The 64,277-nt window shown below is 44.2% G+C and overlaps 1 protein-coding gene across 2 annotated transcripts; it reads left to right on the plus strand.

The window, feature by feature from the left end:
• The first annotated feature begins 5,014 nt into the window (after positions 1–5,014).
• On the plus strand, positions 5,015–43,419 carry SLC38A11 (solute carrier family 38 member 11). Of its 2 annotated transcripts, XM_066577416.1 has the most exons (10): positions 5,015–5,089; positions 9,040–9,174; positions 12,059–12,124; positions 13,174–13,280; positions 13,568–13,647; positions 25,825–25,895; positions 29,251–29,412; positions 35,824–35,936; positions 37,440–37,571; positions 43,132–43,419. In XM_066577416.1, the coding sequence occupies exons 1-10, from the start codon at positions 5,029–5,031 to the stop codon at positions 43,402–43,404; spliced, it is 1,200 nt and encodes a 399-aa protein (XP_066433513.1). In that variant the 5' UTR covers positions 5,015–5,028; the 3' UTR covers positions 43,405–43,419. The 2 variants fall into 2 exon arrangements, with proteins under 2 accessions (XP_066433513.1, XP_066433512.1); XM_066577415.1 differs by lacking the exon at positions 12,059–12,124 and having other exon boundaries at positions 5,029–5,089.
• Positions 43,420–64,277: the final 20,858 nt, after the last annotated feature.

Below are 64,277 nucleotides of genomic sequence, written 5' to 3' on the forward strand. Positions count from 1 at the left end.
ATTCACTTACCCACTCCGTTGCTGGCATCCCCGTCTCCATGGCTCCATCTAATTTCTGTGTCTTCTGGCCTCTTTAGACGCGCTTGCGCTGTCCGGTCTTCTGCTCATGCTCGCGCCGGAGAGCTGGTCTTCTCCGCGTCATCGTAGCTCTGCCTCCGTCACGTGGTGCCGATCAGCCAATTAGGTGGCTGTAATCGGCAGTGGAACGCAAGACATCCACAGTGCACCATGGGAGAAGACCCGCGGTGCACCATGGGAGAAAACCGCGGTGCATCATTGGGAAAGGACCGGCGGCCATCTTTAAAAGAAGAAAAGAAGAAACTGCCCGAACGGGGATGCAGGTAAGCGATTTAAAAAAACAACAACAAAGGGTTTGTTTTTAACGGGGCACAATGGGGGGGTAGGCAGAAAAAAAAATTTTGATTTCGCCGCGGGACAACCCCTTTAAGCATTAGCAGTTATTCCAAGATTTTTTGCCGATTGATGGATTTCCGTGCTGCGTCGTATTTTTTTGCCGATACGCAGCCGCCACCTGTGTGAACGGCAGAAAATACATGGCTAAAGATCAGGATTTGATTGCAGCTACTCTTCATTCAAACAATTTTACGTCGCCTGCGGGCGACCGTAAAAACTCATACAGTCGTGTGAAGAAATCCCTTAAAATATGGTGATGCAGATTCAATTGCTTTCCTTTAAAAGAGTGTTTTTATTGTACAAAAGTAGTAAAAACATAAAAAGCGAAATAAATTTGGTATCGCAGTAATCGTGTTGATCCAGATATAAAAGTTATCATGGTACTTTTGCTGAGTCGTGGATGCTGCAAAAACCAAACACAAAAACAGTTGTGGAACTTTTGGACTTTTTTTTTCTACGTTCCCCACCAAAAAATGTAATGCAAGTTATACAACACACTATATGTATCTCAGAGTGATGCTATAAAAAAAAAAAAATTGCCCCCCCCCCCCAAAAAACAAAATCAAGCCCTCACATGACTATATCAATGACTTATGGCTCATGCAATGCATTGATGAAAATGGCTCAGTCCTTAACCCTTTCCAATCCACTGTCTGACGTCTGAAGACATTGTGATTTAAGGCTGTACAGCTCCGATGTTGGAAGACGTCCGTCGGGGTTCTCTTACTGTATATTCCCAGCTTCTCTGCTGTCGGAGCCTATCCAACGTATCACCTCATGCAGTACTGGCTTTAGCCAGCATATAGCGCCATTGTATAACAGCAGAAAAAGAGTAAGCCCCCTAGGAAAACCAGGATACAAATTGGATTGGAAAGGGTTAAGACACAAAATAGGCTTGTCGCCTAGGGTTAATATGAGACCAGATTCTCAAGGGGAAGAAAATCTAGATTTGTGAATCTCTAATAATAAAAGCACTTATGGTTTTGGTTCAGTTTACCAAATAATTAGAACTTTGAAGAAGGAAAAAATGACAAACTCAGCTCTGCTACAAGTGCATGTTCCTACTTCTTTTTATGTCTTGTTAAAAGAATCTCATTGTTGACAGTGGCAAGGCATGTCTTATAAAATTAAGTAGCCCCTAATGTCTTTACGTTGCCATGTCTGTTTATTAAGTTACATGTTATCAATAATCTGAGCTCGCTAATATTTTCCTGCTGCATTTTATGACCATCTATCCCCCTGTTTTTATTGGACATCATCCTTTTTGCCATTGCCTTTAAGGCAAAGTGTATCGAAGGCTTCAGTCCAGTCTCGTCTGCATGGCTATGACTATCGCTCTCTCCATACTGAAAGATAGGGACAAATTATGATACACTGAAAGGTCATAGAAGATCATGCTGAAAACAGAGAAAAATAGCGGGAGCAAAGAAGCGTCAAGAATGAAGAATACACATGCAGAAGACAGCTGGCTGGAACAGGTACATGATGGATGATGATAAGGATAACTGCTGGTGATGATGACTGCTACAAGGAGGTGATACTTATTATATGACACTGATACAGTATCTGCTAGGACTTTACATATCTTCTATCATTTTCTGCCGTAGGTTGATGTAGACGATGGCCGGTTACTCATAGAGGAAGATGAGAAGGATAGGAAGTTTTCTAGTAATGTCTTCTGGGCAGGGTTTAACCTAATCAATGCCATCCTAGGTACAGGGATGATAGGTAAGTTTGATGGATTTACTTATAACATGCACCACCACCACATAATGCAACCGCCTGGAGATCGGTAACAATATTAATCTCCCTAATATCAGTTGTTTATATGAAAGGGTTTAATATACGGGGAGTATTATAACACACTTATATACATCAATTATACCCCAAGACAAATACCTTTTTTTCACATACTGTACGTTCATAACTACAGGAAATATAATAAAATCTTATTAATGGTGTTTATTTCCTGTAAAGATAGAAGTACAAAGAAGCCCTGAACTCATTGCGATAAAAATGGAGCTTCATTCAAATGGATACATAATAGCGAATGCACAGATGTTGCCAAATTTAACTTGACTGTCATAACTTTCTGTGACAAGTTACCTTCAAAGGAACATGTTTGAGCCCTATAAACTGTTCTGGGGCTTAAAGGTCCAGGGATGTGGAGTCCAGGGAGCTGTGTCATATTCAGCAGGCACCCTGTTTCTGCGCTGTGTCCCGACGGAGTTTAACACGTGTACTTAGCGTGACTTTTTTCAGCCCGCCCTATGTGCATTCTCCCCCATAGAGATAAATGTGATAGCGTGTGAACAAAGCAGCCAAAAAGGGGTCATACTGTGTGCATGCAGCAACTTTGTGGGTACACAGGGTAGGCATGGGACACCCAAGGAGTATCAGACACCGCTCCCTAAACTTCCCGTTCCCTAACCCTTGAGTCCCATAACATAGTTTATAGGGCTCATATGTGATTACAGGTTCCCTTATGCTATTGAAAAGCTATTATCTTATCTTATGCCGGATTCATGTTGATTTCAATGGGTTCGCTCGCAGGTGCGTATTTTCATTGTATTTCAGTTGGGCAAAAAAATGCAGTTTGCTCTATTTTCCTATGCATAAGTGCAGCAAAAGTCCCCATAGAAGTTAATGGGGATGCGCAAATGCACGCAGAACACACCAAGAGATACGTGAAACACTGCGTTATTGTACTGGAAAAAGGACACATTCGGAACTCATTAGACTAGTTAGTAATTTCACTCAGTGCACTCTCCCCCTTCCCCGCAACAACGCTACACTTATGCACACACAAATGCATATGCTCATGTGATGCCGGCCTAATACAACAAAAACTGTTGTAAAGCTATTGAAGGGGTAACGAACTCATTAAAATAACTTGTTGTGCCACAGTTTAACAGTTAAGTTAAACTCGGCTACCTCTGTGAGATAGCCATCTTATATACATTTCTACATATCCATTTAAATAGCGCTCCATTTGTACAGGAACAAGTGCAGCGCGGGATTCCCTTTAATTGTTACATAGGGTTTCCCGCTTCTCCACGTACGGAGCACGCCTGCTGCATGTAAGTGCACTGAGGGTATTGCAGAGCCGGTGTTGCGGTGCTTATTTGTACTGTATAATGGGATTTGTCATTGATATATACTGCACAAGCTCTATAGAGCCATGATTGTTTTAGCCGTATGCTTGCATATATCAGGCAAAAGCATTATTTGAAACACCTAGGCTTCAATGCAGAATAAAAGGGTTTTCTCGGAAACTAATGCCTCCTATCTTATTATTTTGGTGCACAACATCAGAAGCGGATGTTGTCAGTATGCCAATAGAGTTTGAAGCTTCCCGACAATATCCGGTGCAACCAATGGCGGCAGAGGGGCTCTCTGACAAAATTATATTTGACATGAAAGTGCTTATAAAGCAAAGGTGTGTAATTGAGTTCCTCCATGCGGAAAACATTGCACCCATTGACATTCATTGCCGCTTACTGAATGTTTACGACACCCATACAGTGGATACTAGCGCAGTGAGGTGATGGGTGACGCGTTTCAACAGTGGCGACAGCAACGTGAAAGACAAGCCAAGTTGCGGTCGGCCATGCACAGCTGTCATACCAGAAATGGAAATGTGCGGATTGTGACTAGGGAACTGTGTACAGAGCTGAATATCGGCTTCAATGCATTGGAAATGATGATCCACCGATTGGCGCAGATAAGCTGATTGAGATGCTCTGTAGTTCATAGTGTGACAGCTGTGCCATCATAATAAGATAGGAGGCAGTATTTTCAGAGTGACTCTCATATATACCAGGGTCTCCCATGTGTCATTTGTAGCGCTGTGTCCTATTAGGTGAGAAACCATAGGACTCTTGGAGAAACCAGGACTTGGGCATGGATGCAACCTATGAAGCCCCTAAACTTGCACCCAGAGGCATAACTATAGTTTTCGGTTGCACCCAGGCCCAGAAGCCTTAGGGGGCTCATAAGGCCTCTCCTCTCCATGTAAGGAGCCCAGTACTATGAATAAAGCATTATAGTTGGGGGCCTGTTGCAGCTTTGCATTAGGGCCCAGGTGCTTCACGTTACACCTCTGCTTGTATCCCTTTTTTAGGGTTACATATGCTGAGGGTGTCTGTTGCCAAATTCATCTGCCCATTCTGTACTTGCTAAAGTCACATCTGGATGTATTTCCCCATGCAATTAAGAAGGATAGAATTTGTAAAATTCCACATATCTGCAAGGTAAAGGGCATGCTCTGGATTTGCAATTACATGACATAAGCAAAAATCATGAAATAGACTTCTACCTTGGCAAGGAAATGCAGTTTTGAAAATCCCATTACATGCTTCATGCCACAGTAACTTCAGTGCATAATCTGCAGCCGGTGAGGTCTAGATAACCACAATAAGTACCTGGGTTACAAGGAGGAACATTCACTATTAGATACAATGTTCTTCCATGACCAGGCCTCTAAAGACACTGATTCTGTATCTGCATATAGATACTGATCCTTACAACACATACAATATGGCCCTATGCTGTAGATACTCTATGAACTTACTTATCTGCATGCATTTTATCCCACTAGGACTACCTTATTCTATGAAACTGGCTGGATTGCCATTGGGAATTTTACTTCTGCTTGGAGTGGCTTATGTTACAGGTAAGTAACCAATGGCATACATTTCTAATATATGATGACCATTAACTGCAGCAGGGGAAATAGGAAGGGAGTTATGCTTACAGATCTAGTCTGGGGTCCCGATGTTCTTATTAGGTTGTATGTAGCTGATAAAATAGTTCCTGTCTCTTAAACAGAGATGGGGAATGGTCACTGTCTGAAACAGTGTTGTCCAACCTCTGCTGAAATTATCCAGTTTGGGTGCTTTTTTCAGAATCTTCATTTATTAATCATAGTCCATGCAGAGAATGTCTTTTGTTCTGGAGGACTGAATACGTTTGTGCATTACATAAGCAGCCCATTGATTTCTATTGCAATGCCTCATTTCCCCTGTGGTTAGGATTGCTACCTGCCCGGTAATTTACTCTAGAGGTTGGTGCCGGTAATTATTTTTCACTGACCATATTAATGGCCGGTATAAAATAATTACTTGGTGTGAGCACCACCGGCCGGGCAGCAGCCCTGTCATCAAGCACAGCAACTTGCTGTGAAGCTCTGGTCGGGGCGGGATGCTATTACAGTGCTCAGAGAAGATCCTCCTCCTGGTGCCTGTGCTGTGTACACAGATCCTGAGAGGAGGAGTGAGGATCTTCTGAGTGCTGCATTGGGGTCTCATCCCTACCGTACTTCAGAGAGAGTTATTGCACTTGATGACAGGGTTGCTGCTCAGCCAGAGGTTTGGGGTGAAAGGGGGAACTATTATTGTGGTCACTAAAGGGGGCATTATTACTACTGGGACTACTGAGATGGTGAACTATTATTACTGGATCAATTGAAAGGGGGGCATTATTACCATTGGGGTCACTGAGTGGTAGCAATATGGCTACTGGGGCTACTGAGTGGGGTGCTATTACTACTGGAGCCACTGAGAGGGGGTATTATTATTGGGGCCACTGAGAGGGGGCACTATTACTATTGTAGTCACTGAGAGGGAGCAATATGATTTCTGGAGTCATTGAATTGGGTATTATTACTACTAGAGTCATTGAGAGGGGACAGTATTATTGGGACCACTGAGAGGGGGCACTATTACTACTGGAGCGGGAACTATTATTGCTAGGGCCACGGAGAGGGGGCACTACTACTATAGGGCCAATGAGAGATGGCACTATTATTACTAAGGCCACAGAATAATTGAGGTAAAACCTACGTTGTGATAAGCCACACTCCAAACCATGCCCTCTTTTACCTTGGCCTGTATTTTTTGGTCGCAAAGGTGTTAGCCCTTCCTGTGGTGGCAGTGCAGGAAAATTGAACATTTGCTATAGGGCTTTCCCACAGACTACACTTCATTGGTGAGGATCACTGCAGCAAATCACCCTGTGCTTATTGTCGACTCCTAGAAAATGACACATTTTCCTAAAAATAATCCCACACATGTAAACGTGTTGTTTCCAGAAGAACGTCCAGTAATATGATACACAAGCAATGCGCTAAGTATAGAACACCCACAGCCGGCTCTGCTGATGTTCCTCCTGATCGCCATGCTATCAGCTCCCGCCACAGTAGAATAGATATACAGACGTTGCCTGCTGCTTATCTCAGAGCTGAGTTTTGCTCTGGGGCGATCTTGCTCTACAGTATACTACACAAACCTCTCTCAAAGAAATTATCCTGCCATAAACGAGTTAGAAAAACTGAACCTGGCTTACTTTCCATTTGTAGACCCTGAGGGTCTAAGCACAGGAGACGAGGGGACTGGAACAAAAAATGTTAGACTGTTGAAAGGGTTTTAATTAATCCCTTAAGTGACAAACAGCCTTTAATGTTTTGGATGACTGTATCCGGCAATGTACATGTCATTACCATGTGCATGATGCCTACACAGTGGCACAGAAAGTCCCAGTGAGTCTACATGATGGACCTGTAGGCACACGGGCCAATTCTATACAGCATGCCATGAAGTATGCTATGGAATAAAGCTATGAGAAAACAATCTATGTATGGCTCTGTGAAAGACCTGTAGCATACTGAGGTACAGTTTGGGCCTTGAAGCTCCTGGGTCCCAAGGCAGAATATGTAACAGCAGTGCAGGCCTTAGGTTTGATGGCACCCAGTGCATAATTAATCTCCCCATCATTCCCCATTGTAATACAAAAATGATATATTTTACACTGAATTGTACTGATAGGCAGTCTGTCTGTATAGCAAGATAGCAGCATATCCACACCAGAAAAGATCAGTGAATATATACTGTACCAGACCCAAACTCAGTAAATTAATACAATACCAGAACTAAGTTCAGTACATGAATACAATACTAGACCAAAGCTGAGTGCATGAATACAATACCAGAACCAAGCTCAGTGCAAGCTTAATACATTAAATAGATACAATACCAGAACCAAGCTCATAAGATAAATACAGTAGCAGAACTGAACAATTGTGTTGTGCCAGCGCCAATGGGCTGACTTTGGCACTTCACAGCACCAGAGGGAAGGAGACAAAGCCAGGAGCAGCCATTATGCTCCACAAGGCAACACTATCAGCCATTTTTGACTCCTTAAAACCATCACCTTCACACGTGCATCAGTGTTTAATAGAATATACAGTACCTGTATACTTCATTTCAAAACTACATTCTGCAAGTACACCACTAGAGGTCTCCCTACATCCTATCGCTCAAGGTTAGAGGAGTTGTTCGGAATAAAAAAAAAACAGTTGGGTTTTACATTGAATGTTTTAAGAAGGAAATAATAAGTTTCTATCCTAAAGTCCTCATAGAACTGAATGCTGCTGCGTGTAAAGTTTTTAATACACTCAAATCTGTATATCCTCTCAGCCTGTGCAATGTATGGGACACAGGAAGGGTTAGCCATTGCAGACGGTCATAGTAGAGTCTGGGAGGGGAGAGGGTAATGTACAGATTGAGCTCTACATGGCTACATGTGCCAATACACAGCTCCGTGGATGCGCAGGGAAGGGAGGTTTTTATTTAAAAACCCCTCAGTTCTTTTAACGCTATAGCACATCAGGGCTCGTTCACATCTGCGTTTCGCTTTTTTTCGTTTTTTAATTAATATGTTTTGTTTATTTTTGTGTTTTCTTTTAAAATGAAACTGATAGCAAAGTGGAATAAAAACAGAACCAAACAGAAAACTTTGTAACATAGTTTCCGTTTTTTTAACAGATCCTGCAGACAGTGAAAAAATGGACCATTTTACTTTGTTTCGATTTGTCCTGTTTACATCCATCTTTAACTGATCCGTTTTGTCGTCCTTTCCTTTTACTGACGCTCATTTTAAAACACATTTGTTAAACGGACAATACAAACTGAACGGAAAACGAAAACCTTTCTGTTTTAGTGCCGTCACCCATTGACGGAAAGAAACCAAACTGAGCATACAGATGTAACAATCGTTAACTTGACATTCAACATCCTATGATAACTTAGTTATAATGTACTACATTGCAATGAATTTACATATCTTCGTTGCGCCGGTCAAGGTAACGACGGCTCCTTCTGTAACTGAAGCATTGAAGCTCTGAAAATCCCATTGAAATCAACTGGAAGAAAAATGGAACCGTTTTTTCCCCACTTTGCTGCCCCTCTGACAGAAAACTAAAACACTTATATGAACGAGCCCTTACTTAGATGTCTGGGAACCCCACCCAACAGAAGAGTGAATGGGGCTGTGTTGTAGCTCCTATCACAGTGGGTGGGCAGGGAAATACTGTGATGCTCAACTAACACTATGGCTCTTTTATTTAGCAGATCAGTGAACGTTGCGGCCGTTGGTCCCCCTCACAAACAGTAAGAGGAGTGGGATCATGGGAGTACCCCTTTAATAACAAAGGGTGCTGCTAAGTAAAAAGTACTATGCAGTACAAGCCCTTTAACTGCTAGGATGTAGTTAATATTGTAGTAGTGTATTTCCTGCAGCTCCTGTATATTTATGTAACAGATTGCGCTTCCCCATCTGTTTTTGCAGATTATTCTATGATACTTCTGATTAAGGCAGGCGATATGTCTGGCACCAGCACATATCAAGCGCTTGTCAGTAGGACATTTGGATTTCCTGGCTATCTGCTGATATCTGTGCTGCAGTTTTTATATCCCTTTGCTGGTATGATTCATTATTTTTACTGATGTTTAAACTAGAAAAAATAAACTTGAGGATATGAAAGCAAAATCCTACTCATATTACTGTGAAACAGATGTAGCAAAGCCTAACTTGACTTTTAACTTGTTGAGGGCTAAAACAGCTGGGCGTCTTGTAGTCCCATTATGTAGCCGTGAAAATTACGGCTGCATAACTGAACTAAACAAAACCATGGATTTCAATGGTTTTGTTTCCGTTATTGGGATTCTTGCGCATTAATATTAATAGTACGCACGAGAAAAATATATGAATTGCCCTATGTTCCTCGCATGTGGTTAATACTACGTGCAAGAAAGATAGAGCATGACCTATCTCCTGGCTTTTTTATTTCAAACTCGCACACACTAGTGCGGAGTTCGAATAGTTAAAAAAAAAAAAAAAAAATTACTCAGATTCATGCGCTAAAAAGCTCTGTAGCTGCGAGCGTTTTAGCGCATGCGCCCATGTGTTTTTGCCCCAAGATAGCTCTCTATGCCACAGTTTATTAACCCTTCCTATATGGCTTCTGTTTTGTTAAGATGACAACGGTCAGGATAAGATAACTTGCCACACAAAGTTACCACACTAAAGTTAAACTTTGCTCTCTGGCACCTTCCTGCAGCCAAGTTTTATCAGTCTTGCCTCTTCCCCTTTAATTATATTCCAATATTTTACTATGTTTTGGAAAAAATGTATTAAACTTATTTTTCAACTTTTTTGTTGTCCCACTAGAGGACTTCAACTTGTGATCACTTCATCGCTTGTACACTCATTGTCAAAAACATCAAGCATCTAGAAGCAGTTGTTGTAATCGAATGAAACTTTGGGTTTGATTGTAACGTTGATAGAAGTGATTACAATATTAGAGCAAAACGATGATTCATCGCAGAAAACTGAACACTTAAATGGAGGCTCCAGTACCCCGTTGTACCGCCTCTAGCTTGGATACAAGATGTGATATGGGGGACATTGAGGCTCTAGTACTCTGTTGTGTTATTTACAAACATTAAGCGATCGATCACCTTGCGCTCCAGCTGTTCTCCGCTCGCAGCGCCTGGCTGTTATACAGCCGAGAGCTCTGAGCGGAGGATGCAGAAGACAAGCGGGGTGGCCTCTCTGGTCTTCTGCATCCAGCTGTTCTCTGCACAGAGTGCCCGGCTGTTATACAGCCGAGCGCTCCGAGTGGGCTATGGAGAACAGAGCTGGACCGCTATGTTCCTTATACCCAGCCTGTCATCAGGGAGCTGGATACAGCTCAAACAATAGTATCAGCTGTATCCCGCTGTGAATTTCTGATAACTGATCGCTGATCTTTTAGTACGTTGAAAGACTACGATGAGTGACGGCATAACGAAAAATGCACGGTCAGTGCAGTTAGGACACAACGATTATTGCTCAAAAGACGGCTTTTGAGTGAATTTGAGCGAATCGTTGTGTCTAAATCGGCCTTTAGTCGCTGAAGACAACCCGGTTCCACTCTGTAGTAGTCCAGTTTCATTGTTCAAGACAGCAATAAAAACGGAAGCAATGGGGGGTGTTAAAGGCAGTACATGTAATGGGTGCTGTGAGACCAAATGTCCTTTAGCAAAGCTCCTGGAAATGGTTCCGATAGACACAAGGGTCTATAATGATGGCTCCACCTGTCTCTGGATAGCAGACAAAAAAACAGTTGCAGCTGCTCGTGCTTGTCAGATGATCTTCTCTACTGGTGGTCTGTCAAGGGCGTCCAGAGCCCGATCACCTCGTGTGCCCTCACATATTCATCAGTCCCAACACCTCCCGACAGTCTGATCAGAACGGGCAATTTATCAATACGACCATCCAGCTTCTCGCATCGCAATAATGCACCCCTCTCAAACTCTGTTAACTGGGCGAAATCTCTTGGATTGCAATGTAAAGGCGTCTAGTGGTCAACAAGCTCTACACAAGCGGAAGAAGAGGTCACTACATACAAGGAGCTTCTGAGAGCCTTTTACAGGTCAAGGGGGAAACCACTTTTATGGCTTCAGGTGGCAAGACAGTTCATCTAATCACACCACAACTCTGATTATTTCCATATCTGCCTGAGATGTAAGCGCATGACGAATTTTGCAGCAAAACAACAACTCCTTCTAGGTGCTTGATATTTTTTGACAAAGCATGTACAATATACTGCAATCCTGCAATATATTATACATTCCAAAGTCAGCCCTCCCATACAAAATAGCCGTGGGAGCCTTCACTACTTTTCAGGCTGCCATGTTAACCAATTGGCACTCTGCAGTCACATTGCTTACAAGATAGGGGATGACTTGCTGATTGGTTGAGGGTCTCACCGCTGAGATCATGAGAATGAGGGACCCATGTCTCCTTCTTTCTGCCTGCCACTGCGGGGTCACTTCTATCCCTGCAGCAACGTGAGAATGAATGGAGCACTGGCCAAATATACCCGAACGCTTGCCACTCAGCTGTCTCCAGCAGTGAATTTGAAAATTAATGGAGCACCAGTGTGCTTGCACGACCAGCGCTCCGTTCAGTCTCCACTGCGGGGGCTGAGTAGGCTCGCATTTAGGAGGATGAGAGACATGGGATTCCTATTTTTGGGATTGGTGAGGGTCTCAGAGACCCCCAGTGATAGCAAGTTATCTCCTATCCTGTGGATAGAGGATACCTTGCAATTCCACTACAACCCCTTTAATTGCATCTTAATGTATCATTACACATACAGGATACATCATACATGCTCCAAAGTGGGGTTGCCTTTGTTGGACCTCTAGGGACCATTATGGTTGGCCCAGAAGAGTTTTGATCAGTTCCCATTAAACCCTGGGACTGAAAGGATCTATAGAGCTGATATAATTTAATAACCCCAGGCTTCTATATTTTTCAGCAATGATCAGCTATAACATCATCACAGGAGACATTTTACCAAAAATCTTTCAAAGAATTCCAGGCGGTGAGTTTCCTTACGTAGTGTGATATTTTTGTTGTAACCACCCATGATAGTATCATACTGTAGCGTTGAGCGAACATACTCTGCCGAGCTTGATGCTCGTTTGAGTATTAGAACTCGATGGTGCTCATTACTCGAACGAGCATTAAGCCGTGTTCGACCCCACCGCAGTTTTTGGCTCCTCCCCGCTGTGACGTGCCTGTTTTGGCCCCTCCACGCCGTGATGCAGCGCGCGTCATTGGCAAATTTTTTTGTCTGAGAGGCAGGAGAGAGAGAGAGAACATACGAGCCAAGTAAAAAAAAAAAAAAAAAGCTCGGGACCCGGCGTCCCACATACAAAAATGCTCGAGTCTCCCATTGTAGTCAATGGGGTTCGTTACTCGAGTAGAGTTCTCGAATTTTACGAAAAGCTCGACTCGAATAACGAGGACTCGAGCATTTGGGTGCTTGCTCATCTCTAGTAGCTACCATGTGATTCACATGTGTATATATACTGGATTATGTAAGTAGTTGTTTATCACACTGGTTCATTGAGAAATATTCTTCAGTTTGCAAGCCAGTTAAATACATAAAAACATCTAACAAGAGGAGGTACTTGTGACTTTTTGCTACAACATTTTATGTTTTTCTTAGGGCTCCTGCACACTTGTGTTTTTCTTGCGGATTTTTTTCACGCAATTCTCAATGGGACTTTCTAGTGTTAAAAACACATCGCAAGTTAGCACTTTGCAATTTTTGTGCAATGCGTTTTTAACATTAGAAAGTCCCATTGACAATCGCGTGAAAAAAACGCGCAAGAAAAGCGCAAGTGTGCAGGAGCCCTACAGATGGCAGTAAAATATATGTGTTATGCATGATAAAGGAGCTACACAAAAAATGGTAACAAAGTCCGCACAAAGTATAGATAGATTGATAGATAAAACCAACCCGTATGCTACATTTTATAAAATATGTTTTAAAGTCACTTTGATTTGAAGCAATGCTGCCATCCAACAGATGGCGCTGTAGAGGTATTTTTCCATCTTTCTTATTTGAACTTTTCTTGCATGCAGTTACTCCAGGAAGCATACTTGCTGACCGTCACTTCGCTATCTTGAGCACCACAATCTGTATTACTCTTCCAATAGCGTTATATCGGAACATGCGAAGACTGGGAAAGGTATTGATTTCAAACTGTCCTTTCTTAGGGGCATCATGATCCTTGCATTAACATTGTAATGAATAGTTCTTACTTGAGTTGCTTGATAGTGATCATATATAGTATCTAACATCTTACGAATGCAGGCTAGTTTGGTACTTCAAGGGTTTGTCCCAGTTGTAAGAACTCTGGGTAACCCCTTCCCCATGTATTAAAATAACAAATGGTCATATACTCCCCTCTCCCTGCTCCCTCTGTGTCCCGTGACTATTCATGACCTATCCTGACTGTGTCTTGCTCCCCTTTAGGTATCTCTGATGTCACTTCTCTTAACAGTCATTGTCCTGGTAATAGTTATCACACGAACGTCATCTTTTACTACCTCCATGTAAGTACCTAGTTTGTTCATGATGAAAATTAATTGTTCATAGACTTTCGGCAAATACAGTAATTTCTTGAAATATACAGTGTAAGAACATATGTGATACCTACTGTAAATGGATTTAGGGGGGGAAGGGAAATTCTGAAATTCTTATGTGTAATATTACAATAAATGCTGTTTGTATCTCTTTAATTACGTGACGATATTGTATTTAATCTTGGGCTTTGTGTGCTCATTTGTTTGTGTACAGAACATTAGGAGATATATAAAGCCACACAAATGCAAATACACAGTTCAGGTACAATGGCTTTGCCAAGTCTCACGTGTTAAGCCTGGTTTGGTTAGCAATTTTTGAACGATAATCTTTGTGTGCTTACAGCGCAGGGTGATTGCTGAAATGTTGAGCGATCACCTTGCGCTCCGAGCGGGGGATGCAGAAGACAAGCGGGGCCGTTTGTCTTCTGCATCCAGCTGTTCCCCGCTCGCATTGCCCGGCTATTATACAGCTGAGCGCTCCGAGCGGGGGATGCAGAAAACAAATAAAACAGCTTGTCTTCTGCATCCAGCTGTTCCCCGCTCGGAGCGCCCGGCTGTTATACAGTTGAGCTCTCTGAGAGGAGGATGCAGAAGACAAGCGGGGCCGTTTGTCTTCTGCATCCAGCTGTTCCCCGCTCGCATTGCCCGGCTGTTATACAGCTGAGCTCTCCGAGCGGGGGATCCAGAAAACAAATAAAACAGCTTGTCTTCTGCATCCAGCTGTTCCCCGCTCGGAGCGCCCGGCTGTCATACAGTTGAGCTCTCTGAGAGGAGGATGCAGAAGACAAGCGGGGTGGCCCCTGTCTTCTTCTGCATCTAGCTATTCTCTGCTTTGAGCGCCTGGGTGTTATACAGCTGAGCGCTCTGCCTGTCTTCAGGGAGTGGGATACAGCTGAAACAATAGTATGCTGAAAGATCAGCGACAGATTAACGAAAACTGCACGATGTCAGTGCAGTTGGACACAACAATTATCGCTCAAAAGACTGCTTTGAGTGATTTTTGAGCGAAAATCATTGTGTCTAAAAGGGCCTTTACTATATCTGAGAGCAATATATGTGAGTAGTATAGATAAAGCGTGAGACATTGAGCTTGAGATTATATAGTTTTCTCTGATGGGAGTCAATATTTTCATGTAAAGAGCTGTGTAATTGCTTCCAGAACCCATATAAAAGCCTGTGAGTCCTGCCTCCCGACCCACACACAGAAAGCTTGTGAGTCCTGCTTCCTCACAACACACAGAGAAAGCCTGTGAGTCCTGCTTCCTCCACACATAAAGAAAGCCTGTTAAGACTGGTTGAGACGCAACGATAATTGCTCAAAAGATGTCGCTCAAGCGACTTTTGAGCAACCATCGTTGTGTCATTTACAGTGCAAGATGATTGCTCAAGATGAGCGATCACCTTGTGCTGCCAGCGGAGGATGCAGAAAATAAGCGGGGTGTGCCCGCTTGTCTTCTGCATACAGCTGTTCTCCGCTCCGAGCATTGGGCTGTTAATCAGCTGAGCGCTCGGAGTGGAAAATGCAGAAGACCAGCGGCGTGTCCCCGCTTGTCTTCTGCATCCAGATGTTTTCTGCACGGAGCGCCCGGCTGTCATACAGCCGAGCGCTCCGTGCCAGGTATGAAGAACAGAGCTGGACCGCTCTGTTCTTCATACTCAACCCGTTATCAGGGAGCGGGATACAGCTGAAAGACAACGATGAGCGACGGGATAACGAAAACTGCACGATGTCAGTGGAGTTACACACAACAATTATCGCTTAAAAGAAGTCTTTTAAGCAAATAACGATAATCGTTGTGTCTAAATGGGCCTTTAGTCCTGCTTCCCCACCCCCACATTGAGAAAACCTGTGAGTCCTGCTTCTTCCACCCACTCAGAGAAAGCCTGTGAGTCCTGCTTCCCCCACCCACACACAGAGAAAGCCTGTGAGTCCTGCTTCCCCACCCACACATAGAGAAAGCCTGTGAGTCCTGCTTCTATACCCACACATAGAGAAAGCCTGTGAGTCCTGCTTCCCCCACCCACACACAGAGAAAGCCTGTGAGTCCTGCTTCCCCACCCACACATAGAGAAAGCCTGTGAGTCCTGCTTCCCCCACCCACACAGAGAAAGCCTGTGAGTCCTGCTTCCCCCACCCACACATAGAGAAAGCCTGTGAGTCCTGCTTCCCCACCCATTTAGAGAAAGCCTGCGAGACGTGCTTTCTCACCCACACAGAGAAAGGCTGTAAGTCCTGCTTCCATACCCACATAGAGAAAGCCTGTCAGTCCTGCTTCCTCCACCCACTCAGAGAAAGCCTGTGAGACGTGCTTTTCCACCCACACATAGGACTCACAGCCTTTCTCTGCTATTCCACTCCCACATAGAGAAAGGCTGTGAGTCCTGCTCCCCCACCCACACGTAAACAGTGATCCAGAAGTTGTATTCATTCTAAAAGGGTATTAATAAAAATTACAGGTCACCACACAAAAAATGAGCCCTCATTGAACCCAATTGATGAAAAAATAAGAAAGCTATGGGGGTTAAAAGATGGTGAAAGAAAACAATTTTTTTAAGTTTTTTCTTTTTCTTAAGTCTCCCTACATTAAGACATAATTGTACTGACATACAAAATGAAAATGTAACTTTTAGTGCACTATGAAAGTTGTAACAGCAACCCACCCCTCCCTCTCCCAAAAAAAGAAATTGTGTAATTGCATTTTTTTCCATTCCTCCCACAACATTTTTAATGTTTTCCAGCACATTACATGGTACCTTAAATGGTTTAGTTGAAAAATACAACTTGTCCCACAAAAAGCAAGTCTTCATGCACCTATGAAACTGGAAAAGTGAAAGAGCCATGATTTTAAGGAGGGGAAAAAAAGAAAACGATAAAGATCCACAGCAGGAAGGGGTTAATCCCTACCCTGTGGATAGAGGATAGATGTCTTTGATGGTAAAAACCCCTTTAAGTCTCTGAAGGGGAAAAATACATCACACAGATTCCTAAGGAATTTTTTTCCCCATGAGCGTCTGTCCTTAAATGAACTCTTGTTCGGAGTTTTTCAGCACGATGAAGATGCCCATTTTTACAAAGTGTTCTGAATTGAAAATATTCATAGACTGTAAAGTATCGGCTACGGTGTCCTTGTTGCCATGGAAATATAACATACTAAGAATTATTCTGTCATATAGAAACAATAATTATTTCTTAAAAACAGAACCAAATGTTTCATCAAATTCAAGGACAACTGCGGACTATGTAATGGAAGATGATGAACACCACTGCCTACTGAGCTCGAGGCATTCCTACTAGAGATGAGCGAGTATACTCGCTAAGGCACATTACTTGAGCGAGTAGTGCCTTAGCCGAGTATCTCCCCGCTCGTCTCTAAAGATTCAGGGCCAACGGGGGGCGGGGAGCGGCGGGGGAGAGCGGGGAGGAACGGAGGGGAGATCTTTCTCTCCCTCTCTCCCCCCCATTCCCCGCCGCCCCGGATCAATGGCCGGGTATTAGAGAACCCTTAGGCCTCATGTCCTCGGGCTGGTTTGATTTGTGGAACCCGCCTGGGACACCCATAGGGAATCATGGGGCATCCGCAAATGAATTTAAGCATACAGATTTGTTTTGCGGACCTTTTGTTCTGAAAAACAAATCGCAGCATGCTCGTTTTTGTACAGATCCTGCACTGACGGCTTCCATTGACGTCAATGGAAGCCGTCCAATCCATGGCACGTCCGCAGCTGACACTGCGCACATGCTGCGGATCCCTCGGGAAAGCAGGGGATTTAAAAAGAAAACTCTACTGCTCATGGCCGACGGCGAGCCGTGAGGACCATGCGCAGTACAGCAAACCCAGAAGGGGAGAGATCCGCGTGGTCGCTGCTGCCAGGGAAATACAGGTAAGCATGGGTCACTGGTCATGGGCAGGGCTGGATTTAGACCCCCACGTGGACATGATGGCTAAATGGAGGTGCATAGAGGGGTCAGCCAAGGCCTACAGATGAGTGAATTTCTCCACCCAATAAAATACACCCAACGCATTCTAATAACTGGTGAATCATCACTTAAATAATGTCAGAATGTCCTGAAGTCTATGATGGGTTTTGTTCTCTACAACCACCACAAGAGGGCAGCAAACGTAAGGCTTTTTTTTAATAGACTTCTGTTTGCATTGAAAAAATAAACTATAAATACTTCTCCCTTGTTTGTACAGCTTCTGTACTTTGAAAGTTACGGATGCCACGAAAAATACTATCAACACTGAGCAAAAATAGTTGTTTTCTTTACATTTTCCCTAAGCCAGAGGTTTTTTTTTTTTAAAGGAACATATAGAATATAGTTTATGTTTTCTATTACAGATAATGCCCCGCTCGCTGTAATAGTAAAGCATTACTTTATAAATTTATTTAATTTATAAAAATATTTTAAAAAGGTAAAGCGTAGTAAGTGAAAATACAGATTTTATATGTAATTCAGCTCCAAAACAATAACTATTGTTCATAGATGGTCTTTAAAGTGTCCATGGGGGCCACTGTGCTAAAATAACAAAAGGAGCAATATTTAGCCATAATCTGGCGTGTGATGGAGCCTCACCATAATCCCGGTGTTTCCCTGGATTTCCTGCGACAAACGCACTCCGCAGTTTGCGCACCTTTTACCTGCGCTGTGATTGGTTGAGCAACAAGGACATCTTACTGTCAGACAGTTTTCCTAAATGAATTTTTTTTTAATTTCTTTTTCCACTGATATCAAATTTGTGTATCTGAGTGTCATTAAATGTGAGCTATGAGTATTTCAAATTGGGAAGATCATTTGTTATAATCCTGTAGATGCAATACCAGAACCAAGCTCAAAACATAAATACAGCACCAGAACCAAGCTCATAAAATAAAGACAGCATAAACCAACCTCAGTGCATATATAGAATACCAGAACTAAGCTCATAAAATACAGACAGTAGCAGAACTAAGTGATCGTCTTTCAGGGCACTAATGGACTAACAGCGGCACCTTGGAACATGATAGAAGAGGAGATAGAGCCAAGAGTAGGATGATTCATGTAGCTCAACAAGACACTGCTGTGCAGAGGAAGAAGATAATTTGGCCAGGCAGACCTAAGGCAGGGGATTGCCCCTGGCTTAGATTTGCCTGGTGCTCCCCTCTACATATCTGTGGCCCATGGGTTGCACATAACTATAGGCGGTCATACATGTAGGTTTGTTCACAGGTTTGTCCTAGTTTATGGTGGTTGTAGAATCCACCTCCCATATTGGGGATTACTGACATGCTTCATGTCAGAGACACAGTGCTTTCCCTGGTGCAGGGACTTCATCACATTCATTACATACCCTGAGTCAGCTGCGGTGAGCTACAAGAATATTGTCCCTGGTGGTTAGTGGTACATTCAGCATCCAGTGCTTTGTAGTCCGGTTGAATAATCCCAGTATTTAGGGTTTTTTTTTTAGCTCTTACTACATTAAAGCGACCTTCCTGTCTCAGGACAAAATCTGTTCCAAAACTGTGCAATTAACTGGCATCTACCATTTGTGCCTGTGTGCCGGAAATTCACTGGATCCTGAGCCCCTCTTTGGTCTTATTAAGTCCCCATAGCCTAGGTTGGTGCGTATTATGCACCAAAATAGGACAGGCTGTGTTTTTTTTTTCTACACATGTACAAAAAGACGCAGGTGTGACTGGCCCAATAGAAATCAATGGGCTTTTAGCACCACGTATTACTCGTGTGAAAAATATGTGCATAATACTCCGGCCACATACACCCATGTGAGTAAGCCCTTGCACAGTATGACTGTTGCTCCTGTGCTTTTATGTGAAGGTGGAGTACACCGGAGATTTTTTTTGCCTGCATTCACTGTGAACAGGCAGTTGGTCAAAGATGAACGACTGCCTGTTATCACTGAGTGAGACGTCGTTCATTTGTTGTTGCATTTCAGTAAGCTGAAATAAAGCGATTAACGACTAATGAGTGATTTCTCATTCAGTACCGTCGGCTCCTGCTCTTACAAGGGACTACTAGCTCTGAAAATCTGAATTTTTCGGCTGACAGTTGACCCATGTAAAAGTATCCTAAGAAGATGATTCCACCATGTTAGGCTGCTTTCACATCTGCGTTGGGGATTCCACTTTCCTACTCCTTTTGAGGAGCAGAAAATGGGAATCCCCATGGCCCAAGGTTTGGATGGAACCAAACAGTAGCGGATGGACCTTCTTGACTATAATGGGGTCCAGACGCTTTCTGCCCAGCTTGCTGGCTTTTGGATGGAAGAAAATGTGCTACATGCAGCAATTTTCCTTTCAGTTTTCTCAGCCAGAGAATACTGTTACGGAACCTCTGGCCGTGGATGTGAAACCACTCTCAGATGCTTAGAAAGCATATCAAGGGAGTGGGTCTGCCTTCGGTGGCTACCCACTAGCGATATTTTTTCCTTTGTAAGCAAGCGGGGTGCACTTGCCTGCGGATCGCCAACTCTCAGACTGGAATGGGCACCGACCACATAAAAGTACTCTCTGGAGACGCGGATTTCCTTTAAACCCTGGCTCCTGACAGTCTTTATTCACAGTACAACCAATGTAAACAGAGTCCATATAACGTTCTTCAACAAAGCATAAAAGTCCACATACATACCCCACCTGGGTGTTAAGGTTAGGGTGGTCACCCCTGTCGGACTTTGGCCTTTCCTAGACCACTGGCCTGCAGCAGCTTAGCTCTGCTGCACAGGTCCTCTCTAAGTAGGGTAGGAATGCGCCACAAGGTCTTCAAAACTCCGACGTGGTTTCACAAGTACCCGATCCACGTATTAACAGGAGAGCTGCAGGACATTTAAAGGGTTTCCCTAATGTAGGGTAACCCTCACAAAGAAATATATAACACAATATTGTTAGAGAAAAATTTGTCTCCGCGCTACGTGGTACTTGTATTGAATGCGTGGATATACTTTATAGTTAGCGATAAGCATAAAGGCGAGTGGTAGTATAAGAAAGACACTTACTGGGAAGGAGGGGGGTATGTAAACAGATGCCCCTTCCTTGAAGTGCTGACTCCAATCACTGATGAAGGTACACGCTGGTGTGTTGGATCAAGTCCAAGGTTTATTTCATAATCCACTGGTTGTGGAAAACGTAACAGGCAACGCGTTTCGGTGTCTGAAGTGACACCTTTCTCAAGCCAAGTAATGCATAAAAATCATATAAAACATATACATAAAATACTCACATTTATATTGAAATCGAAAATGAAAACTCTGTGCATCCATGGGCAGCGCCATATTGTGGGCGGGACCTGCCATGACAGCATGTGATGTGTTGGTGGGGGGAGGAGCCAGCGTGGGAAAGTATAATGAGCTGGGGGGGGGAGAAGGGGGGGGAAAGGATAGGGGAATGGGCCCACCAGTGGAGTTATTAGTGGAACAAGCCTATAAAAAAGCTTTAAAACAAAATGATGGAAAAGACACGACAATAAGGAATAAAAATAAAGAAAAAGAAAAATATGATTCAAAATTGTCAGATAGTCAACCAAGATTTATAACAAAATACAGTACTCAACATGCCAAAATCAGAAAAATCTTTCAAAATCATTGGAGTATTCTCAAAGAGGACCCTTTTTTACAGATTCCACTTTCCGCCAATCCAACCCTTACATTCCGAAGGAATAAAACTATTAAAGAACTAGTAGCCCCCTCATGCCCACATAGACGGATCCAAAACATCAAAAAGAGAAGAAAATTGAGAATAATAGGAAATTACGCCATTTTAAACAATATAAAGGGTACTTTCAGATGTGGAAAACCTAGGTGCAAGTGTTGTTCCCTCATTACCCATGGCAGAAAAGAGATAAAAGTTCAGTTGGACGGCACAACACACTACATCAAAAACTTACTAAATTGTGCCACTAATTATATAGTTTACTATCTTGAATGCCCATGTGGTCTAGGTTATGTGGGACGCACTATCAATGCATTGAGAATACGCATCGGACAACATAGAAACAATATAACCAAGGGTTTCCTTAACCACAGCGTTTCCCGGCATTCCCTCCAACATCATGACTGTAATTTCGCCGGTCTAAAAGTAACACCCTTAGAAAAAATTCATTCAAAACGATTCTCTCTTCTTAAAGGGGTTGTCCCGCGGCGAAAGCGGAATTTTTTTTTTCCACTTACCCCCGCATTCTGCCCTGTTAAAAAGAAAGCATAGGTTAGTTTTTAAAAATGGCATTGCGCTTACCTGCATCAGCGTTCTGCAGCTTCTTCTTTTCTTCTTTTAAAGATGGTGCCGCTGGTCTTCTCCCACAGTGCACCGCGGGTCTTCTCCCATGGTGCACCGTGGATTTTCTTCTCCTTCCTTGCATTCCATTGCCGATTCCAGCCTCCTGATTGGCTGGAATCAGCACACGTGACGGGGCGGAGCTACGATGACAACACGGTGACCAGCTCTCCGGCACGAGCGGCCCCATTCACCAGCCAGAAGACCGGACTGCGCAAGCGCGTCTAAAAACACCAGAAGACAGCGAAATTAGACGGCACCATGGCGACGGGGACGCTAGCAACGGAGCAGGTAAGTGAATAACTTCTGTATGGCTCATATTTAATGCACGATGTACATTACAAAGTGCATTAATATGGCCATACAGAAGTGTATAACCCCACTTGCTGCCGCGGGACAACCCCTTTAAGAGAAGAGAGATGTATTGGATCTATAAGATGAAGACTTTGGCCCCAGACACCGAAACGCATTGCCTGTTACGTTTTCCACAACCGGTGGATTATGAAATAAACCTTGGACTTGATCCAACACACCAGCGTGTACCTTCATCAGTGATTGGAGTCAGCACTTCAAGGAGGGGGCATCTGTTTACATACAGGTCCTCTCTGGCTTTCTCAGGCAACATCTCCCTGGGTGTAGCAGGAATGTACCCTTATATCCAACTTCCTGACCACACCTGTGGGCGTTTTCCCTTTTCTCAGGCACCAGAATGCCTGTCTGTTGCCCCCTACAGTTCATTCTCTGTAGTGCACCTCTACACCTTCCATGCGAGAGTGAGTGAAAACACATGATTATGAAACTAATGATTTTCAATGGTTTCATACTCATTTGTAATTTTTACTCTTAAGTCTCCGAGCGCATAGAAGAAATCTGCGATATCGCTCAGTGTTTTCAATGGGGCTGGCGGCAGCAGCGCTGGGCACATTGAAAACATAGGGAGACCACAGGGATAAAAGAATCCTCTGCCACAGCTGTCACAGCTGTGGCAGAAGTCTGTGATGCTATCCCATTGCTTTCAATGGGGTCGGCACTGCTGCGGCCCCATTGAAGGCAGCGGGTTACAGGCAACCCCCACAGCGATGATTTTCGGGAAAGGGCTTGAAATATAAGCCCTTCCCTGAAAATCAGCCCTAGCTGTAAAATAAAAAAGTTTAAAAAATTATACTCACCTAGAAGAGCTGTCCGGCAGTCTCTCCAGCACGGTCGTCTTCTGCTGTGTTCTGGGCTGGACTCATTGGCTGAGTGCTCAGCCAATCACAGGCAGCGCTAAGTCATTGAACGACAGCTGAATGCTGCCTGTGATTGGTCACAGCACTCAGCCAATCACAGGCAGCGCTGAGCCATTCATTGAACTCAAACTCCATTTGCAAAGTGACTGCAAGTCCTACACTAACCATACGACCAAGTCTTCTTCTGACAAATGACAACTTCTTGTCGCTTTCACTTTTTGCCTGACTTTTTGCCACTTCTTGGCTAAACATATGACCTGTATACTCCAGAGCATCTATTTATTAGACATAATGGTAACAAAAGATATAGAGAGTTGTGAAAGTTTTGAAAAGCTAATTAAATTAGAATAATGACTCAGTTAGTTACTAATAAAAAACAGTCTGAGCTTTTCCGTATCAAAGACTTTTTTTTGATTTGTGGATATTGTAGCGTGCTGATAGAATAGCTGTGTAAACAACTGCGGTAAAAGCAAAGAACTGACTAACTGTGGGAAAGACCGGCCCTGAAAATCAGAGCTTGGGAATCAAAGTGCAGAATGTTTTGCTTGAGTGGGCTGAGAGTGGGAGAATCAAGGAAATGGACGATAAGAAGTGATTTTTTTTCCCTGGGCTTTCTTTCTCTTTAGCTTTTCACATAAAAGCTCTCCAGCTATGTGGGTGTATATAGTATATAGTGTGAATATAATATTAGTCATTATGCATGTGATGTATGTCTTGTTATTATTACTATCTTTATTATTAGTGTGTATCAGTAGGACACATTTTACCCAAAAGATGCCTACAGTGTCCTTTTTGCAACCATTTGGTTGGACAAAAATATGGAAACACCACACAAAATGCATGTGTAGTGCCCCAAAACTATGGGCCCCTTTCATAATAGTGTGCTTGCGTTTGTCTACTGTATTGTCAGTGCCTTCTGTGTTGCATGAATGATATGTATTGCATAGCTGCAGCACTGAAAGACTTAACTGTCTGATGAGTGAGCTGACTGTCTGGAAAATGGATCTGTTTGTTAGTCAGGTGATTGCATGATATATAGGTGATTGAAAAGAATTCTGTTCTTGGCTTGCAAGAGAGAGGAGTGTTGAGGGTTCTGCAAGGGAGCCACACAGGCACTTTCAGCCCTGTGTGGCCCAGAATGGAGGAGGCTGAGAGATAACCAAAGTATACCCTGGGCCGACTTCACCCAGGAGATGTCAGTGTCACCCTTGAACAAGGGGAGAGAGGGAGAGCGAGAGAATTAAGAGCCGCCATGCAGCGCACCTTTTCCTAAATGTGAGTGTTGACCAGTAGAGAGTTGACGAGAAGAAAGAGTGTTGCCGGGATCAGGACCCACAGATTACAGGACTGTGGTTTCTCCTGTCCACCTGTGAATCCTCCCTGTCACACCATGTTCAGTTTTGCACTGTTTTACTGGTGGCATGTATCCTTGGATTGTAACCCAGTTGCTTCAAGTAAACGAGCTTCACCGATCATTCCCAGTTTTTGCTGTATATGGATACATTACTAATAAATATACTCCAGTAAATCCATAAGTCTTGGAACAAGAGCACAAAGGCCTATTTTTACTTTTAGCATTATTATATAGCGCCCTGCCTATGCAAGAAATAGGCCATATTGCCCATGCGCCCTCCTTGTGCTTTTAACTTGGATTCTCTCAAGACCCTGGACCACCGGATAAAAGACCATTAACGAAAACCAGGACTCCAGGGTGCTAGCGGGTAAAGCCCTGTAATAGGAACCCCGCTAAGCACCAGGTAAGTCCCCACCTTGCCCTACATATCATTGTGCATATTACATCTCTAGATGCTTGCCCACTCAACCTTGTAGTTAATGTGTCTTAAAGGGTTTTTTCCACTACTTAAATTTGCTTCACAACTGCTCTGTCCTTCCTGGTTACTGCTGATCAGGACATGTGACTGCTGCAGCCAATCACTGCAGTGATGTTCTATAGCCAGTGATTGGATGTAGCAGTCACATGTTCTAGTCAACAGCAATCAGGAAGGACAGAGGGGTTATAACGCAATTTTGAGTAGTAGGAAAACTCCTTTAATGAAGGTCCTTTTGCACAGGCTAATTGCTCCTCCCAACAATCGGGCTGTGGAAAGGGACCAATGAACAGCGAGTGAACGAGTGAATGTCCCTAGCGAGGATAAAAATGCATATTGATCGGCAGTACATTTCTCTATGTGAACAGGAAGATGTCCAGGGGGCCCACAGGGACAAACAATTGTACTAGTGATCATTCATCCCAGTAAGCCAATTATTGGCCTTTGTAAAAGCAAGTAAAACAAGCATGAATGTCAATGGGCACTCGTTAGATTGGACCGAGAACTTGGCTGATCTAAAAGAACCCTTATTTTACCTTGCAGATACATTAAATGAATAATACTACTTGGTTGTGCAGCTGCACATATATGGCATTTGTCAGTGCTTGCTCCATAACGCCTAACTCCATCTTTTTGGGACCGCCCATAAGAGGTGGGGCCCGTGCGGTTTTGCATATAAAGGGTTTTATCCAGAGTGGAACAGGGTTGGGGCTTAGATATTGGGAGCCATACTTCAACTTCTGTGTTAAACTAATACACGAATACGTGTTATACTGTATCTTATACCATCACCATATGGTAACCTACTGTTATTGCTTGTATTACAGACCACATACTGAAGGGGCCTGGGTGTTTGCAAAGTGGAATGCAATACAAGCCATCGGAGTCATGTCTTTTGGTAAATATCTGAGCGTACATTGTCTTTATGATTGAGGTCTACTTCATTTAAAGATACTGTTACTCATGACACTAAATTCTCATGTCAGTCATGTGATGTCCCTTCAGAGTTGCGGTTACTGAGCGGATTTACTAATACTGTCTAATTAGACAATGAAAACTTAGACTAGAAAGTCTTAAAATGTCCCGGATTTATCACAATGACTCTGCTGAATGATAAATCTATCGAATTTTCTTTCTAGTCTAATTGTATATCCCCTATAAGTATATAACAAAAACTGCACCCTTCTTGGCACTATTTTTGTGACATGGTTTCGTATTTAGGTCACACCCCTTTTCCCATGAAGGAACACCTCTTTGTTGGACATGATGAAAAAAAATAGTCTGAAAATATCTAAAATGCATAGCAAATAGCCTATTATACTGTGCCCAAAAGAGCATGCAGTGATTGTTTCTAACGCATTTCTACAGAATCCAGCAAAACATTTATGAGCTTCTCCCATAAAAATATTGTTTCTAGTTAAATAAAGTACATAAAATAAAATATTTCTATCCTCAGATATTCCAGGACTAATATTAGGGCCCTTTAACACAGGCAGATAACTTGTCAGACTCCCGTGGTCCAGCGGCAATCTAAACGATTGTCGTTCAGTCTAAATGCATGCAGCAACTGAACAGCAAACGGTAATTTGTACACTTAGGGCTCCTTCACATGGATGTATTTGCACACACAATACATAGAGAATGGAAGCAATTGATTTCGATGGGTTCATCCTCACTGCTCTTTTGTGCCTGTGGCTGCAAAATGTCCCCATAGAAGCCTATGGGAAGTGCAATTGCGCAACACACAATGTAATTTCATGAAAAAGACAACACATGTGGACCTCTTTAGGTTAAAAGCCTTTTAAATCACGTCAGGGGGTGTCCTGTGCCCATATGAACATGCCCTGCCAGCACAAAAATTACAGTAAAATTCGCTGATACACCTATACAACTGCCTGTTTACTGTGGATGGAGGCAGACGGGTCGGAACAATCTGCCTCCATTCACTGAGCGATGATCATTCCTGTGTAAAAGAACGGGTATGATCATTGCTGGGACCATGTGTACGCATCTACCTCCAACAGGTCATCCCATGTAAATGGGCCCTTAGAACAGCACCCCCTGCTACCTCTATTCTGTCATCATCTCAGTAATTGCTGCACCCACCAAGCCTTCTTACTTCCTCTGCTTCACTTGGTATGTGGAGGGATTCCTGGTGGTTGAGCGGCTGCTTCTGAAGTTGCTGCGTCTTCTCTGTTTGTCCAAGGCGATGCTGAACAATTGCAGTAATGCTGTCTCGCTCTCTTATCACTCGCTTAGCATCTCTTCTGACATTAGAGAAGACGCAGCAACTTCAGTACCAGCTGGCTCACCTCACCAAGGATCCTTCCACACAGCCAGTGGAGCAGAGAGGGAAGCAAGAGGTGGATACAAAACAGAAATGAGAGCACTATTCTAACATTAATCCTAGAATATCCACAGGTAGAAACATTTTTTTTATTACATGTAGATACAAAGATTGTTTATAATCGTTGGCTAGATTTCACTAGAAACAATATTTTAGGTGGGGCAACCCCTTTTAAGAAGCATGCCTGTATGGCTCTGTAGGAACTCAGGGGTGTACAACTTGAAGATTGTATGCAACTGTAATATGATGGAGCACATGAGGATTTGCCTAGTAGCACCCATGAAACAGCCCACTGATGCATTAAAGAGCCTCAAGCTAGCATGCCCTATGCGGTAGTGAGAGAGTCTTACTCCTTGTTGAACTCTCTTGGCCAATAGGCAAAGACAGCATGCATTGACCCTATGACGTGCTATGCAACATTTTTATGCCTATGTCCTACTCTTTAGTATGCTCCTATGTCATGCAACTTAAAGGTGGAAATATTAGTGAATGTTGAAAAATAAGCCAGAGGAGCCAAAAACCATAGGAAGCACCATGACAAAAACATACAACCCTTATATTGAATCCACCCAGGTTTTCTGGGGATTTGCCATGTTTTTTTCTTAGACAGGGAAATCCAGTCAGATCAATGATATTTTACAGAATGATGAGCAGCGCCAATGGGGTATAATTACTCTAAAGAGCACTTAAAAGTAACTTCTGCAAATCAATGGCAATGTGAGAGCCCAAATATCCAATGGACAGGGGGCCACAGAAAAGTAGCCCTGCACCGCACTCTTATGAAAGCTGTCTATAAGAAAATCTGTCTGTGTTGCCCATAGCAACTAATCACAGCACAGCTTTCATTTCTTATATTGCAAAGGTAACATGAAAGCTGTGCTGTGATTAGTTCTTAGGGGCTCTGTCTGGTTAGTTTGAAAAAAAAGTTTTACAGAGAGCATATTTATCATTCCATTCCGAGCATGCTCAGAGCATGGCAAACATAGAAACCAGGTATTGTGGCGGTTCTGGGATCGCTTCGCTTTTAGGTAGTCTGGTGCAGGTCTTGTGTGTGTTTCTGTCTTCTGGTTCTGGTGGGAATGGTATTAGGTGAGACATGCTTGGTCTCACCAGTGGGTAATTTGTCAGTGCTATTTAGCCTGACCTGGGGCTTGGCTTGGGTGCGGTTTATTTTCAGTCATCTGTTGGCTGTGGAGGAAGTCAGAAGCTTAGAGCTGGTTCCCCTGTTTACCTGTCACTACGCAAAGCAGTTTATATTTATTTCATCTTGTTTTCTCTGTTATTCCCCTATCCGTCATAGGGTCAACTAGTGCCAAGGTAGATGGTCAGGTTCGTCCTTGTCAGGATGGGTTACCTGCAGCTAGACAGGTCCCTTACCTGGGTTAGTTCATTAGGAAGAGTTTGTTTCCTTATTGCGGTTGTCTTTATTATTTTGTACTGTTTGGTGTGGAGTAGTGTAGCATTTCTGGTTACATATCCAGCATGTCCCGTGCAGAAGTGACACTAGGAGTAGGGATAGTACAGCCAGCCAGTAGTGGGAGGGATAGAGCTGACAGCAGTAACTGCACAGTACTACAGTCCTGGTTTCTATGTTTTCCACGCTTGGACCAATATCATGCTCGCCCATGTGAATGCACCCAAAATGAGTTGTCTAGGATTAGCTAAAAGAGTCTTCCTTTTTTTTTACAGGAAACAGTACCACTCTTGTCATTAGACTGTGTCGAGTGAGTGTTGCTGAGCTGCAGTACCAGACACAGCCTATGGAGATGAGTGGTGCTCTTTGTGGGTTAACAAAATTGCATAATCTAATCTTTTACAATTCCTTTAATAAAAGTAATATTTTTGATTTGCACTTTTTGCTGTGAAGCTGAATTGACCAGTGACTCCTCATTTCATTCTCTTTCAGTGTTCATGTGCCACCATGCCTGCTTTTTAATTTATGGATCTCTTGAAAAAGGAACAGTCAGAAATTGGTCCTGTATTACCCACGTGTCAATGATAATCTCATTAATTATCAGTCTCCAGTATTCCATTTTTGGATATGTGTCATTTACAGGATTCACACAAGGTAATGTACAGAAACCAACTTAGTGCCCTTTTAGATGGCCTGAGAAATCGTTCAGATTCCCACGATCAGCGAGAATCTGAATGATTATCATCCATTCTAAATGCACGGACAGCTGAGCGACTAATGATAAATTCATTTGATGTTCAGATTCTGCATGCATAAAAATTGAATGACGATCGGCCCGTCTTTTATCTGTGAACGACTGCCTGTTTGCTGTGAATGGAGGCTGGCGGCCAGAACGATCCCTACTCCTCTGGAGGATTGTTCCTGTATAAAAGCACAAGAACCATCATCGCTGGACAACCTGTTGGGCATCTGCACCTTTCAGGTCGTCCCATGTAAAAGCAGCCTTGCACTTAAAGGGATTTTCCCCTATAAGACCACCTATGTCCATAGCATAAATAGATGCTATAGAAGGGGGGGTGGTCTCTGAACAGTAATCTGATCTCACTTTGACAGACTTGTTCCTTGATGATCCAACCCCTCTGAAGGACAGCATTATCAGAAAAGGACAGTAGCAATGAGGAAGTAAAACTGCATCTAAATTTAGAGATTAAGGCCACCTGTCCACGGGCTGGGTGATTTGTCGCGAGCGATTTCCACCGGGGAAGATCACTTAAAGTCTCAGCGATGAACCCATCATTATGATAGGTTAATCACGGCATGCCACGATTTTTAAATGCGAGCAGAAGATCGCGATGGATTTCCTGCTCATGTACATCAGGCTGCGCTTTCCATAGGTGTTCTATGGAAAGCATTTCAAGTGTGATCCATGTGCAATTTATCACCACGGATCACGCTATGAATTATCACCCGTGGACATCCAGCCTTAGAGTGTAAAATCTGCAACAAGAATGTTATTTAAAGGGGGTTTTCTGGGACTATCCACAGGATAAGTCCTCATTAGTTGATTGGGAGAGGGAGGTGGGGTCCAATGCTTGGAATCCTCACTGATCAGCTGATTGAAGAGACCACAGCACTTCAGTGAGCACCATTGTCTTTCCTTAGACTTATGATGTCACTTTCATCGGTCACATGGCCTGAGAGCAGCTCAGTGGCATTCAAGTGAACAAACAATTAGAACAAAGGGCAGCGCTCTTTGACAGCTCTACCCATAATAAGGGCAGGCCGTCACACCTGAAGTCTAAGGTAGCTCCACAGAATAATAAACCAGGAAGGCCAAGTAAATCTCTCATTGCTTAGGACATCCAAGTGAATGGCATTTAATTGCAATACCAGGCACCACCACTATAGAATGTACGGTACTGTGCCTGGTATGAGGCGGTCGAAGCACTCACCCAAGTTCCTCTGTCACTTCAATGCACTGATTGGTGGGATCCCAAGCAGCAGACCCCTGCCAATCAACTATTGTTGACTATTCCTGAGGATAGTACCAGAAAACTCCTTTAAGCAGAATTATACGCAATTTTTTGAGACATTTTGTTTTTGTAAAAGTCAGGTGTTAAACAATATGGCCACCAATACAGCCAAGGTGAGCATTGGTTTAGCTGACTTGTTTGCAAATCTTATATAAAGGGGTTACCCTAGTCAACATTATAAACCATCAGTCCGACAGGTGATAAAAGTACTGTAAGTAAGGCAGGGTTCTAATCTCAGGAGCCCTGCTGGTGAAAACCAAGGGTCTCAAACCAATTCTTGGCCCCACCCAGTGTTTTAGATGGAGGAGAGGTAGTGGGTCGCACCTGAGCCCTGGTGCATGAGCACATGTGCAACACACAAGAAGACACCAGTGATATAAATGTGTTGCAAGGGCATGTCCCACAATTTAATACTAATTTAATGCGTGTTCATGCCAAACATAATTTTTCAATTGGAATTGTGTTAAAAAAAATCTCCATTGTCTATGTATTGCTGTTACATGTTTGTTACGGTACCCCTGGTGTTCTTTTGATTTGACCACTGGCTTATTTGTCCATTGCTGGTGGACACACATACAAACTTGCCCAGAAGCTCAGCCCCACAAATTATTCCAGAGAGACACATTCTAATGTACAATCCAATCAATAACTATTAGCAAACTTGAAACCAGTACTGAACACAGTAGGTGGATGCTCTGAAAGAGAATAAAATAACACGTATTTTTAAGCTTTTTTTTAAAAAAAATTATTCTAATTTACCAAAATGTTAGGGCACATATATTAAGATCAATATTTCAGATACCAGTCTTAAAGGGGTTGTCGGGTTGTAAATTATTCATGTTCTATCTCTAGGATAGGCCATCAATAGTAGATCAGCAGAGGTCCACTGCTCAGGATCCTCACTGATCAGCTGTCCTCTGTGCTAGGGCACTCATGGGCTCCATTCACACTGCAGTGGCCAGGATTGGTATTACAAGCAAAGCTCCCACTGAAGTGAATGGAAAGTTCAGTTGCAATACCAAATCTGTCCACTGTAGTTAGAACAGAGCTGTCTGCTTACTGCAGAAATCAGCTCAGTGCATAAGCAAAAAGGCTTCGTGAACAGCTGATTAGCGAGGATCCTGGGCGGTGGACACTCTGCTGATCAACTACTGATGGCCTATCCGGAGCATGGACAATCAATAGTTCATTTCCAGACAACCCTTTTAATATGAACTCCACTTGAGTAAGATTATCCAAATGTATTAAGAGGCCAAGAAAAGATATCTATGCCTGTTATAATTTACGCCAATTTTTGCTATAAATTATAGTCAGATGTGTTAGCTTGGGTGACTACACCCATTTCTCTAAGCCACACATATTTTCTGAAAAAAGTGACACAAGTGTTGTAAAGGTAAAAAAAAGTCACCATTTTCTTGCACAAAAAAAGTTATGCTCCAAAATTTGCAACTTTTTAATGGCAGTTTTTGACTCATAAAGAAACAGATGTCTGAAATATGAAGATATTTATTTATATACATTGTATGAGGCAAAGAAGGTAAAATTATACTTAAACTAAGCATTAAAAAGTCTCATGATTTAGTATTCTTTAATGTAGGATCGTCTTACTGGATATCATTTTAATTAACTGGAAACTTTCTTGTTCTAGCACAAAGATTCTTTTACAGTCACTTAATCCGCAATGCTGAAAAATGAGCATCCTTTCATGGAAAACATGAAAATATGTTTCCATATAAAGTTGGATTAAAACTTGCTGATGTGCGATTTCCAATGCAAATTTTCTATGCAAAAAAGAGACCATTATATTATTAGCTCAAACTTTCTGCACATTCTTGCCTGAACTTTCGATACTGTTAACTTTCTATGTAAGCAGGAAGGAAGAATGGAAAGCTGTGATGCTAAAAATGAATGTTCTCTGTTTCTTGGGACCTGGGTTGTAAAATGCATTTTTATTCCATATAGTATATCATATCTGTAGATAGATAGATAGATAGATAGATAGATAGATAGATAGATAGATAGATAGATAGATAGATAGATAGATAGATAGATAGATAGATAGATAGATAGATAGATAGATAGATAGATAGATAGATAGATAGATAGATAGATAGATAGATAGATAGATAGATAGATAGATAGATAGATAGATAGAGAGAGAGATAGATAGATAGATAGATAGATAGATAGAGAGAGAGAGAGAGAGATAGATAGATAGATATGAGAGAGATAGATAGATAGATATGAGAAAGGTAGATAGATAGATAGATAGATAGTGTGTTGGACCTCTGTTGGCCTTCAGAACCGCAGCAATTCGTTATGACTAGAGATGAGCGAGCGTACTCGTCCGAGCTTGATGCTAGTTCGAGTATTAGGGTACTCGAGATGCTCGTTACTCGAGACGAGCACCACGCGGTGTTCGAGTCACTTCCATTTTCTTCCCAAAAAATTTTGTGCCGTTTTCTGGCCAATAGAAACACAGGGAAGGCATTACAACTTCCTCCTGTGAAGTTCCAGCCCTATCCCACCCCCCTGCAGTGAGTGGCTGGGGAGATCAGGTGACACCCGAGTATAGAAACTGGGGCCGGCCGCGGCTCTCCACAGATGCACGCTGAGAGACATTAGGGAAAGTGCCGTCCTGCTGTAGCTGCTATAGGGAGAGTGTTAGGCTGTTATCTTCGTCTTCAAGAACCCCAACGGTTCTTCTTAGGGCGACATCTGACCGTGTGCAGTACTGTTGAGGCTGCTTTTAGCAGTTTTGCAAATTTTTTTTTTTTTGTATATCGGGTGTGCAGACCATAGCGTCCTCAGTCTGCAGTCATTTTACTGAGTATAGGGGCAGTACTGGTGAGGCAGGGACAGTGGTACAGGGGAAGAGATATACTGGTTATATAGGCAGTGGGCTTTTTCAAAATAATTGGAAAAAAAAATGTTTGGGCTGCCTGTGACCGTGTTCAGTTTACTGCGTGTCTGCTGGGGGTAGTAGTCGCTCATTAATACCCAGCTAGGTGTTACTGCAGCCTTGCGCATAGTTTTTTCTGGCTGCACTGCTTTCAATAACCACAGTCATCCTCCAACAGGGAAATCCATATACAGGCTATATAAGCAGTGGGCTTTTTCCCAAAAATTGGAAAAAAATACTATATTTGGACTGCCTGTGACCGTCTTCAGTTTACTGCATGTCTGCTGGGGGTAGTAGTCGCTCATTAATACCCAGCCTTGCGCATAATTTTTTATGGCTGCACTGTGCCTGCCAACCCTCTGCAGTGTGTGCCTCCGGTTCCTCCTCATCACAAAGGCAATTATAAATTGACATGAGGGTGGTGTGGCTATGAAGTGAGCGTGTGGCATGGGGGGCAGCTGAAGGGAGCGCAGTGACACTTTTGTGTGTGCAGCAGACGCTGGGTCGTGTGGGGCGATTGGGCAGCATGTTACCCAGGAGAAGTGGCAGCGGAGTGTCATGCAGGCAGTGATTGTGCTTTGTTGGAGGTAGTGTGGTGCTTAGCTAAGGTATGCCTTGCTAATGAGGGCTTTTCAGAAGTAAAAATTGTTGGGGGGGGGCAATCTTGCCGCTATTGTGGCTTAATAGTGGGACCTGGGAACTTGAGATGCAGCCCAACATGTAGCCCCTCGCCTGCCCTATCCGTTTCTGTGTCGTTCCCATCACTTTCTTGAATTTCCCAGATTTTCACAAATGAAAACCTTAGCGGAGCATAGGTCCCATACAAAAATGCTCGGGTCGCCCATTGACTTCAATGGGGTTCGTTACTCGAAACGAACCCTCGAGCATCGCGGGAAGTTCGACTCGAGTAACGAACACCCGAGCATTTTGGTGCTCGCTCATCCCTAGTTATGACATAGATTCCTCTAGGTGTTGAAATTGTTCTGCAGGAATATTGGCCCCTGTGGACAGGAGGCTCCTTGCAGTTGCCACAGATTAGATGGAGGTGCTGGCATTCTCTGAACAGTTGATAGGAATGGTTAATCGATTCATCCTGCTTGTGCAAAATTCTGACCTCCCGTCATCACGGTGCAAAAGAAATCTAGATTCATCTGACCAGGTGATGTATTTCCACTGCTCAGTGATGCAACTTTGCATTCTTTTGCCCACTGGAGTCTCACTTTTCTGGAACTGGTCATCTGCTGCTATAGCCCATCCGTGCTAAGAAATGTTGAGTTGTGTGCTGCAGCCCACTCCACCTCCATTCAGTGCCCGACATTTGTCCCATGTAGAGGGGGCTTAACTACCAGGTAGAATAATTTCATCAACCTAACCATATGTGCCGAGTGACCTGCAGTGGGACCTATAGAGTTAACAAATAAATGTGCCTAAGGCCTCCTTTCCACGGAAAATCCGCTGCGTTGCCCGCAGCTATTAGGTTCTATTGAACCTAATAGCTCAATGCTCACGGTGCGGAATTCCATCGTGGAATTCCGCACCGTGAAATCTCCCGTCCTCACCCGCGGTATGCTCTATTTGCCGCGGGTGTACGCGCGGACGGCTTCCATTGCAGTCAATGGAAGCCCGTCTGTCACGCTATCTTCCGCTGTAGCACAGCGGAAGATAGCGTGAAATCACCTCTCCGCCGCGTCATGTGACGCTGCGGGCGTGTCTTGTGACGCGGCCGGCGTGTCACATGACGCTGCGGCGCGTCACGCCAAAGTGTCATGCGGGACCCAGGACGCCGGATCCGCTGGTAAGTATGGGGTCTCTGGGGGGCGCTGTGACGGGCTTCGCCACGGAATATTCCGCGGCGGAGCCCGTCACGGCCATGTGTAGCCGGCCTAAGGGTGACTACCTACTAGCGTTTGCGAATTTGCTGCGGTTTTTTTTCCAGTTGTCTAAGGGACTTTCTAATGTTAAAAATGCATTGCAGCGAAATCGCGATTTTGCGTGATGCGACCCCATAGACCCCTGGAGTAAAAAAAAGGCTGCGAATTTCGTAGTGAAACAGAACTGTAGTGGGTAGTCAGCCTTAAGCTATGCAAAACATACTTGCCAGCCATAATACATTAATTCTTTCCTTTGCAGGGGACTTATTTGAAAATTATTGCAAGAATGATAACTTGGCCACAGTTGGAAGATTTTTCTATGCTATGACAATAATTCTCACCTACCCAATGGAATGTTTTGTTGCTAGAGAGGTAAGTGGAGCAAGATGGATGGATGGATTCTGTAAAGAGATAGATAAATGTATTGTGTTGTGGCGTGTCAGCTGCAAACAGGACGTGGAGCCAGACAGGCGTTGTGTCGGCAACCCCAGTCTGCGTGGCCATTTTAGGAACATGAGCCCTGTCATTTAGTGTTAGGCGCCAATTAGTGCCTTCTTCCTATTACTGCAGAAGTTCCCTGAGGTGTTCTCTGTAGGACATGCCTCAATTGGCTCAGTGTATAATGTGACCTTCTTCACAACCCTACTATAGCATCCCCTGTGGTGTACGGACTGATTGGCTGACAGGGAGGTGTTTTCCCTAGCCGGCCAATCAGCCTTAATAGAAGTGTATATATATTTTGGCCCGTCTCTATATGGGCGCCAGTTATTGTCCTACCTGAGGTGATTGGTGAAGGCAGCGGACTCCTGTCAGCTACGTACTTGCAGCTAATCATTCTGTGTGAGGCTTGCTCACTACTACAGAATACTGTGTTATACATTATTCTTTCCATCTGCATTATACATCTTCTCTATCCCCCATCTAGGGAAAGATTAGGCCCTTTAGGTTCCTTACGTGTGGCTGCCCTTATCAGGGCGATCACTCTGCTACTAGTCAGGGTCTGCACGCCAAAGTAAGTTAGGAATAGCGTTCCTATTCCCGTATTTCTGTTATGATTATTTGGTATTACTTGTGTTGTGGTGGTATTACATATATCTATGCTGGCCCATCACTTCTCTGAATTTGCAATCCTCCGGCACTTGGTTCACGCTCTTTGGAGGATCGACAAGTGTTTCCATTTGTTTCCAATGGGAAGCCACACATCGCACTTGCATGCTCATCGCACGGCCTGCGATGTGTTTGACTGTCCCATTGAAAACAATGGGCGATGCGTTCCAAGGGACACAAAAAAATAGGACTCGCAGCAATTTTTAACCTCACAGCATCACTATGAGAGAAAACATCGCTCATGTGTATGACTCCATTCAAAAGCATGGAGTTCATATTCCCACAAGTTCTGGGTGTTTCCGAACGCACTACACTCATACGAGATTCACGCTCGTGTGAATGTAGCGTCACCTAGATATGTAGACATAAGACTTCTACGGCAATGTCCAGAAGGTCCTCAAAATACATTTCTGGAGTAAACAACTAAAATGTTTGAGGGAAAAGATTTGAAATAGCAAATTCTATGAACAGTGCTGACAAATGGACAGCAGATGGCGCTGCTCCTCCAACGCTTTATTTCAGAGCGGAGTAAAGTTTCCGCTTCTGCACTCTAGGGAACTGGTAGCAACTTCCCAACATTATATCCACATTTAAAGTACATTGGGGGCAAATCTCATCAGACTTGTTGGAAAGAATAGTGCTACATGCACAAAGGAACGATGTGACTACTAGGTGCGGTGAATTTCAGCATATGCAATGGTCCAAGGTATAATAGATGACTAAGCTTCATGTCACATGATCAGTCACAGGTGTTTTTCCTTTGCACAGGTGATTTCTAATGTATTCTTCAGCGGGACCCTTTCGACTGGCCATCATTTTGCAGTCACATTGGCAGTTGTATCTGCTACCACAATCATATCCTTATTCTCTGACTGCCTAGGAATGGTGCTGGAGCTTAATGTAAGTGTGGGAAATGTCATCGCCTTAGTAGAAGTTTATAAATGTACCGTCCTCATCATTATAGTGTTCTGCATAGAATCCCCCCAACCCTGCACTCTGAAAGCCCATTATTAAACTTTTTACATAGGAAGTGCAGACCGGAACTTAATACTCCCTCGTAATATCCCCCTTGGGATCTGCACATAAATATGGCATTTGTCTAAATATAACAGGCAGAGTAAATGCAGGAATGTTTGGCTGCGCTGCAGGTTTACTAGGGACACGCCGGTTACTAAAATTAAGTTGATTTAAATTATAATGTATGAGGTTGGTATGAAAAGGAGCATTTATACTGCTGCAGCGGCACAGTTTGTAGCTTCTGGGTCCTAGTGCTAATATCTTTATCATCATCACTGCTTCTATAGCAGCGGTGTCAAACTTATTTTCACCAGGAGCCACATCAGCCTTATAGTTGCCCTTAAAGGGCCGATTGTAATTGTAAGACTGTGTAGTAATTGACCCCCATAGTCTCCACAGTAGTAATAGTGACCCCAGTAGTAATAAGGTCCCCCAAAGTGGCGCCAGTAGTAAGTGATCCTAGGATTAATAATAACCTTCATAGTGACCCCAGTAATAATGACTGTCATAGTGGCTCTAGAATTAAAAGTGCTCCCATAGTGGCGCCAGTAGTAATAGTGACCTCCATAGTGACCCCAGTAGTAATAGTAGTAATATCATGGTAGTGATAGAGTCCTCTATAAGGTTTCCAGTAGTGATAGTGACCCCTGATAGTGGCCCAAATAGTAATAACGCCAGCAGTAATAGTGGCCCCAGTAATACTGCCCGCCATGGTGGGTCCAGTACTTAGAGTGTCTCCAGGAGTACTAATTGACCCCCATAATAGTCTCAGTAGTAATAGTGATCTCCCCATTGGCCTCTGGTCGACCAGCATCCCTACAGGCATTCCACTCACCCAGCCTGCAGTTCTGGTCTGGCAGCAGTCACTTCTGAGACTGTGACTGCTGACCCCTGTCTTAGCATTTGCTCTGCATGCTGGATGGCGCACACAGACACTGGGGGGCACAGACTCTGCACTGCTGCTGCCTGACTGGAGCTGTAGGCTGGGCAAGTGGAGTGCATGTTAGGCTGCTGTATGGCCAGTGGGATGCATAAAATGAGGTGACGGGCTGTTTTTGGCCTGTAGGCCTTGTATTTGACAGGTTTGTTCTATAGGATCCATATACACTATAAAGATTATGTATGTATTTATAGAATTACTCATTTAATTTATAGCGCCAACAGTATAAAGTACAGTACAATTTAAGTTCTCCAATTTATTGTTTCTAGAAAAACCAAATTAATAACACAATTTAAAAGAAAAACCTTAGAAGTCTCCTCACTTATCTTCTAAGTGCTCTCCTTAAGGAGTGATGTTACCCCTCCTGACCCACATGACAAGCTTCTCACCAGCCAAACCAGAATCTTACTGCACACTAATGAGGGCCAAAACCCACGAAATAGCTGTCTGTGTATGGATTCTGGCTTGGTTGGTTTCCTATTCCCAATCATTGTTCTAAAAACCTGTATAGAGGGTCCTACATTGATTTGCAGGAATGCTGCCATCCAATAGGTGGTGCTGCAGAGGTATTGTTCCGTCTACCTTAAATGCAAAGAGAAACCTCAAATGGAACTCAAACAAAACCCTAGTATTAAGGGGAAAAATGAATCAAATAGAGACCCACTAGGTATGTGACATCAGGTGATGCCACACCAAGATCCACGAGAAGCAAAATAATATTGTTGCATTCAAGCTGGATGCAAAGTATCTTGTCTGGATCAGATGCAATTTGTTATCCTAAAGAGGACGGATATACACACAAGATTTTAATGTGGATAACAAAACTTTGAATAAAGAACTCAAAAAGCTGAGGATCTGAGAATCTGACCCTAAACTAGTAATACGATGAGACCCTACCTAAAAAACAGAGCACTCGCCCTGAAGAGGGCAACCCCACTTTAGGAACATGGGGAAACCCTGACTGTCCCTAGTTGGAAAACAGGAATGAAGTTTACTGCATATGATAACCTAGGATATGGTATAGATGGAAACAAGCATGCAATGACTAGATGAAATACAATAGCAAAATATTCAGGAGAAGGATGTTACAACACCCCAGAATATCCTAAACACTAAACTTATCTGACAATGGAGCAGGACAGGAGCCGACAACGTGACCAGAAACACCTACAAACTAAAAGTATAACTGGTGTCCTCCATGAGGAAGAGCTGGAAAAAATATGTGCAGACAAGCATTGATTGGCTGGCTAGGACACATGCCCCCTAGCCGACCAATCACTAACACACTGCCGAGAAGTGCAGTGCTGACATGACACTGAGCATGCGGTGGCATATTGATCACATGGGTCAGGGCCGACGTCACTCTAGTCCGGCTTTCACATAGCCAGCGAGTCGTGACAAATATATTCAAAGATTCAATTACTACATCCCCATCCTTAACTCTACGGGAGGGTAAGCATCCGCTCAGGTCAGACATGCCAGTTTGCCTTGCAGTGCCTTGCAGCAAATAACATAACAGAAACCAAAGCACAGGTGCCTCAGAAGATGTAGGGCAGCACCAATAAGCAATGTGTTAAGGAGGAGAGAGCCAAAAGATGGAATAGTAGGCTCACCCCCTCCAATCTGGAAACATGCTGATACAATCAACTGGCGGAGACTGACAAGTTTTAAAATCTTTAAGACCAGGAAACTTTATTATCCCCAAAACGTGTTGAGTTTCATTTGGCAATCGGTTTTATATCTCCGAAACACGTTGAGTTTGTATGATTTGGACAATAAATTTTCCTGGTCTTGGAGATTTCAAAACAGTTAATTGTATCAGTGATTTTCCAGATTTGAGGGGGTGAGTCTACTGTTCTATCAGTTGGCTCTCCCCCGTGGAGTGAGAATTAACCCCTTTACATTACACACTCTTTGTATCGCTTATTGGTGCTGGCCTACATCCTTTGAGGTGCCTGTGTTTTGGTTCCTTCTATGTTAATTAATAACACAGGCAGAGATGGTGAATTCCATGGATTGATGATCCAAGCTTTACAACCATCCATTACAGTAAATGGTCAAGTCAACAGTTGCTAGGGATAAAGTTCCTAACTACCGCAGTCTGTTCAACTGGGTTATGAAGGAGCATGTCCATAGCAACTAGTCTGTCCTGGGTTTTCTGAAGAATGGGCACTGAACTGGCTGTGAACAAGGAGGCTAGTAAGGACCTAAACTAAATCTTCCCTGTCTCTCATGGTCCTTTTGCAAAGGCCAATTATCGAGCCTGAGACTTCCTCCGAACGCTCATTCGCCTGACAATTGGACCATGTAAAGGGACATATTTTATTAGCGATCATTCATCCCCATAAGCCAGTTCTTGGCCCATGTAAAAGAAAATGAAAGTGATCAATCTGTGCGTCGATCGGCTCTCATTACATCAGGCTGAGAATCCGGCACATGTACAAGGACAGTCTGGTTGTGTTCACATTAGTGTTAGAGGTTTCCTTCAGAACCTCTGTTGCTGATTTCCTTTTAAAAGACACACAAAATAGTGCATCATTCTGTGCCATTTCATCCAGGAAATTGCAAGACAGCTGGATGTAAAATTGAATAGACCCAATTATACTCAATGGGGTCTGTTCGGAGTCATTCATAAAGCAGATCTGTTCAGCATGGGGATTACGTTATCTCCTGCTCCCATATCTGATCAGGAAAACGGACTCCGTACTGCAGGTGTGAATGAGCCCTTACTCATACTTGTTTATTTTTGAGAAATGTCTTCAGGGAAAGTGTTAGGGCATGGACATCTATGGCTTTATATTTGGCATAAAACCTAGGTTTCGAAATACCAGCACACCAAAGTTCACTGGATCATCAAACCTCGGCACCGAAACCTTAGCCGACATCAAAGCAGAGGGTTGGACCCGATGACCCTGGAGGTCCCTTCCAACTCTACCATTCTATATTCAACAATACAAACTTAAAGTGCCCATACACATTAAACTAAAATTGAGCAAGGTAAACAATTTCAATCAAAATGATCATTCTAGCTGGCCGATGTCACACCACATGGTTAAGATTTTTGGACCATAGTTGGAAAAAAGAATATATCGTGGACAAACACTCTTTCCTTGAAAGAATGTTCCAAGAATGCTCATTTGTCCTTCAGATGGACAATATGGACTAAACGTGTATGGCTGGGTCTGCAAAACAATCCTTCACCAAATGACAGTTCATTCAAGCTATTTCTATCTAATGTGTATGGCCACCTTTAAAGGGGTTGTCTCGTGAAATCAAGTGGGGTTATACACTTCTGTATGGCCATATTAATGCACTTTGTAATATACACCGTGCATTAATTATGAGCCATACAGAAGTTATTCACTTATCTGCTCCGTTGCTGGCGTCCCCGTCGCCATGGATCCGTCTAATTTCGCTGTCTTCTGGCGTTTTTAGATGCGCTTGCGCAGTCCGGTCTTCTCCCTGGTGAATGGGGCCGCTCGTGCCGGAGAGCTGGTCCTCGTAGCTCCGCCCCATCACGTGTGCCGATTCCAGCCAATCAGGAGGCTGGAATCGGCAATGGACCGCACAGAGCCCACGGTGCACCATGGGAGAAGACCCGCGGTGCATCGTGGGTGAAGATCCCGGCGGCCATCTTGGTAAAGGAAAAAAGAAGTCGCCGCAGCGCGGGGATTCGGGTAAGTAATAAACTTTTTTTTTTTTAACCCATCCCTTGGGTTTGTCTCGCGCCGAACGGGGGGCCTATTGAATAAAAAAAAAAACAGTTTCGGCGTGAGACAACCCCTTTAACCTGCACCCCGACCTCAGCACCGAGATTCCATGTGCCCAAATCTCAGCAGAGCCCAACACAAAGACAGTTTAGCAGACTCCAGACCTTAAACAGTGATCCATTCCACAACCTGTCAAACTGAGTGCCACTACAGTAGCCTGTATTATGAACACCTACATTATATATTCTGCTATATTATAGATATGGCTAGAAGAAATCTGTAGTGCAAGCAATCAGACGTGACACCCACGCAGGAGAATAGCCTATCCTTCCCAGAGTTGGAAAGGTCTACCCTTTGTTGGGTACTGTCTGACACATCTTGGAAGAGTAGGCAGTACTGTTTCTATTGCCATATGAGAGATATGAATGCAAAATATAGGTGAGAATCATCCTTAATCTTTGGAACTTTTCTAAGGGGGTTCTTTACTGTAAGAGCAGTGAGACTATGGAACTCTCTGCCTGAGGACATGGTAATGGGGAACCCGATAAAAGAGTTTAAGAGGAGCCAGGATGTCTTTCTTGAGTGTTAAAATATGCAGGTTATATTCAGTAATTCAATTTGAAGAGTCGGTGATCAGGGGATTATTCTGATTGCCTTGGAGTATTGGGTGTTTTTTTTACTTCTTCTGGATCAACAGAGGCTGAACTGGATGGAGATATATGTTTTTCGGCCTTACATACTGTTATTATCAATACACTGTAGTTCCATCTAATATGTAGCTTTTACGTTTCAGGGCATACTCAGTGCTACTCCCCTCGTCTTCATCATCCCTACTGCCTGCTACTTGAAGCTCTCTGGAGATCACTGGTACCATATTAACAATGCCATGCCCTGCTTCATCTTTCTGCTTGGTATAATAATAATGCCTGTAGGGTTTTTTATGGCCATTTTATACCCACAAGAATGTAGTCACGGAAAAGAAATGTTTTACTGTTTGTCAAATTCTACGCTCATGGGTGTCCCTCTAGCGCATTTATACCAAAGTAACACATCCGAAATAAAATAATTACCGCGCAATATATATTGATTTAATTTTTTGGAGTCATGTAATTTATGCATAGATTAATGATTTATACTTAGTTATTATATATTAAAGCATATCTCAAATTCAAAATGAAAGCTTCACTGTGATTATCAAGTACATGAAGGGGTTGTTTGCCATGTTACAGACACAGTGGAGCTGCAGCCGGTCATGGTCACTATTTCAGTACTAGTGCAATATGTCTTCAGCGGAACCATGGGTGGAGACATGGGTTTGCCGGGCTCAGTGACATGTCCTCTAGAGATGAGCGAACATACTCGCTAAGGGCAATTACTCGATCGAGCATTGCCCTTAGCGAGTACCTGCCCGCTCGAGAGAAAAGGTTCGGCTGCCGGCGGCGGTCAGGGAGCAGCGGGGGAGAGCGGGGAGGAACAGAGGGGAGATCTCTCTCTCTCCCTCTCTTCCCCCTGCTCACTGCCACAACTCACCTCTCACCCGCGCCGAGATGATTTCATGCTGGGCCAACTTCATAAGACAACCCCTTTAACAGCAGCTTGTACCATATATTACAGAATAGTGATGTGCCACTTTAATTATAGCCCATTAATGTGCAATGGTGAAACCACAACAACATGTGAGCTGGATGCAAGGAAATTCCAGGCAGCAACAACCAGCAATATTTAGGAAGTGCAACAGGAAGAGGAAAAGAACTCCACTCTGTGAATAGACCTGCAATAATAAGCAAGATTTGGCCAGGCATCGTATTTATCCATTCTAGCATAAACACACTTTTATTCTTATCAGGACTCCTTTCATCTCCAGGAATTTTATTCTTTGTTGTGAATTCCTGTTATTTTGTTTTTGTTGAAATTTAGTTTCACTTTTATATCACATTGGTGTTTATACAGTCTTAAGTCAAAAGAAACTTTTGCTCTATCAAATAAAAACAGTCCAGGTGACAGCAGATACAGACATTCTCTTACATATTTCAAGGCCTATAGCTTTATTTACTATAGATTTTTATTGAAAATTTTTAATAAAGCAAACCGAACAGTACAAGATATTTTTAGGGGCAGGAAAAGGGAAAAATACTCACTGGGTCGATCACCCACCGTTCCATTGCCACTGCTCTGGTCTTCCGCGATGAGCCTTGATTAGGCGACTGTATTTGTGACATCACTGTCACCAGTGGCTGTACAGTTTATTGTTCATTGTAAAATACTATGGGTAGGGGTGGGGTGGGAGGGGGGGGGGTTAACTGTTTGCTGCTCATGGCAACCAATGACAGAACAGCTTTAATTTTACTAGTGCAGTTTAAGGATTGATGATTGGTTTCAATGTGCAAAAACACCAATTTTTACACAGTTTCAATAAACAAGACCTATTGTAGAATTTATGGTAAAATAAGATGCTTTGTGATTCAGTGTGGTGAATCTGGAATGCCTTTGAAAAAACAGAAACCCATCGAACAAGTCCAGCCGAAAGCAAAATTACTGAGAGCTAGTGAGAGAAACTAACATGACCAATGACTTAAGAATGAACAGGAAAGAGCCAGGACATCAAGGGCAGCAGAGACCTCAAACAGCATGAAGCACAAATCAGAAAAGAGAGGGAAAGATCCAGGACATCAAGGGCAACAGAAACCTCAAACAGCATGAAGCACAAATCTGAAAAGAAAAGGAAAGAGCCAGGACATCAAGGGTATCAGAAACCTAGGCATCACTGGGTATAAAAGCTAGTGTGATCTTGTCACAAATGTATAAGGAGTCCCATGTCAGTTTTATGTCAGTTTCTGTCGTAAGTTCTAGAAAAGCTGTTGGGCTGAGGGAGGGCACTCTTCTCCACTAAGCTCTGCCCACTTTTTCACAAAAGTGGTAAGTTAAACATAAAAATAAAAAGGTGCAAATTCTTGTGCAAATATGGCATGCGCCAAAATTTTACTACACTTTTCTACCAGAAATCTGGACGAAATGTGTAGATAAAGACCCTGATATATCTATGTAGGTGATTTGGAGCCCTGTAACATATATGTATGTCAATGTCTGGTGGGGAAGGGGGGTCGACGACGACACAGCGGCACACTCAGTCCATGTAAAAGTCCAAATCACTTTATTTTTTTCAATATTCAGCAATAACAGAAAGTCCAGTAGAAAACAATTGCCACTGGCAGCACATATACTTGGTGCAACAAACAAAAGTAATGTTTGCCTGTCAAGGCACTAACTAAACAAAAATAACTACTAACATGCATCCACGGCCAGCAAACAGCAGATGTGCACCAGGTAGATGTGTTCACTCCAGGCTATGACCCTGACTAACTGAAGTCTTTTATGTCCCAGTGATTAACTCAATGGGTACAGCTGAGCTCACTGGGATCCAGAAAGCAGACCTGTAATGGAGTTTTATCTCACCCCGGCTAAGCATTTGTCCCTCCAGTACTTTTCCTTGAACGTGTCTACATATATACCTCCTCTTCTCCAAACTGGAAGGCTGGGCATCCCACCATTTAGTGCACCCTAGATAACACATCAGCGATAATACCCCATGATGCCCAGAAAAGCTCTGACCTGTTTCTTAGTCAAAGGTCTAGGCCAACTCTGTATGTACCTCAAGTATATGACTATGCACTATATCCAGGACCTTACATCTATATGACCTGAGTATGACCAGGTGTTTAACCACTTGCTCATTAATTGCAGTTACTCTATATACAAGATCGTTGTTCATGGAAAAGTGGAGAAACCGTTGGTCAGCACCTGGTTCTTGTGGCACACCATTCATGACCACAGTACTCTCTTGTGCATTTGCGAAATTGGGATCTCTCAACTGTGCTATCCCAAAATTTTCCTGTGAAACGTCTAGCTTAGACACACCCTGAGCTGGTGGAAGATCCTCATCATCTTCTCCAGCCAAGACCTTCAATGGAAAGTTAACCCATTTTTCCTCAATGTGCACAATTGTGCTGCAGTCAGGAGGAGGAAAATTATCACTAGGGATTACATCAGGCTCGTTAGATTTAGGCAATGCTTTTCCGCACAAAGCGGAGGGAAACCACGCCCCAATATCACACTGTGCATTAAACTTTTTACCAAGTCTACTTTGTAGGACACAGTTCCCACTATTGTCTCTATGGTAGCCAGAGCCACTCTTGTATCCCCATGTATACACATTATATACAGCAATTAATGTAAGACATGAAATAAAAACCACATGGCATTAAAAGTAGGTATTTAATTGCAAGGCAGAGTTCAGAGGATGGATATTGGAAAAGCTTATTAAATCTAGAATTTGTTATTGTATTACTTGTTTTATTAATTATAAAGTGTTTTTAATTCTCTACACTGTTGTTCAGAATTGCCGCAAGAATTTGTGGAATGCCTTGGAGTGGAATGTGTCCTTACACAGGTCAGACACTTGCAAGAGTTGGAATGCAATAACGTTTGCTTAAAGGACAGCTGGGAAATGATTACCTCTTAAGAGTTATATTAAACACTTGGCAGGAGGAGAACTCTTCTATGCACCTCCCGAAATATTTTTTTTTTTTTTTAGAATCCAGCAGCAATAATGAAAATCATGTTTTTTCCTAACATAATGTATTCACCATTTCACTTCCAAGGACTTTTGTGTTTATCATAAACTTTTTGAATATATTTGGTGCTATTTTAAATCAATAGAAAAAGTGAAACCAGTTCACCCACATCGGACACCATTCTGGAATCTAAGTAGCATGGCGCAGGGAAGGAATGGATCCAATTCCAAAACACAAGATTTCTTCCAGCACTCATATGAACTTAAAAACAAAATTATATTATAGCATCCTTAAAAACATCCTCATAGAAGCAGACTGGAAAAAAGGGGAACGATTAATGAGTGCTGGAAAAAAATCTGGTATTTTGCTATTTTACAGCCGCCTTCCGACTTTGGGACAAAATTCGATCCCAGAGCTGGAGGGTAGAGGAGGTATATTAGCTGCACTATATATTTGCCTCCATCCCTCTGTTGAACTGGTTCAGCTCTTGGTTTATTGCGACCAAGGTGGCCACTGGCATTTTTGGACTACCTAATAACCCATAGTCTATTGCTGGTGTTAGACTACCAATGCACTATACCTATTCTGTGATTGGCCAGTCCTTGCGCTGGTTGATCACAGAGCTGTGAATAGTCTAGTTAGGAAATAATGGCGGATCTGGAACAACGGATGGACAGAGGTGAAGGTCAAGTGCAGGTAAGATACCTCCTCCTCCACCCTCCTGTCCTGGAACAGAATTTTGCCCCAAAAACGAAGGCCGCTTTAAGCCCTAATCTTAGTTTTCAAAGGATCCCACGACCAAAGCTCTAATTGCAATTTTTGGTGAGGAGCAGCGCTTGGTTGAAGTTGGAAGCAGAATAAAAAGTTTTACTTCCTCTTTCTGTGTCTTTGTAGGGGAGAGGGAGGAGAGGAAGCTGCAAGTGAGAGCAAAGGAAAGTACTCAGCCTGTTACTGTTATTTCTCTCCCTATACAGCCTCCAGTGACCCCAGGGATGTCATACATGAACTTTACCAATTAAAAAGTATATAGGGGGTTTCTTTTTCTACTAAAGGGGTGAGAGGATCAGCAGTTTCTTATAAGGTCATTTGGCTATTCCATAACCCAAATGTTAAGCGGCTTCTGGATTGCAGAGATTTTTTAAAATCTCTTTAATGTTAATGATTTTGTGACGATATGTGGATGTTGACAGTTGCGCTCGTCTTGTCTTCATTCTTCCCTCACCATTCCCTATATACAAGGACCTCACTGTGCACAGTACAATGAGCAGCGTTATTACAGTGTGGATATAGGCCATATTGTAGAAGAATCACCCTGGAAACCTTGTCTGCTCGATATGAAGTGCACTGTGGGGAATATCCTTTGGTCTAATTAATGGCTAGGGAAATCAAAGGATTGTCGAAGACAATGCAAAACCTGCATCTTTATTTAGACAAACATTACCTACAGCTGAGGTTCAAGACGTGTTGGTCTGAAAGCCACAGGGTCCCATGGTGTTACATAAAGAGCCACAGGGAAGACTTTGAGATTATTGATATTACAACCGTAAAATACATTTAGTCGATGGACACGGGAAGTTGATTTAAAGGGGGTGCTTCCATCAAACAGAATGCCGAAACCCCCCTTTAGGTCAGTTTTACCTAACAGTGTATTGTAACATGCCTGTAATACAAATGTGTTACAGATGAAATCACAACCTAATGTCATCAGTATTCGATCCGTATTTGTATCATATTTTATTCACTCTCCATAGACTATAATGGGCACATTTTTTCACGCAGTATGGACAATAGTAGCAGTGGAAAATCCACAACAAATCTCATATCTGTTTATCTATCCATCCATCTGTATCCGTTTAGTCGGGGGCCGACCCTCGGGCACGTTATTGATCAGTCCTCTCTTCACGGTTCTGTTTGTACAGCTTCTCTCAGTTCAATCATGTATATGTTGGTGTCGGCTTTGGTAGCATCAAGTCAGCGCATTCTTTGGCGGCCAGGACATCTTATGCCGCTGACCACTCCAAGCATTGTTGATGTTTCTAATGAATTAGTTCGCATTATGTGGCCGAACATGAAAGTCTCTGTTTCGTAATTTGCCCTTCAGTGAAAACTTTGATTTGATGCGGTCTAAGACTGTTTCGTTTGTGATCTTGGCGGTCCAAGGAATTCATAGGAGTTTCCTCCAGCACTAAAGTTTGAAAGCATCGATCTTCCTCCGGTCCATTTGCTTCATTATCCAACTTTCGAAGCCATAAGTTGTGATTGGGAAGATGATTGTGTTGACTATCCGCCATTTAATTGCAATGCTTGTGTCTTCGCTTTTCCAGAACTTATCCATACTTGACATTGCGCTGCCTTCTAGCACGATTCATTATTTTATTTTTGATTCTCCATTGGTGTTGATTTCCGATCAAAGGAAAATGAAGACTGAAACTGCTTCAATTTCTCCATGGTTGATTTTGATTTTTCCTGTACTGTCACTGCCTGTTGTCACAAACTTAGTTTTTTGGATATTCAAGTATAGGCCTGCTTTTTGACATCCTTGTTTAACTTTTAGTATCAGCTGGTATCATTTTAGTATCATTGGTATGTATGGGTGATATGTTTAAAGGAACACTTCAAGAAAAACTGAACATGGGAAGATGAAACAATGCCTCTGCAGTGCCACCTAATGGAAGGTAGCATTCCTTCAAGTTAATGTTAGACTTTTTAAACATGTTTTGTAACAATGACTGAGAATTGTAAGCCAAAGCTGTTTCGGGTGTTTGCCCCTCTAGTAGGTTTCTACCTTGGCTAGTGAGAGGCCTATAGATGTAGGTCAGGAAGGGTATCGTTTCTCCTTAAGGAGAGCACCTAGAAGATGTGAGGAGACTTCTAAAGCCATCCATGCTCCTCGGGGAAATATGCAAATGGAAAGATAGAACAATACCTCTGCAGTGCCACCTACTGGAAGGCAACAGTCCTGCAAGTTAATGCTTCCAATAGGTGGCACTGCAGAGGTATTGTTCCATTTTCATTTGCATATTTCCCAGAGGGGCATGGATGGCCTTATAAGTCTCCACACGCAACTTCTAGGTGCTTTTCTTAAGGAGAAATGATACCCTTCATGACCACCCAAAAACTGACACTGTCTTATAACTGCTGCAGGGCCTAAACTGAGAGCGTATGACTAGATTTGGTGTCTTTGTATCCCTGAATCATGCACCACTCTCCTTAGGCTCAGTCCCAAATATAGCACAGAGTATTCATTTTTCTGGGAGTGTTCCTTTAATTCCTAACTGTATGTCACCAGTTCAGTCTTAATTATACAAGTACAAGTAATAGGATAAAGAGGAGGTACTAAATTGCCTCATTTCCAATTCCTTTTGTTTCCAAGTATGAGGACTTGTTGTTCTATAAAATCTGGTGATAAGGATAACCCATTATATGATCTGATACTTTTAATAGAAGTTTGCAGAACATTGTTGAGGCTCAGCAGGGAAAACTATTACATTAGTAAGAAAAACATCTGCAACATCATACAAAGCGAGATCAGCGCTGGAAGTGAGACGGGACTTATTTATAACTTTCCATTGTAGAAGTTTTTTGTTTTTGATGAGGGAGATTAAATGTCACCCGTGACTCATGTTTATACAATTCCAAGTCTTTTGAAAAGATTATGCAGATTTTAATTTGTTGTCACCTTATTAATGTGACAGGAAGAGATAGGGAAAAGGGTAATCTGAGAACTGGCAAGCCTCTTTGCCAAGTTTGCCCTCACAGCTTTCTGGCCATGCAGCCTTGAGTTGAAGCGGAGATGTCAACCTGGAAGAACCCTTCACAAGGTGATACTTGAGTAGCAGGTCAGGGCAAAATGGGAGTGGCCTGTTCAAGGGGTGTGACTTATATAACAAGGAGGGGCTAAACATATTCAGACCTCCTATATTAAGAAATAAAGAGGCAACCAAGTCACTACCTATGTCCATGTCCAGATAATCTTGAACCGCCAACATGTCCTTATTTAGGGATAGGTCATAAACAGTTGACCGGAGGGGGTCTGCCGCTTGGAATATTTGCCGTTCAACTGTTTGCTGCACCTGTTGTCATTGCAGACAGAACCATAAGCAGACAGCTCAATCTGTATTGCAGTGCCGGGTTGGTATTGCATGGAATTCAATGGGAGCTGCGCCTGCAATACCAACATGGACCACTGTGCTATGGTCATCACTTTCTGCTTCCTGCACTTTCCATAGTGACAGTGATGCTGGTAAACAGCTAATCAGAGTGTTTCTGAGCTGTGGACCCCCAACAATCATCTATTGATGATCTGTCTTAGGCCACATGCACACAGGCAGGTCGGATTCCGCACATGGAATCCCGCAGCGGAATCTGGCCCTGGCAACAGTGGCATCCACACTTACCTGCTTTGATTTTCTTCTTTCTGTACTGCAGATGGTCTGCTTGGCTCGCCATTGGACATGCGCAGTACAGATTTTTTTTAAATTCCTGCTTTTCCCGCAGAATCCACGGCCCATCTGCAATGTCAATTGTAGACGGGCCAAGGGTAAGATGGCTTCCATTGACTTCAATGGAAGCCGTCTGTGCGGAATCCGCAGGAAAATGGAGCATGCTGTAATTTTTCATCCGCGAACGGAACCCACAATTGTTTCCGCTCATGTGCATGAAGAATTACTTTTACATTGCATGCTGTGGGCGGTATTTGCTGCAGAAGCCAGAAGCGGTCGCCCGCTCTGGATTCCGCAATTCAAGTCCGCCCATGTGCATTCACCCTTAAGGGCTGGTCATCAATAGAAAAAATAAAAAAAAGTCCCAGACAACCCCTTTAACACTTTTCTTATTATTGTTGCTTATTTTAGCCCTATTAACCCTAAGTACAGTGCAGACCCGGTACAAAATCCTGGACCAAATACAGATGTAGCAGTGCTAACACATGGTGTGTCACTACGCTACCCAGCCAATGAGTTGTGCTGAGTAGCAATTTGGCGAGCCTACACTAATTCTGTAGCTGTTGTTCACTATGAATGGAAGCGTCTGCGCTACGCAACTAGTGTAGCGCAGCTAAAAGGCAGCTGGCAGTTTGCGCTACTAGTGTAGCGCGCCAAACTGCCATATTGGCACTGCTACATCTGTAGCTCAGTATGTTGCACTATTTTGTTCAGGAGAATGCCAGGCAGTGGGACAGAAGTCCAATGGACCCAATGATGCATCAGGGGGTCCTGCAGGTGCTGTTCATGCCTGTTATGTGACGGATCTATCAACGGCTGTCTTCCCGTTCACTGAACATGAAATCAGAATGCCACAACACATATGTGAATGCAACCTAAGAATCACCTGATAGACAACTTTTACACTATCTGGTCATTAACACCAAAAATATCCTGATTGTAAAGCAGTTAAAACTTTGGATTCTTTTGTTCTCTTTCCACTGGTTGATGAAAGTGATGAGAAGAGATAATTGTGGCAGCAGTGAGGAATGTGACATCAGTGGGCGGAAGGAAGCCGGACGATCATTCCTTTGTTGATACTTGATAAGGACATGTGGTGTTATATCTCATTTACTGGACACAGCGCTCATCTCTTTACTGGCGGCATAGAGAGAAATTAATTCTCATGAAAAGTATAATGTTACAATTAGAGATGAGCGAACGTACTCGTCCGAGCTTGATACTCGTTCGAGTATTAGCGTGTTCGAGATGCTCGTTACTCGTAACGAGTACCACGCGATGTTCGGGTTACTTTCACTTTCATCTCTGAGACGTTAGCGCGCTTTTCTGGCCAATAGAAAGACAGGGAAGGCATTACAACTTCCCCCTGCGACGTTCAAGCCCTATACCACCCCCCTGCTGTGAGTGGCTGGCGAGATCAGGTGTCACCCGAGTATATAAATCGGCCCCTCCCGCGGCTCGCCACAGATGCATTCTGACATAGCTCAGGGAAAGTGCTGCTGCTGGTGCTGCTGCTATAAGGAGAGCGTTAGGAGTTATTTTAGGCTTCAAGAACCCCAACGGTCCTTCTTAGGGCCACATCTGACCGTGTGCAGTACTGTTGAGGCTGCTTTTAGCAGTGTTGCACAATTTTTTTTTTTGTATATCGGCCGTGCAGAGCATTGCGTCCGCAGTCTGCAGTCATTGAACAGAGTATAGGGGGCAGTACTGGTGAGGCAGGGAAAGAGATATTCAGGCTATATACACAGTGGGCTTTTTCCAAAAAATTGATCGCCGTCATCCCGCCAGAGGGAAACAGTATACATAATATTATACGCTGCCTACAGTATCTATCTGCTGGGGGTTGTAGTCCTAATTAATACGCAGCTAAGCGTTACAGCAGGCTTGCGCAAAATTGTTTCCTGGATCTGCTGTCTCTGTTACATGATCGACGTCATCCCGCCAGAGGGAAACAGTACATATAATATTATACGCTGCCTACAGTATCTATCTGCTGGGGGTTGTAGTCCTAATTAATACGCAGCTAAGCGTTACAGCAGGCTTGCGCAAAATTGTTTCCTGGATCTGCTGTCTCTGTTACATCAGCGCTGTCATCCCGCCAGAGGGAAACAGTGTACATAATATTATACGCTGCCTACAGTATCTATCTGCTGGGGGTTGTAGTCCTAATTAATACGCAGCTAAGCGTTACAGCAGGCTTGCGCAAAATTGTTTCCTGGATCTGCTGTCTCTGTTACATGATCGCCGTCATCCCGCAAGAGGGAAACAGTATACATAATATTATACGCTGCCTACAGTATCTGTCTGCTGTATCAGCTCAGCATTTAAAAAAAATAGAAGCAAAATACTTAAGGCCTACTACTGGCCTTTGGCCACTTGACTGCTTCTGCGCTGTCAGTCATACGCACCTACGTCTCACTACAGGCGTGCGCAAAATTGTTTCCTGGCTCTGCTGTGCGTTCCGTAAGGGAAGTCAGCCTCCAACCACAGGCCAATAAGCGGCACATTTAATTACAGCATTCTGTTTCTGCACTACTGGTAATACAGCATGCTGAGGGGTAGGGGTAGGCCTTTAGGACGTGGACGCGGGCGAGGACGCGGAGGCCCAAGTCAGGGTGTGGGCACAGGCCGAGCTCCTGATCCAGGTGTATCGCAGCCGACTGCTGCGGGATTAGGAGAGAGGCACGTTTCTGGCGTACCCACATTCATCTCACAATTAATGGGTCCACGCGGTAGACCTTTATTAGAAAATGAGCAGTGTGAGCAGGTCCTGTCGTGGATGGCAGAAAGTGCATCCAGCAATCTATCGACCACCCAGAGTTCTGCGCCGTCCACTGCTGCAACTCTGAATCCTCTGGCTGCTGCTCATCCTTCCTCCCAGCCTCCGCACTCCATTACAATGACACATTCTGAGGAGCAGGCAGACTCCCAGGAACTGTTCCCGGACCCCTGCCCAGAATGGCCAGAAATGGTTCCTCTCCCACCGGAGGAGTTTGTCGTGACCGGGGTCCGGGGGATGAGGCTGGGGACTTCCGGCAACTGTCTCAAGAGCTTTCAGTGGGTGAGGAGGACGATGACGATGAGACACAGTTGTCTATCACTCAGGTAGTAGTAATTGGAGTAAGTCCGAGAGAGGAGCGCACAGAGGATTCGGAGGAAGAGCAGCAGGACGATGAGGTGACTGACCCCACCTGGTTTGCTACGCCCACTGAGGACAGGTCTTCAGAGGGGGAGGCAAGGGCAGCAGCAGGGCAGGTTGGAAGAGGCAGTGTGGTGGCCAGGGATAGAGGCAGGGCCGGACCGAATAATCCACCAACTGTTTCCCAAAGCGCAGCCCCGCACCATGCCACCCTGCAGAGGCCGAGGTGCTCAAAGGTCTGGCAGTTTTTCACTGAGAGTGCAGATGACCGACGAACAGTGGTGTGCAACCTTTGTCGCGCCAAGATCAGCCGGGGAGCCACCACCACCAGCCTCACCACCACCAGCATGCGCAGACATATGATGGCCAAGCACCCCACAAGGTGGGACGAAGGCCGTTCGCCGCCTTTGGTTTGCACCGCTGCCTCTCCCCCTGTGCCCCAACCTGCCACTGAGATCCAACCCCCCTCTCAGGACACAGGCACTACTGTCTCCTGGCCTGCACCCACACCCTCACCTCCGCTGTGCTCGGCCCCATCCACCAATGTCTCTCAGCGCACCGTCCAGCCGTCGCCAGCGCAATTGTTGGAGCGCAAGTACGCCGCCACGCACCCGCACGCTCAAGCGTTAAACGTGCACATAGCCAGATTTATCAGCCTGGAGATGCTGCCGTAGAGGGTTGTGGAAACGGAGGCTTTCAAAGGTATGATGGCGGCGGCTGCTCCGCGCTACTCAGTTGCCAGTCGCCACTACTTTTCCCGATGTGCCGTCCCAGCCCTGCACGACCACGTCTCCCGCAACATTGTACGTGCCCTCACCAACGCGGTTACTGCCAAGGTCCACTTAACAACGGACACGTGGACAAGCACAGGCGGGCAGGGCCACTATATCTCCCTGACGGCACATTGGGTGAATTTAGTGGAGGCTGGGACAGAGTCAGAGCCTGGGACCGCTCACGTTCTACCCACCCCCAGAATTGCGGGCCCCAGCTCGGTGGTGGTATCTGCGGCGGTGTATGCTTCCTCCACTAAACCACCCTCCTCCTACGCAACCTCTGTCTCGCAATCAAGATGAGTCAGCAGCAGCACGTCGCCAGCAGTCGGTGTCGCGCGGCGTGGCAGCACAGCGGTGGGCAAGCGTCAGCAAGCCGTGCTGAAACTACTCAGCTTAGGAGAGAAGAGGCACACGGCCCACGAACTGCTGCAGGGTCTGACAGAGCAGACCGACCGCTGGCTTGCGCCGCTGAGCCTCCAACCGGGCATGGTCGTGTGTGACAACGGCCGTAACCTGGTGGCGGCTCTGCAGCTCGGCAGCCTCACGCACGTGCCATGCCTGGCCCACGTCTTTAATTTGGTGGTTCAGTGCTTTCTGAAAAGCTACCCACGCTTGTCAGACCTGCTCGCAAAGATGCGCCGGCTCTGCGCACATTTCCGCAAGTCCCACACGGACGCTGCCACCCTGCGCACCCTGCAACATCGGTTTCATCTGCCAGTGCACCGACTGCTGTGCGACGTGCCCACACGGTGGAACTCTACGCTCCACATGTTGGCCAGGCTCTATGAGCAGCGTAGAGCTATAGTGGAATACCAACTCCAACATGGGCGGCGCAGTGGGAGTCAGCCTCCTCAATTCTTTACAGAAGAGTGGGCCTGGTTGGCAGACATCTGCCAGGTCCTTGGAAACTTTGAGGAGTTTACCCAGATGGTGAGCGGCGATGCTGCAATCATTAGCGTCACCATTCCTCTGCTATGCCTCTTGAGAAGTTCCCTGCAAATCATAAAGGCAGACGCTTTGCCTTGGAAACAGAGGCGGGGGAAGACAGTATGTCGCTGGATAGTCAGAGCACCCTCCTGTCTATATCTCAGCACGTTGAGGAGGAGGAGGAGCATGAGGAGGATGAGGAGGAGGGGGAAGAGACAGCTTGGCCCACTACTGAGGGTACCCATGCTGCTTGCATGTCATCCTTTCAGCGTGTATGGCCGGAGGAGGAGGAGGAAGAGGAGGATCCTGAAAGTGATCTTCCTAGTGAGGACAGCCATGTGTTGCATACAGGTACCCTGGCACACATGGCAGACTTCATGTTAGGATGCCTTTCTCGTGACCCTCGCGTTACACGCATTCTGGCCACTACGGATTACTGGGTGTACACACTGCTCGACCCACGGTATAAGGAGAACCTTTCCACTCTCATACCCGAAGAGGAAAGGGGTTCGAGAGTGATGCTATACCACAGGACCCTGGCGGACAAACTGATGGTAAAATTCCCATCCGACAGCGCTAGTGGCCGAAGGCGCAGTTCCGAGGGCCAGGTAGCAGGGGAGGTGCAGAGATCAGGCAGCATGTACAGCACAGGCAGGGGAACACTCTCTAAGGCCTTTGACAGCTTTCTGGCTCCCCAGCAAGACTGTGTCACTGCTCCCCAGTCAAGGCTGAGTCGGCGGGAGCACTGTAAAAGGATGGTGAGGGAGTACGTAGCCGATCGCACGACCGTCCTCCGTGACGCCTCTGCCCCCTACATCTACTGGGTGTTGAAGCTGGACACGAGGCCTGAACTCACGCTGTATGCCCTGGAGGTGCTTGCTTGTCCTGCGGCTAGTGTCTTGTCAGAGAGGGTGTTTAGTGCGGCTGGGGGAATCATCACAGATAAGCGTACCCGCCTGTCAACCGACAGTGCCGACAGGCTTACACTCATCAAGATGAACAAAGCCTGGATTTCCCCAGACTTCTCTTCTCCACCAGCGGACAGCAGCGATACCTAAACAATACGTAGGCTGCACCCGCGGATGGAAGCATTGTTCTCTATCACCATCAAAAACGTGGACCTTTTAGCTTCATCAATCTGTGTATAATATTCATCCTCCTCCTCCTGCTCCTCCTCCTGAAACCTGACGTAATCACGCCGAACGGGCAATTTTTCTTAGGCCCACAAGGCTCAGTCATATAATTTTTGTAAACAATTTTTATACGTTTCAATGCTCATTAAAGCGTTGAAACTTTCACCTGAACCAATTTTTATTTTAACTGGGCTGCCTCCAGGCCTAGTTACAAATTAAGCCACATTAACCAAAGCGATTAATGGGTTTCACCTGCCCTCTTGGTTGGGCATGGGCAATTTTTCTGACGTACATTAGTACTGTTGGTACACCAATTTTTGGCGGCCCTCGCCTACAGTGTAATCCAATTAATTTTTTGCCCACCTGCATTAAAGCTGACGTTACATCAGTTGTGCTGGGCACTGCAATGGGATACATTTAAGTACCGCCGGTGGGTTCCAGGGAGCCACCCATGCCGTGGGTCCACAGGGAGTTGTAACTGCATGTGTCTACTTCTAAAGAACCCCAGTCTGACTGGGGCATGCAGTGTGGGCCGAAGCCCACCTGCATTAAACATGACATTACTTCAGCTGTGATGGGCAATGCAATGGGATATATTTATGTACAGCCGGTGGCTTCCTGGCACCCACCCATGCTGTGGGTCCACAGGGAGTTGTAACTGAATGTGTCCACTTCTAAAGAACCCCAGTGTGACTGGGGCATGCAATGTGGGTCGAAGCCCACCTGCATTTAATCGGACGTTACCTCAGCTGTGATGGGCACTGCAATGGGATACATTTATGTACAGCCCGTGGGTTCCAGGGAGCCACCCATGCTGTGGGTGCACACGGAATTCCCATTGCGGAGTTGTACCTGTCTGTAACTATTTATAAAAAACCGCGGTCTGACTGGGGCATGCAGACACCTTGACAGAATGAATAGTGTGTGGCACATAAGTTCCTCATTGCTATGCCCACGTGTGCAGCTCCTGATGGAGGTGGCACAGGATTATATTTCTCATTGCTTCTGTACAGCATTGTGGGCTATTGCCCCGCCCCTTTTAAAGAGGGTCGCTGCCTAGCCTTGCCAACCCTCTGCAGTGTGTGCCTGCGGTTCCCCCTCATGGCAGACGCACTTATAAATAGACATGAGGGTGGTGTGGCATGTGTGCAGCTGAAGGCTGCGCAGGGACACTTTGGTGTGCGCTGTGGACACTGCGTCGTGCGGGGGGGGGGGGGGGGGGCGGGGTTGGGCAGCATGTAACCCAGGAGAAGTGGCAGCGGAGTGTCATGCAGGCAGTGATTGTGCTTTGTTGGAGGTAGTGTGGTGCTTAGCTAAGGTATGCATTGCTAATGAGGGCTTTTTAGAAGTAAAAGTTGTTGGGGGGGGGGCACTCTTGCCGCTATTGTGGCTTAATAGTGGGACCTGGGAACTTGAGATGCAGCCCAACATGTAGCCCCTCGCCTGCCCTATCCGTTGCTGTGTCGTTCCCATCACTTTCTTGAATTGCCCAGATTTTCATAAATGAAAACCTTAGCGGAGCATAGGTCCCATACAAAAATGCTCGAGTCGCCCATTGACTTCAATGGGGTTCGTTACTCGAAACGAACCCTCGAGCATCGTGATAATTTCGTCCCGAGTAACGAGCACCCGAGCATTTTGGTGCTCGCTCATCTCTAGTTACAATATATTTATTACTGAATGAAAAATGCTATCTCATATCTTTCTATATATCTATCATCATCAACTTTTAGCTCTATCTATCCATCTATCTATTTATCTATCTTCTATCTAGCTATTTATCATCATCAACTTTTAGCTATATGTATGTATGTATCTATCTTCCATCTTTTTTTCTATCTATCTATCTATCTATATATCTATATATCTCATATCTATCTATCTATCTATCTATCTATCTATCTATCTATCTATCTATCTATCTATCTATATATCTATCTAATCTACAGCTGTATAATTACAGGGCAGGTGGCAGGAATGCTGTATTCATCATACTCTCCCGCTTCCTGCAGTGCCCTCCTGTGCCATCTGAAAGTCTGGTTCTCTTCAGGGTCCCATGCCCACACTCTCCTATACAGGTCTATGGGACTCGGAAAAGAATCAAATTTTTGGCTGGTACGCGGAGTTTACAGGCGGGCACCGCAGGAGCAAGGAAGCAGGTGAGTAAGAACAGAGTACCCGACTCCCTGCCACCTGCCCTAACAGCATAATAAGTTACTTAATGGCGCTTTATGCAGCTAACAGGTTCCCTTTAACAAGTAAGATTAAAACAGGATACCATGAGATATTTTTATTTGTACTTAACCTGTTAAGACCAAATACTGTAAACATATGGTGTTTGGCCCTGGGCTTTGATCACACGCCATCATAAATATACAGTGTGGGCTTAAAGCTTCTACAATCTAGCAGGCGCAGGTTGGGTTCTCAGCTGTCAGAGACAAAGGAGGACTCAGAGGAGAAGACAGAATCAGTTTATAATCACGTAGCGATCAATAACTGCTGTGTAGTGAATAGAGGATGTGACAGTGCCATTTCCACTAATGGACCCGGTATTTACGTGATCGCTGGCGATCCCTGGCATGGCAAAGATTCTGAGGCTTACAAGACCCCAGCTCAGCTCTGCCAATGACTACTATCACACTATGGGGATGCTTCTTCTATTGATGGGCTAATTACAGTGAAAAACTGTGAAATAATAAAAAAAGGACATTCTGAATGTCCCTAGAGGTCTTATATGTCAGTGTAGGCAGTGTTCTCCACAACAAAGACAAGATTGACGCGCTCACCCCTCGGTCTTCAGACATGAACACAGCCTTCATCAGTGTCCAAACTAAACCTGGATTTGTCACTCATGCATCCACTGGTCCAAACACCTCCTTACACTTTAATCAGAACGGCCATCCAGCTTCCCACACCCCAATAATGCGCCCCTCTCAAACTCTGTTCACTGAGTGAAATCTCTTCTCTGCATCGTAGAGGCGTCTAGTGGTCAACAAGCTCTACACAAGCGGAAGAAGAGGTCACTACACACAAGGAGCTGTCAAGAGCCTTTTATAGGCCAAGGGGTGAACCATTTCTAGGGCTTCATCTAATCACTCCACAACTCTCATCATTTGCATATCTGCATGCTGAGATTTGCAGCAAAATGACAACTTCTTCTAGGGGCTTGATTTTTATTTACAAAGTTTTTATATTAAAAAACAGAAACTATCCCTCTGCCCGCACCAACCTAAACCATCACTACATCCGCCTTTAATGCGAGACTATACAAATCATGCATCAAAAGGTCCGAAATATAATGGAAGACCCATTCCTGTACTTTATTTGAGTGTAAATATATTCACTTTTTTAAACTAAAAAAGTATAAATGAAAAAAAATCTTTGCTTTAAAAGTTTTGTACACATTACCCCTAATAAAGCAAAACTAGGGGAAAAATCTGCAAAGAAAGGCATTAAAAACAACTGTATGTGTGACAAAAAAATCACTACAAAAATACTTATCGCAGCCCAAGAAAAAAAATTAGGGCCATTAAAAACCACCCCATTAATAGAATTGCTAAAAACTGTCTGGTCCTTTAAGATTGAAATATTTTGGTCCTTATGGGGTTAAAGCAGACCATTGAGTGGTCAGTTTCTAACCTCTAAGATGAAAGAGAGCCATCAGGACCATTATGTACGCGACCAAATTAATATAATGTTCGTGGCCTTGACGTAACGTCTTCCACAGAGCCCTCTGCTGCGGTCACATAGGTTGATTACTCTAGATAAACTACTATAACAGCATTTGCAGCACATAAAACAGGACAGAAGTCTGATTGCGCCCGAGGCCGGCCGCCATGGAGCCTTGAGATGTCATTGTCAGGAAAGCCGGGACCCTGGAAGAATAGTGGATAGATGCATTAGGATACATAGCTCTGTTTTACAACACGCGTGCGAATGGATCTGTCATGATGTCTTAGGGCTCCTTTAGACAGACATAACACAGGAATAGAACCCACTGATTGCAATGGATTCGTACACATTTCCATTTTTTATGTGCGCAAAAGTCCATGAGGGTGCACAAATGCGTGCACAATATGCAAGAACATGCATGGTACTCAAGAACATGTACAATTCTAAGAAAAAGAGAACACATCTGCACCTTATAAGACTAAATAGCCTTTAAGGTCTGGGGTGGAAATATCACGCATGCATATGAACAGACCTTGTATGCACAAAAAGTACAGTTCTATGCAGGGGCGTACCTAAAGGCTAAGGGGCTGTCTCCCGTCTCTCTCCTCTCCTCTCGCTCCTCCCCTCTCCCTTCTCAGCCATCATGCGGCCGACAGCGCCGATCCCCTGGGCCCCCTCAGCTCAAGGGCCGGGTCGCCGTTGCGACCCCTGCTTCCTCTCACCGTACGCCAGTGGTTCTACACACAGACATGCGCACCAATAAATTTCATCAACTCTGCTCATCAACAAATACTCTGCGCTGAAACGTGCATATTTGTGTATACGCTCGTCTGAAAGCGCCTTTAGCATGTATTTGCGCGGTGAACAAAGTTGATTTGCGCACTTTTCTACGCATAGAAATGTACACGCAGGGCCAGTTCATATGCGCACGCGACCTGCCCGCCCTGATTTAAAAGGCAATTTAGACAAATGTTTTCTATTCTTCAAGGTTTTGCGCAGCGTATTGTGCATGTTCTTGCACATTGCACAGGAGTTTGTGCACCCGCGTATAAACTTCTCACAACTTTTTTGAGCAGTAAAGGGGAAAAAGGGAAAGGGACCTGTTATTTGTATAGCGCCAACTTATTCCGCAGGTAATTTATTTATTACCCCCCAGCAAGTAGTAGAAAAGGAAGCAAAATTTCCCAGCTGCACGTTGTTCGTATAAATCAGTCATTTTCCCGGACATTCACCCATATATTTACACGGTGTATCACTCTTTTTTGAGAGATACACCGTATAAATATATTACAAAATATGTGTTTAAATGGAAAGTTGGGGAAATGTCTACTTTGCTTGTTGCCTGCTCCGGTAACATACAGCATCCTTCTGTACTTCTACTTCTGTGTTTATCTGCTGACCCCCATTCTGTTAGTTACAGTCAAAAATAAAGACTGTGAAGTACAAAAAGAGTCGGTACATGACACCCCCTCTATAGAAAACTGACTATTCTAGTGTGACTAGTACTTGTATAACTCTGCTAACTCTTCATCATACTGCATGCATCTTCTCATATTCCCCCACAGTAGACTTTAACACCTTGTAGTATGTGAAGCTGGCGCTATAGGAATCTCCGTGGTATAACTTCCTGGTGAACAATGTAGCACACTCAGAATAATGACATAAGCCTGCGGCTTCCTTATGACATATGAGTCTTGCTCAAGACACATTGCTTGTGGCGAGCCCTGTTTATGCATCACTGTCTTCATTACAAGTTGTTCTTGTGCATTCACATGTTATGTGTTATTCAGCTACATGACATCATATTTACAGACTGAGAAAATCTAATTCTCACTGGAATTTGGCTCATTTTTAGGTTTAAATGGGTCTAGACAACCGTAGGGATAAGTCCAAGGCAATAGAAACAAGGGCATACATACCATAGAGGAAGACAATGCAGATGGTATGGGGCTCTTGGACAAAGGGGACCCATCCTAGGTTGGTCACTTCCCTTTTACTACTGCTTGCAAGACGTTGTGTAGTACCCGCCTCTTGAGAGTAAAGGCCATCTTACATGAGTCAACAAATCTTCCTGTATCCAGTGGAAATGTGAATGATTATCGTTCAGTGTAATGCACGCCCCAACGGAATGACGAAACAGAATTTATTCGCTTCTTGTTCGTCATTCAATTTCTGTATGCAGAAAACTAAATGACGAATCAGCCCATGTAAACAGGCAGTTGTTCACTTATGAGCAACTGCCTGTTTATTGTAAATGGAGGCGGGTAGGCTGGTACAATCCCCATCCCGCTCTGCCACCATTCACTGAGCGATCATCGTTCCTGTGTAAAAACAGAGGGAAAAGTATCACTTGGACAACCTGCGCCCCACTGGTTGTCCCATGTAAAAGGACTCTTACTGTACTGTTAGCAAACAAAGGGTTGTGATTGGGTCTAAGTGTCATGGAGAGAGCAAGCACATTCTGATCTCTACTTTGGGACCCAGTCTATCAGCATATTTATAGTAGTTGTACCAAAATTAGCTTTTATCGTTGATCCATAGGATAGGTACTAAAAGTCATTGAGACCCATCCTAATACTGTGAATAAGGATCCCATGTCCCCCTCTTCTCGTCATTATGGACTCGCTACACCCACCCACAATGATGTGGAGATTGAATCAAGTGGCAGTTGCACATTCTCGCCGCTGCTTCATTTATCATCCGGCAGTCCCATTGAAGATGACTGCAGCGGCTCCACGCATGTGCCGTTAAGTCGTTTCCTCACTGTGCGAAGTGTAATAATCCCATAGTGTGGAGGAGAGGGAGACATGGGACCCCCATTCTTGGTAGCAGTGGAGGTCTCAGCAGTGAGACTTCCACTGATCAGATTATATCATCTATTCTATGGATAGGTGATCAACTTCAGGACAACCCCTTTAAATAGGTGAGAGTAGAAGAAGTTGGACTCTTGGGACCCCACCAATCAGAAGTATAAAGGGGCAATGTGCAGGCACAATCTTGAATGACAGGGGCTGCACCTGGTATTGCAGCTCAGTCTCAATCACCTGAATAAAGTTGAGTTACAGTTCATGGCAAAGTAATGGCTATATGGAAAAGCCATTGTGCCAATGTTAACAATAAAGGGGCTGTTGCATTTGCTGGGGCATCACAGCCACTTAACTTTTTATGCTCAACAGGGGTCTCAAACATTGGTCCATCCAAAGGATCAAGTGCAACTGTTGCAGTAAGTGAATTATTAGCCACAGTACTATTATGGTGCGGTGATGGTATGGATTCTGGAGC

Source organism: Eleutherodactylus coqui, chromosome 8, assembly GCF_035609145.1.
Source record: "Eleutherodactylus coqui strain aEleCoq1 chromosome 8, aEleCoq1.hap1, whole genome shotgun sequence".
NCBI lineage: Eukaryota > Metazoa > Chordata > Amphibia > Anura > Eleutherodactylidae > Eleutherodactylus > Eleutherodactylus coqui.

Coding starts and splice junctions, on each gene's coding strand:
- SLC38A11 (XM_066577416.1), top strand. CDS start 5,029: ATGAAACTGGCTGGATTGCCATTGGGAATTTTACTTCTGCTTGGAGTG. Junction 5,090..9,039: donor TGGAGTGGCTTATGTTACAG/GTAAGTAACCAA, acceptor CTGTTTTTGCAG/ATTATTCTATGATACTTCTG. Junction 37,572..43,131: donor GAATGGTGCTGGAGCTTAAT/GTAAGTGTGGGA, acceptor TTTACGTTTCAG/GGCATACTCAGTGCTACTCC.